At 38.0% G+C, this 72,089-nt stretch overlaps 3 protein-coding genes and 1 non-coding gene across 6 annotated transcripts; 1 reads left to right on the top strand and 3 right to left on the bottom strand.

Annotated features, from left to right (window-relative positions):
- Positions 1–18,866: 18,866 nt before the first annotated feature.
- Positions 18,867–21,173, bottom strand: LOC104116188 (uncharacterized). Of its 3 annotated transcripts, none has more exons than XM_070175432.1 (5): positions 21,078–21,173; positions 20,868–20,927; positions 19,902–20,324; positions 19,155–19,307; positions 18,867–19,074 (listed from the first exon to the last, which is right to left on the bottom strand). In XM_070175432.1, exons 3-5 carry the CDS (start codon positions 20,281–20,283, stop codon positions 19,007–19,009), a joined length of 603 nt encoding a protein of 200 aa, XP_070031533.1. In that variant the 5' UTR covers positions 20,284–20,324; positions 20,868–20,927; positions 21,078–21,173; the 3' UTR covers positions 18,867–19,006. The 3 variants fall into 3 exon arrangements, with proteins under 3 accessions (XP_070031533.1, XP_070031532.1, XP_070031534.1); XM_070175431.1 differs by having other exon boundaries at positions 21,074–21,169; XM_070175433.1 differs by lacking the exon at positions 21,078–21,173 and adding an exon at positions 21,030–21,051 and having other exon boundaries at positions 20,868–20,929.
- Positions 21,174–21,969: 796 nt separating this feature from the next.
- On the bottom strand, positions 21,970–26,366 carry LOC104116189 (scarecrow-like protein 13). The gene is made up of 2 exons (XM_009627001.4): positions 26,239–26,366; positions 21,970–24,167 (listed from the first exon to the last, which is right to left on the bottom strand). Exon 2 carries the CDS (start codon positions 23,927–23,929, stop codon positions 22,301–22,303), a length of 1,629 nt encoding a protein of 542 aa, XP_009625296.1. The 5' UTR covers positions 23,930–24,167; positions 26,239–26,366; the 3' UTR covers positions 21,970–22,300.
- TRNAY-GUA (transfer RNA tyrosine (anticodon GUA)) lies at positions 24,787–24,869 on the top strand. The gene has a single exon. It is a non-coding gene; the product is annotated as a tRNA-Tyr (tRNA).
- Positions 26,367–36,566: 10,200 nt separating the features above from the next.
- Positions 36,567–37,373, bottom strand: LOC138893222 (uncharacterized). Its single transcript, XM_070177000.1, has one exon. The coding sequence runs from the start codon at positions 37,371–37,373 to the stop codon at positions 36,567–36,569; it is 807 nt and encodes a 268-aa protein (XP_070033101.1).
- Between the last annotated feature and the right edge of the window lie 34,716 nt (positions 37,374–72,089).

The raw sequence follows: 72,089 nt of genomic DNA on the forward strand, positions 1-72,089 counted from the left end.
CTTGTTCCTTCCAAATTCTCAAGTGTGTGAACTCTACCAGTTCTAGTCATACATTGCGTGAACCCTGTTTCTTCCAGTTTGGCTTTTCCCTCTCTCCTTGCTTCTGCAACATAATCCCACAGGATGGCATCAGACTTGTAAGATGGTGTGGGAGCTACTATTACAGTGAAGGGCGTAGCTATCTCAACTTTAAATGGTGCCTGGGTTTGTACCACAACTGGCGTGAGGGTGACTGGAGTTGTTTTAGGAGCATCTCCTTATCGAATGAGTCCAATGGACCCTTCCTGATCTCACTCTTCATCAGTTTCTATCACGTTCGCTCCCTCACCTCTGTGATCTGGGAGAGGGTTGTTGCAAATATTTGGTGCAACTTCCTTTACTTGTATAACCTTAGTGTCGATCAACGTCTGAATATTGTCTTTCAACATGCGGCACTCCTTAATGGTATGACCCTTCATGCTTGAATAATAAGCACATGTTTTGTTGGGATTGATCCATTGGGAGGGAGTTTCCACAACAACAATAGGAATAGGGGTGATGTAACCAGTGGCCTTCAGTCTCTCATATAGTTGGGCTATGGGTTCAGCAATTGGGGTATATTGTCTTGGTGGTCTTCGGTCGAAATTAGGACGTGGCTTTGGGTAGTTTTGGCGGGCAAGTGGAGGAAAATGGTAATATGCAGGTTGAGTGTTGTAGGTATGGTAGGTGGTGGCAGGGTATTGGTATTTTGGTGATGAGGGCTGATATGTGGGTGGAGGTGTTTGGTATGTGAAGGGAGACTTAGGGCCCTGGGCTACCATCACGGCACCCACTTCTTTCTTCTTTGAGATACCGCCTGATTGCAATGCTTTATTCGTGGCTTGCAGCGCCTCGAAATTAGTTACCATCCCACTCTTGATTCCTTTTTCTATTCTTTTCCCTAACTTGATGACCCTTCATGCCTGAATGATAAACACATGTTTTGTTGGGATTGATCCATTGGGAGGGAGTTTCCACAACAACATCAGGAATAGGGGTGACGTAACCAGTGACCTTCAGTCTCTCATATAGTTGGGCTATGGGTTCAGCAATTGGGGTGGAATGTCTAGGTGGTCTTCGGTCGAAATTAGGACGTGGCTTTGGGTAGTTTTGGCGGGCGGGTGGAGGTGAATGGTAATATGCAGGTTAAGTGTTGTAGGTATGGTAGGTGGTGGCAGGGTATTGGTATTTTGGTGGTGAGGGCTGATATATGGGTGGAGGTTTTTGGTATGTAAGGGGAGACTTAGGGCCCTGGGCTACCATCATGGCACCCACTTCTTTCTTCTTTGAGATACCGCCTGATTACAATGCTTTATTCGTGGCTTGCAGCGCCTCGAAATTAGTTAACATCCCACTCTTGATTCCTTCTTCTATTCTTTCTCCTAACTTGATGATGTCTGAGAACTTGTGATTTTCGATGACCATCAATCGTTCATAATATTGCGGATCTTGTGCTCTAATAAAAAACTTGTTCATTTGTTCTTCTTCGAGTGTTGGCCTTACCTTTGCGGCCTCTGATCTCCAACAAGTAGCATACTCGCAGAAGATTTCTGTCTGCTTCTTCTTGAGGTTTTGAATGTAGAAAATATCTAGCGCATTTTCTGTGTTGAACCTGAATCTATCCATGAAATCTAATGCCATACTCACCCAATTAAGCCACTTCTTTGGGTTTTGACTGATATACCAAGACAAAGTGTCTCCTGTAAGGCTTCACATGAACAGTTTCATGCGGATTTGTTTATTCTTACCTACTCCTACAAGCTTATCGCAATATGTTCTCAGATGCACCTTTGGATCACCAGTACCATCGAACATTACAAACTTGGGAGGTTTGTAACCCTCCGGCAGTTCCACATCCAGCTGAATACACAAGTTATCATAGTTTACAGCTTCAAAGCCTTTTCCACTTTCAACACTCTGGACTCTTCTTGTGAGCTTCTTGAGTTCCTATGCCTTGTTTCTAATACGCAGGTCCTTCTCAGTTGGTTCGAGTATGTATAGGGTTTGCCGCAGGGTATGTGGTAAGGTTTCCACATATATCCGATTCCTTTGATGAGTTCCTAGAACTTGGGTATACGGGTAGTCATTGGTCTAGTTTTGGGGATCAGGAGTAGGTTGTGGTACATTTTAGGGAGTGTGATAAATGGTGATTTACGGGTATTGAGTTAGATGATGGTGGTGTTGTTAGGGGGTTGGCATTGGTGGCGGGTTAGGGTTCTAGGGAGGTGCGGGATTATGATACTGGTGTTGTGCGGGAGGTCTCGGAACTATGGGTGGTGGATTTTGATTTTGTGCGTTTTGTGGTGGTGTTTGGTTGTGGATAATAGAATTTTGCTGGTTGATGTCGGGAATGTTGAGAGTAAGAGAGAGGTTTGCCAGATTTTGGACCTCTCCAAGCTCGCCCTATAATTTCAGGATTTTCTGCTCTAAAGGTAAGACCAACTTATTCTACCCCAGAGTGCTTCTACCATATGAAGTTTCAACATTTTCTGCCATAGTAGTATTATCTTTCCGGATACCACTTAAATCATCCATTTTTCCTTTGCCCTTACTTTTGACTTTTGGGTCGCTAGGTGAAGGAGGAGGTGGAGGACCTCTGGATCTAGTGTGGTATGATGATGATGCCAGTATGCACGAACCAACCTTTGGGAATGGGAATAATCATAAAGAAAGCAAAATAAAAGGTAACCAAGTCAGTAAGGTGAAATAAAAGAGTGTTCGCAATATTTAAACATGTTTCACAAAGTCATCCAATAATTCGCATCCTAATTTGGGGTACTCATTGTGCGTGAGGTAGGCCTAAGTGAAACATAGACTTGGAGAAAATTGGTGCCAACATTTGCTTCATTTCATTAATGTGAAAATGAGCCAAAACCAAACTTTTACTAAATCGACAATAATATAATAAAGTTACTAATGACATTTAGCCTTATTACATCGAAATCTAATCTACGATAGAAAGCAGTAAAGAACATCGTCTCCTAATCTACTTGGTCCATGAAGGACCTTTTTGATGCTTGGCTCTCTTGACATCATATTTCCCAGATCGCGCATATCCAGCAATAAGTTAGCTTTTGCCAGCTTTCCTCCTTTATCGTCGTCCATGTCTTGACAATCCGAAAGTCTCTTTCTCATATTCCCTTCTAGCTCTATCAGTCCTTGTTCCAGGTATTCCAATCTTTCCGTTTACTTAGTGGTAATCTCCTTCCATTTCCTTATCGCTTCTATGTTAACTTTGTGTTGCTCCAGATGTTTAGCTTTGGACTCGAACACCCTTTTGCATAGCCTCTTGTACTTCACCTGTGCCTCAGCCACTTCATCTATGATCCTATCCTTCAGGTTGACTCCTGGTTTGATGTCCCCAGCTACGTCATCTTCCAGCCATGATAGATAGTAGTACATATGACCGACGTGATACTTGTCTAGCTCAATTGTTTCTCCTTCCACAATGATCTTTTGGTTCCACATGCGTTGCACTTCGAACTTAAACGGGAACACATCTCCCTTGAAATCTACCTTGTACTAGACCATGTTGGAAACTCGAGGTATGACTTGTTTTCTTCCTGCTTGTCTCATTACCCTTATAGGAGCGTAAGGGTAGATACCTCGCAGCCCGATCAGTACCAAATGAGTAATCCCCCTTGATTTGATGATGAACTCACTACTAGGAAATCATTCAAACATCCAATGCACTTGCTCGTCTGTCAGATTACTGAAGAAACACACCCAACTTACAACATTTCTAGGTTTTCAAACTTGTTTGGAATAAACATCATTTTCTTTGGGTGATGGTTGGGTATGTAGTCATTTAGTGGCCTTTGCAGAAGCTGTTGACGATACTCACCCCTCTGAAAGTGTTCCAGCAGCCATACTTATAGTAATAGATTGCAATCCTCAAATTGGTCGAACCCATGCTTACACCGATATAGAGCATGGTACATCTTAGCTAATATCATTGGGATGATAATATAAGTTTGTCCTTCGATACCATCCATTAAGGTCCTGGCGACCATGGCTAAGCGAGTATGAATTCTTCCCCCTTTCATTGGAAAGATCAACAACCCTAGGAAGCAGACAATGAAAACATAAACCCGGCGATGCACTCATCCCAATGAAGATAATATTACTTGCTATGCCCATAACGCTCGTAAGAAAACTCAAAAGGGATGTATGATTTCTTCAGACAGAGCAATTCATCATTCTTCTTGAAATCCAACATTATCAGAAAATTGCGATTCTCTAGTACTAACAGTCCCGGACTATCCCATAGTAACTTGGTGAAACCCCATATTTCTTCTAGAAGAGGAGTCATTTCTATATCGCCGAACTAAAGAATAGCTCGTTTCTCATCCCATAATATGGTAGCGGCCTCGATCAATTCCATATTTGGTTGAATATTTAGCAAAGATGGCAGGTCACCAAGTACTCTCCTTACATGATTCTTGTCATAAGGCGCAAGGTCTTTCCACCAGTCAAGTTGCAGAGGCGGGATATTCTAGACCATACCGAACCTGGGATTTCGAGCTTCATTTTTTGCAAATAAACAAAGGTTAGCCCTTTTCCCCTCCAGATTTCACTACTTACGCAATAATGATCAACACGTTGGCACATTTTCTCCAAATAATTCACATAATATGATAGTGTCCATTGGGACTGTGGAAATCCCGTCGGTCTTTGGACAAGGCTCATTTTAGCAGGTTTGTAACGACCCAACCGGTTGTTTTGAGTATTATAATCCCATTCCCCCATTTATTGCTCAAGTTATGCTTTACAGTTTTTTATGACTTATCGGGTTAGTTAGTTTGGGTCCGGATGAATTTCAGAGAGAAATGAGACACTTAGTCTCATAATTGAAAATTTAAGTTGGAAAAGTTAATCGGATTTTGAATTATGTGTAAATGACCTTAGATTTGAATTTTGATAATTTCAATAGTTCCGTATGGTAATTTTGGACTTAGGAGCGTGTCCGAAAAATTATTTGGAGGTCCATAGTGAAATTAGGCTTGAAATGGCGAAAGTCGAATTTTGGGAAGTTTGATCGGGCGTTGACTTTTTGATATCAGGATCGGAATCTAATTCTGAAAATTTGAATACCTCTGTTATGGTATTTATGACTTGTGTTCAAAATTTGAGGTCAATCGGACTTGATTTGATAAGTTCCGGCGTCGTTTGTAGATATTGGAAATTTCAAAGTTCATTAGGCTTGAATTGGGGTATGATTCATGGTTCTAGCATTGTTTGGCGTGATTTGAAGTTTCCACTAAGTTCGTATGACGTTTTAGGACTTGTTGGTATGATTTGATGGGTCATGAGGGGCTTGGATGTATTTTTTTGGATCATTGGTTGAGAGACTAGTAAAGTTAAGAAATTTGGGAGTTTGACCATGAATAATTTCGGGTAAAGACGACCCCTTTTCAGTGTTTTAAGTGCTCGATCAGGTCCGTAACGTGTTTTATGATTGAAATTCATATATGGTTTGTGTTCGGGAGGTTTTAGGTGAGTTTCAGATGGTTAACGGATCAAATTTTTGACTTTAACAGCTGCTGGAAATTTCTGCTACTGGAAAAATTGAGGTCATGAAAAATTGAGGTCATGGGTAATGGGCTTTCGGGTTTTGTAACTTTTATCGGGTTTTGAGATGTGGGCCCCACGAGCGATTTTTGAGCTAAATTTCAAATTTTGTTGGAAAATTAGTATTTTCTTATGGAATTAATTCCAATAAATTTTATTGACTGAATCAAAATATTTGTGGCTAGATTCGAGGTGTTTGGAGGTCAATTCACGAGGAAAAGACATTGCAGAATAAAGAATTACACGGCTTGAGGTAAGTAACAATTCTAAATTTGGTCCTGAGGGTATGAAACCCCGAAATATGTATTATGTGATTGGTTTTGAGGTGACGCACATGCTAGGTGACGGGCGTGTGGGCGTGCACCGTAGGAATTATGTCTTGGTCAATTCCATGGAACTGTGTAGTTGAAAAATTTGTTGATATCTGTACAGTTTTCCTTGTATTAGAGAAATTGATCTATGAATCATGTTTAAATTATATGTTTACACTGTTGGGACCCACAAAGGTCGTGTACTTGTGGAATTATTTGCTAAATTGCTGTTTTGCACTCAGTCACAATTCTATTTGCACAGTTTTACCTCAGTCTCTCTTATTCATTATTGATGCATCATATCATTGTTTTTGGGCTGCTTATCATGATTTCTGAGAGCCCGAGAGACTGGAGAGGTTGATGACTGAGTGAGGCCGAGGGACTAATTGTGAGGATAGTTTTGGATCGGGCTGCACGTCGCATCATATTTCATTGATTTATGCCATGATTGGCCTGATATAGCGCTTGGGCTGAAGGAGCCCCTCCAGAGTCTGTACACACTCCTAGTGAGCGCAGGTACCTACTGAGTGTGAGTGCTGAGTGATGAGCGACTGTGAGGAAAGAGTGACTGTGAGGAAAGAATGATTGTGAGGTTGGAGTGAATGGGAGGACTGAGTGGCTGTTACTCTGAGAGGATGCATTGATTTCATTATTTGCTGTATTTCAGATGTCATATATCACTATTTTTGGAATTTTGAAAAAACATTATTTTCTGTTTCGGTCAAACTTGATATGAAATTTGAAAGAAATCTTAAATATTGAACTTGAGAGGATGCCTACTCTTTTATATTAGAAAGTATTGTATTTGGACTTAGCTGAGAAGCTCGTCACTACTTTTAGTTCTTTATTTATTATTGTTACTTACTGAGTTGGTTGTACTCATACTACACCGTGCACTTCGTGTGCAGATCCAGGTGGTCCCGGATACAGTGGGTGTTGATTCTTTCACACAGTTTATTTTTCGGAGATTCAGAGGTAGCTGTCATATTTTGCAGACCTTGTCTCTCCTTCCCTATCCTTTTGTTTACTGTATTTGGTCTCAAATTATTATAGACCACGTTTTCCAGACTTGTAATGTATAGATGCTCATGTACTCAGTGACACCAAGTTTTGGGAGTGTGTGTGTATCGGTATTTGCAAAACTTGTGGATTGTGTTTAAATACTATATTTTCAAACTTAAAAGAGATTGTGGTTTATTGAGGTTATCGGCTTGCCTAGTATCGAGATAAGCGCCATCACGACAGGTTAGGATTTTGGGTCGTGACAAGTTGGTATTAGAGCCTAGGTTACATAGGTCTCACGAGTCATGAGCAGGTTTAGTAGAGTCTTGCGAATCGACACGGAGATGTCTATACTTATCTTCGAGAGGCTGCCTAACACTTGGGAAAATTTTACTTTCTTGTATTCTGTCATATGAATTGTTGATTTCGGAAACTAAATTTCTGTTATTCTATTCTCTCAGAAATGGTGAGGACACATACTACCGAATCGGACGGTCAGCCACCAGTGCCACCACCTAGGGTCGCGAGAGCTCGGGGCCGTGATAGAGGCCGGGGCCGAGGTGTAGCTCGTACCACAGTTGGACTAGCACCAGTAGTACCATCAGTTTCTCCAGCTCAGGAGCAGATTCCAGATATAGCTGAGCCGACAGGACCAGCTCAGGCACCAGCTGTGCCCATTGAGATTCCAGGCCTTCAGGAGACTTTGGCCCAGATATTGACACTTTGCACTGGTCTTGCTCAGGTTGTTTCGGCTCAGGCTGCACCTGCCACTTCTTAGGTCGAGGGAGGTACTCATACCCATATAGCCCATACTCCAGATCAAGTGATACATGGACTTCAGATACCGGGGGCACTACCAGCCCACCCAACTACAGCTATTCAGGCCCCGGTAGTCCTCGTTATGGCAGATAATGAGCAGAGGAGACTTGAGAGATTTGGGAGGCTTCGGCCTCCATTATTTAGTGGTGCTGAATTAGAGGATGCTCAGGGTTTTCTGGATAACTGCCAGCAGATGCTTCGGACAACGGGTATTTTGGAGACCAGTGGGGTCTCGTTCACTACTTTTTAGTTTTCTGGAGCTGCCTTCAGATGGTGGGAGACTTATGAGAGGCGCATGCAGATCGGTGTTGTACCACTTACATGGCAGGAATTCTCCGTTCTCTTTTTGGAGAAGTTTGTGCCGCAGTCTCACAGAGAAGAGATGGAAAGACAGTTTGAGCAGTTACGTTAGGATGGTATGTCTGTGACGTAGTACGAGATGATATTTTCTGAGTTGGCTTGTCACACAATTTGGTTGGTTCCCACTGATAGGGAGAGGATTATGAGGTTCATTGATGGCCTCACATATCAGCTACAGTTACTTATGACTCGGGAGAGAGTATCTGGTGCTACTTTTTATGAGGTAGTTGACATTGCTCGGTAGATAGAGATGGTACGTAGCCAAAAGCATGGAGAGAGAGAGGCTAAGAGGCCTCGTGGTCCAGGTGATTTCAGCGGTGTCCCTTCCGGGGGTCAGTTTTACTGTGGTAGGGGTCGTCCTTACAGACACACTCAGACGGGTCATCCAGTTCACCGTGGTGCATCATCCAGCCAGGGTTCATATAGTTCTCATCAGGGTCAGTCATCCCTCAGTGCCCTGCCAGCCCAGAGTTCGTCTCGTGCTCCTTCAGTTCAGGGTTCATTTGCACCAGGTGCTTCCAACAGTTATTTTGGTTCTCGGGGCCCGATTCAGTCAGCACTACCACCACTACCGGGAGCTGCTTTGAGTGTGGGGAATTTGGGCATATATGGAGACAATGTCCTCGTCGCTCGGGAGGTCAAGTAAAGTAGAGAAGTCAGACTACGGCTTCAGCACCAGTTACTTCACCACCCGCCCAACCAGCTCAGGGAGGGGATCAGTCAGCTAAGGGTCGCACAAGAGGGAGAGGCCGATCAGGTGGCGGTCAGGACCGATTCTATACTTTTCCTGCCAGGCCAGATGTTGTTACTTTAGATGCAGTGATAACATGTATTGTTTCAGTGTGCCACAAGGAGGCTTCTATATTATTTGACCCTGGTTCCACTTATTCATATGTATCATCGTATTTTGCTCATTGTTTGGATATGCCCCGTGAGTCCTTAGTTTCACCTGTTCATGTATCTACGTCGGTGGGCGATATTATTACTATGAACTGTGTGTATCGGTCGTGTATGGTAACTATTGGGGAACTGGAGACTAGAGTTGTTATTTTATTACTCGGTATGGTTGATTTCGATGTAATTCTGGGTATGGATTGGTTGTCTCCATGTCATGTTATTCTGGACTGTCACGCAAAAATCATGACGTTGACGATGACGTGGTTGCCAAAGGTTGAATGGAGAGATTCTCTAGATTTTGTTCCTAGCAGGGTAATTTCTTATTTGAAGGCCCAACGTATGGTGGGGAAGGGGTGATTTTCATATTTAGCTTTTATGAGAGATGTTGATGTAGATACTCCTACTATTGATTCAGTACCGGTAGTGAGAGACTTTCCAGATGTATTTCCTGTAGACCTGCCGGGTATGCCGCCCGACAGGGATATTGATTTTGGCATTGACTTGGTGCAGGGCACTCAGCCCATTTCTATTCCTCCGTACCATATGACACCAGCTGAATTAAAAGAATTAAAAGAGCAACTTCAGGAACTTCTTGATAAAGGGTTCCTGTTTGTGAAAAAGAAAGATGGTACTATGCGAATATGTATCGATTACAGGCAGTTAAACAAAGTTACAATCAAGAATAAGTATCCTTTGCCGCGTATTGATGATTTATTTGACCAACTTCAGGGAGCGAGGGTATTCTCCAAAATTGATTTGAGATCGGGGTATCACCAGTTGAAAATTCGGGATTCGGATATTCTAAAAACAACATTTAGAACTAGTTATGGTCACTATGAATTTCTTGTGATGTCATTTGGGCTAACCAATGCCCCAGCAACATTTATGCACCTGATGAATAGCGTATTCCAACCGTATCTTAACTCATTTGTCATGGTATTTATTGATGATGTCATGGTGTACTCACGTAGCCAGGAGGGACATGCACAACAATTGGCTATTGTATTACAGAGGATGAGAGAGGAGAGATTGTATGCCAAATTCTCTAAGTGTGAATTCTGGCTTAGTTCGATGGTATTCATGGGACACAGTGTCCAGTGAAGGCATTGAGGTGGATCCGAAGAAAATAGAGGCAGTTCAGAATTGGCCCAGACCGTCTTCAGTTACTGAGATTCGGAGTTTTCTCAGCTTGGCCGGTTATTATCGTCGCTTCATGGAGGGTTTCTCGTCTATTGCATCGCTTATGACTAAATTGACCCAGAAAGGTGCTCCATTCAGGTGGTCGGATGAATGTGAAGAGAGCTTTCAGAAACTCAAGACAGCTTTGACTACAACCCCAGTATTGGTGTTGCCTACATATTCAGGGTCTTATACTGTGTATTGTGACGTATCGCATATTGGTCTCGATGCACTGCTTATGCAAGACGGTAGGGTGATTGCCTAAGCGTCCAGACAGTTAAAGTTACATGAGAAGAATTATCCAGTCCATGACCTTGAGTTAGCAGCTATTGTTCATGCCTTGAAAATTTGGCGCCATTATTTGTACAGGGTCCATTGTGAGATTTATACTGATCATCAGAGTCTACAATATTTGTTTAAATAGAAGGATCTTAATTTGCGGCAGCGAAGATGGTTAGAGTTGCTTAAGGATTATGATATCACAATTCTCTATCATCCTGGAAAAGGGAAATATGGTGGCCGATGCCTTGAGTCGTAAGGCATAGAGTTTGGGCAGCTTAGCATACTTACCGGTAGTAGAGAGGCCATTAGCCTTGGATGTTCAGGCCTTGGCCAACCAGTTTGTTAGATTGGATATTTCCGAGCCGAGTCAAGTTTTGGCTTGTGTGTTTTCTCGGTCTTTTCTTTATGATCGTATCAGACAGCGCCAGTATGATGATCCCCATCTGCTTGTCCTTAAGGACACGGTTCAGCATGGTGATGCCAAGGAAGTCACTATTGGGGATGACGGTGTATTACGGATGTAGGGAAGGCTATGTGTGCCTAATGTAGATGGTTTGCGTGAGTTGATTCTCCAGGAAGCTCACAGTTCACGGTACTCCATTCATCCAGGTGCCGCAAAGATGTATCAGGACTTGAGACAACACTATTGATGGAGGAAAGATATAGATATAGTTGGGTTTGTAGCTCGGTGTTTAAATTGTCAACAGGTGAAGTACGAAAATCAAAGACCGGGCGGATTACTTCAGAGACTTGAAATTCTGTAGTGGAAGTGGGAGCGTATTACCATGGACTTCGTAGTTAGGCTCCCACGGACTTTGAGGAAGTTTGATGCTGTTTGGGAGATCATAGATCGATTGACCAAGTCCGAGCATTTTATTCCAGTTGCACTACTTATTCTTCAGAACGGTTGGCTGAAATTTATATCCGCGAGATTGTTCGCCTACACGGTGTGCCAGTGTCCATCATTTCAGATCGAGGCATGCAGTTTACATCACAGTTTTGGAGAGCAGTGCAGCGAGAATTGGGCATACAAGTTCAGTTGAGTACAACATTTTACCCTCAGATGGACAGACAGTTCGAGCGCAGTATTCAGATATTGGAGGATATGCTACACGCTTGTGTCATTGATTTTGGAGGTTCTTGGGATCAATTTCTGCCACTGGAAGAGTTTGCTTACAATAACAGCTACCAATCGAGCATTCAGATGGCTTCATATGAGGCTTTATACGGGAGACGGTGTCGGTCTCCGGTGGGTTGGCTTGAACCGGGTGAGGCTAGGCTAGGCTATTGCGTACTGACTTAGTTCAGGATGCTTTGGAGAAGGTTAAATTGATTCAGGAGCAGCTTCGCACGGAGCAGTCTAGACAAAAGAGTTATGCTGACAGGAAGGTCCGTGATGTTTCTTACATGGTTGGGGAAAAGGTTATGCTCAAAATTTCACCCATGAAAGGTGTGTTGAGGTTCGGGAAGAAGGGAAAGTTGAGCCCTCGATATATTGGGCCTTTTGAGATATTTAAGAAGATTGGAGAGGTGGCTTATGAACTTGCTTTGCCACTGAGTCTATTAGGTGTTCATCCAGTGTTCCATGTGTCCATGCTTGGAAAGTCTGTCGGGGATCCGTCTCATATTTTGGATTTCAGTACAGTGCAGCTGGACGGTAATTTGACTTATGATGTGGAGCCAGTGGCTATTTTAGATCGACAGGTTCAAAAGCTGAGGTCAAAGAACATAGTATCAGTGAAGGTACAGTGGATAGGCCAGCCAGCCGGAGAAGCTACTTGGGAGATTGAGCAGGAGATGCAGAGAAAATATCCATACCTATTTGTTTAAGAGGAGGAGAATGTAACGACCCGGCTGGTCATTTTGAGTATTATAATCCCGTTTCCCCATTTACTGCTTAAGTTATGCTTTATAGTTGTTTTATGACTTACCGGGTAAGTTAGTTCGGGTCTGGAAGGATTTCAGAGTGAAATGAGACACTTAGTATCATAATTGAAAACTTAAGTTGGAAAAGTTGACCGGACATTGAATTATGTGTAAACGACCTTAGGGCCCTAAGACGCCAAAAAATGAGGAATGATCATGGCAAAGCGATGACTATTATTCCTTAGGTCGTTTGTGATATCCCGACAAAATTTTAGGCGATTCGGGTCCAGTTGTCCGGATGGATGCACACAAAATCTGGGAATCAGGCAGAATTTTAGTTTTATGGCTCAAAAACGCCAAGAAAACGAGGAACGGTTATGGTGAAGTGATGACTATTGTTCCTTAGGTCATTATAGGTGGCCCGACAAAATTTTAGGTGATTCGGGCACGTTCGCCCGGATGCGTGCAGATGGTGTAGGCTATAGCACAGAAAAATTTGAAAATCGGGCGGAACTCCAGTTTTATGGCCCTAAAACGCGAAACAATGAGGAACAAACATGGCTAAGCGATGACGATTGTTCCTTAGGTAGTTTTTAATGGCCCTGCAAAATTTTAGGTGATTCGGGTATGGTTGCCCGGATGCAAGCAAATGATGTGGGCTATGCACATGAAAGTCTGGGAAACAGGCGAAATTCAAATTTTATGGCCCTAAAACGCCATAAAACAAGGAACAATCAAGGTGAAACGATGACTATTGTTCCTACGGTCATTTTTGGAGGTCCGGTAAAATTTTAGGCGGTTTGGGTCCGGTGGCCGAGGCCCATGCAAAAGGCATGGGCTATAGCATACGAAAATCTGGGAATCACGCGAAATTCCAGTTTTATGGTCCTAAAATGCCAAAAAACGAGTAACGGTCATGGAGAGGCAGTGGCTAAAACACCTAAAGATGAGTAACGTTCTGGTGAGGCGGGGACGATTGTTCCTTAGGTCATTTTTTATGGTCAGGAAAACTGTTAGGCTGTCCAGGTCTGGTAGCCCGGGCCCACACAGAAGGTGTGGACTATAGCACACAAAAATCTGAAATCGGGCGAAATTCCAATTTTATGGCCCTAAAATGCCAAAAACCTAGTAATGGTCATGGCGAGGCGGTGATTATTGTTCCTTAGATAATTTTTTATGGTCCGACAAAATTTTAGGTGGTTGGGGTCCGGTGGCTTGGTCCACGCAGAAGGCCTAGGTTATTGCACACGAAAAACTAGGAATCGGCGGAATTCTATTCTTTTGGCCCTAACACGCTAAAAATGAATAACGGTCATGGCGAGACGGTGACTATTTTTTCTTAGGTCATTTTTTATGGTCCGAAATTTTTTTAGGTGGTCCGGGTCCGGTGGCCCAGGCCCATGAAAAAGGCCCTATAAAATACGAAAATCTAGGAATCGGGCGGAATTTCATTTTTATGGCCCTAAAATGCCAAAAAATGAGTAGCGGTCATGGCGAGGCAGTAAATATTGTTCCTTAGGATATTTTTGATGGTCCGACAAAATTTTACGCGGTTTGGGTTTGGTGGCCCGGGACCACGCAAAAGGCATGGGCTTAATAGCACATGGAAATTTTGAAATTGGGCGGAATTCCAGTTTTATGGACCTAAAATGTCAAAAATATTTAACGGTCATGGAGGGGCGGTGGCTATTGTCCTTAGGTAGTTTTTGATTGTCCAGCAAAATTTTAGCCGGTCCGGGCCCATGCAGAATGCATGGGCTATAACACACGAAAATCTAGGAATCGGACGAAATTCTAGTTTTATGGCCCTAAAATGCAAAAGAACGAGTAACAGTCATGGCGAGGTGGTGGTTATTAATCAATATGTCGTTTTTGATGGTTTGACAAAATTTTAGGCGGTCACACGAAAATCAAGAAATCGGGTGAAATTCCAGTTTTATGGCCGTAAAATACCAAAAAATGAGGAACGGTCGTGGCGAGGTGGTGACTATTGTTCCTTATCTCTTTTTTATGTTCCAGCAAAATTTTATGCTGTCCGGATCCGTTGGCCTGGGCCCATGCAGAAAACGTAGGCTATAACACATGAAAATCTAGGAATCAGACGAAATTTCATTTTTACGGCGCTAAAATGCCAAACACTGAGTAATAATCATGATAAGGTGGTGACTGTTGTTCCTTAGGTCATTTTTATGGTCAGATATAATTTTAGGCGATCCAGATCTGGTGGCCCGGGCCCACGTAGAAGGCGTGGGCTTTAGCACACGAAAATTTGGAATTGGCATAATTCTATTCTTATGGCCTAAAACGCCAAAAAAAGTAATGGTCATGGCGATGCGGTGATTATTGTTCCTTAGGTCATTTTTTATGGTCCGACAAAATTTTAGGCAGTCATGGTCCGGTGGCCCGGGCCCAGGCAGTAGGGGTGGGCTATTGCACACAAAAATTTAAGAATCGGGCGGAATTCCATTCTTTTGGCCCTAAAATGCCAAAAATTGATTGAAGAATCCATTATTTTGCCCCTAAAATCGACTGAATGCGGGCCCATGCAGAAGGCGTGGGCTAAAGAATATGCAAATCTGAGAATCGGCAGAATTTTATTTTTATGTCCCTAAAACGCCAAAAAAAGAGTAGCGGGCATGGCGAGGCAGTGAAAATTGTTCCTTAGGACATTTTTTATGGTACGGAAAATTTTTACGCAGTCTAGGTCTGGTCGCCCGGGCCCATGCAAAAGGCGTGGGCTATTGCCCACGAAATTTTGGGAGTCTGGCAAAATTCGAGTTTTATGACCCTAACATGCCAAAAGCGTTTAACGGTCATGGCGAGGCGGTGATTATTGTTCCTTAGGTCGTTTTTGATTGTCCGACAAAATTTTAGGCGGTCCGGGTCCAGTGGCTCGGGCCCATGAAGAAGGCGTGGGCTATAACACACGAAAATCTGATAATCGGGTGGAATTCCAGTTTTATGGCCCTAAAACGCAAAATAAAGAGTAACGGTCATGGCAAGGTAGTGGTTATTGTTCTTTAGGTCATTTTTTATGGTCCGACAAAATTTTAGGCGGTCACACGAAAATCAGGGAATTGGGCGAAATTCTAATTTTATGGTCCTAAAAAGCAAAAAACGAGGAACGCTCATAGAGAGACGTTGACTATTGTTCCTTAGGTTATTTTTTATGGTCCGACAAAATTTTAAGCGGTCTGGGTCTAGTAGCCCGGGCCCATGCAGAAGGCGTGGGCTATACCACACGAAAATCACGGAATCGGGCAGAATTCTAGTTTTATGGCCCTAAAACGCCAAGAACGAGGATCAGTCATGGCGTGGCGTTAACGATTGTTTCTTAAGTCATTTTTTATGGTCTGGGCCCACGCTGAATTTTGGGCTATAGCAAACGAAAATCGAGGAATAGTACGAAATTCCAGTTTTATGGCTCTAAAATATCAAAATATGAGTAATTGTCATGGCGAGGAGGTGAATCTTATTCTTTTGGTCATTTTAGATGGTCCGACAAAATTTTAGGCAGTCTGGATTCGGTGTTCTGGGCCCATGCAAAAGGCATAGTAGGCTATAGCACACGAATACGAATGAGGCAAAATTCCAGTTTTAGGACCCTAAAACGAAAAAAAATAAGTAACGGTCATGGAGAGGTGGTGACTATTGTTCCTTAGGTCATTTTTATCATTTTATGGTCCGATTAAATTTTAGACGGTCCGAATCCGGTGGCCCATGCCCATGCATAAGGCGTGAGCTATAGCATAAGAAAATCGAGAAATCGGGCGGAATTCAAGCTTTATGGCCCTAAAACGCCAAAACACGAGTAACAGTCATGGTGATGAGGTAACTATTGTTCCGTAGGTCATTTTTGAAGATCCGGCAAAATTTTAGGTGGTACGGGTCAGGTGGCCCGGGCCCATCCTGAAGTCGTGGGCTATATATAGCATACGCAAATGTGGGAATCAGGCAAAATTTCATTTTTAGCCCTAAAACACCAAACAATGAGCAACGGTCATGGCGAGGAGGTAACTATTATTCCTTAGGTCATTTTTGATGGTCCATCAATCTTTTAGGCAGTCTGGGTCAGGTAGCTCGGGCCCATACTGAAGTCGTGGGCTATAGCATACGAAAATTTGGGAATCACGTGAAATTTCACCTTTTGTTCCTAAAATACCGAAAAATGAGTAACAGTCATGGCGAGGCGGTGACTATTATTCTTTAGGTCATTTTTAATGGTCCGGCAAAATTTTAGGTTGTCTGAGTCCTATGGTATGGGCTCATGCAGAAGGTGTGAGCTATATCACACGAAAATCTGGGAATGAGGCGGAATTGAAATTTTATGGCCCTAAACGCCAAAACAAGAGTAACGGTCATGGTTGTTCCTTTCGTTTTTGATGGTCCATCAAAATATTAGGCAATCCAGGTCCGATGGTCGGGGCCTATGCAGAAGGCATGGGCTATCGCACACGTAGGAATCTTGTGCTAAAACGCCAAAAACGAGGAACGGTCATGGCGAGGCAATGACTATTGTTTCTTAGGTCATTTTTTGATGGGTCGGTAAGATTTTTGGCGATCCAGGTTCGGTCGCTTGGGCCTATGTCGATGGCATGGGTTATTGCTCAAGAAAATATGTGAATCAAGCGAAATTCCAGTTTTATGACCCTAAAATGGCAAAAAATGAGGAACAGTCATGGTGAGACGATGACTATTGTTCCTTAGGTCATTTTTGATGGGCCGACAATATTTTAGGCGATCCGGGTCCGATCGCCCGGGCCATGCCGATGGCATAGGGAATAACACATGAATATCTGAGAATCAGGCGGAATTTCAGTTTTATGGCCCTAAAACGCCAAAAAATGAGTAATGGTCATGGCGAGACGATATCTATTGTTTCTTAGTTCGTTTTTGATGGACCGGTAAAATTTTTGGAGATTCGGGTCCGGTTATCCGGGCCCATATAGATGGCGTGGGCTATAACATACGAAAATTTGGGAATCGAGCGAAATTTCAGTTTTATGGCCCTAAAACGCCAAAAAATGAGGCATGGTCATGGCGAGGCGATGACTATTCTTCCTTAGGTCATTATTTATGTGCCAATAAAATTTTAGGTGATCTGGGTTCGATTGTCCGGGCCCATGCAGATGGAACGGGCTATAGCACACGAAAAGCTGGGAATCGAGCGAACTTCCAGTTTTATGGCCCTAAAACGCCAAAAAATGAAGCATTGTCAAGGCTAGGCGGTGACTATTGTTCCTTAGGTCATTTTTATGGTTTGGTAAAAGTTTAGGCGATCTAGGTCCGGTCGCCGGGCCCATGCAGATGGCGTAGGATATAGCACACGAAAATCTAAAAATCGGGAGAAAATTTTGTTTTATGGCACCTAAAACGCCAAAAAAGGAGTAACGGTCATGGCGAGGCGATGACTATTATTCCTTAGGTCATTTCTGATGGCCCGAAAAAATTTTAGGTGACTCTGGTCCGGTCGCCCTGGCCCATGCAGATGGTGTGGGATATAGAACACGAAAAATCTAGAATTCCAGTTTTATTGCCCTAGAACTCCAAAAAATGAGGAATGGTCGTGGCGATGTCTTTTTTGATGGGCTGGCAAAATTTTAGGCGATTCGGGTCCGGACGCCCGAACCCATGCATGAAGATGGCATGGGCTACATATAACACATAAAAATCTGGGAATTAGGCGAAATTTCAATTTTATGGCCCTAAAATACCAAAAAACGAGTAACAGTCATGGCTTCGCCATGACTATTTTTCCTTAGCTCGTTTTTATGGCCCGGCAAAAGTTTTGGCGATTCGGGTCCGGTCGCCCGGATGGATGCAGATGGCGTGGTCTATAGCACACGAAAATTTGGGAATCGGACGAAATTCTAATTTTATGGCCCTAAAACAAAAAAAATAAGGAATGGTTATGGACAAGCGATGGATATTTTTCCTTAGGTTATTTTTTATGCCCCGACAAAATTTTAGGTGATTCGGGTCCGGTCGCCCGGAAGTATGCAGATGCGTGGGTATAGCATACAAAAAATTGAAAATCGGACGGAATTTCAGTTTTATGGCTTTAAAACGCCAAAAAACGAGGAACGATCTTGACGAAGCGAAGACTGTTGTTTCTTTGATCGTTTTTTATGGCCCGACAAACTTTTAGGTGATTCAGGTCTGATCATCCGGATGCATGCAGCTGGCGTTTTATGGCCAACGTAATGCGTTGGAGTGAGAAACTCCATGTGTGTGAAACTCCAACACAAAGAGCTAGAGTTTGGACTTTGGACTTTTACGAGTCAAAATCCAGATTATTATGGGTGGAGGTCGTATAGCAGATAACTCCTACACCAACATGTGTTCGGTTCTACAATTAAAATGAATATACCCGGAAGTGCGCCTAATGCTATATATATGCTTTAGCGTTAATCTCCTAATTCACGGATATGAAAAATGTGTTTACTCACGAATCAATTAAATTAATCAAGTAAAGTGTTTCCATTATCTGACACATTTAGAAAGCTAAAATTATTGTTAAGCACCAGCAATTTGGGAAGCTTTAGACTGAGCACCCGAAAATGGTTGGGTAAAGATTAATCCTTAATGCTATTATAATCAACAACAATGCAGCTAATATGGAACCAAGTTTGAGCTTTTAACTTTAAATAGGTACTTCAGTTCTAGCAAAATCAATATTACAGAAATAAGAAAAACATTCTTTAATTTGCATTAAGCGCTCGTGCCAGACGCTTAACATCAATTAACCTTATACCTCGTCGCAATGTACCTGAAATATCAACTAAACTTGAGCAACATAGAAAGACAAGAACAAAGGCATGAAAAGTATGTATTGAATTTGAAACTTACTCTCTGTAGTAACATTGTTATTTGACGTTAAACTGGTCCCAATTTCTTGATTGTCGCTTGAAAGAGAATTCAATAATCGAGCAAGATGTCTTATTTGATATAAAGGCAGAATATTTGGACTTCTCTGCACTTTATTCATCCTTTCTTCCGCTCCTATTCAATCACAGAACAAAGCTCAATCTTTTATGTAAAGTTAATATAATAGTGTTGCCACCCTGGACAACCTTAATGTCTAACAAAATCATTGGCCTTAACAACTAAGCAAAAATGGCACAAATATGTAATTTAGCCATCAATGAAAGGGGTGAAAATCATAAAAAATAAAGATTGAAATTTCAATAGAAAAAAAAATGTTAAGCGGTTTCTAAATATTACTATGTGATTCCTTCATATCTGCCTAAGTCTTGGTAGCCAGATTTACCGGTACCAATATGGTGGGAGGTAACCAGAGGCGGACCCAGGATTTGAAGGTCGGAGTTGCACTTTTGGATTCAGCTAAAATCTGCTTTATATATAGGGTGTTCACTACTAATATATCACTATTTTCTAAAGACATATATGTATACATAAAAGTTTTGCCAAACTTTATGTGTGCCAATGACCCTTATCAGTATAGCAAAGGTCTGCCTCTGGAGCTAACAAGTACCCCGTGAAATAGTCGAGATGCACGCAAGCTAGCCTAGATACCATTGTTACTAACAAAAAAAAACAACTAATCAAAATGTACTTATATTATATTTAACATACCTTGGTGCAATGTATAACATGATGCAGCTGATTCTTCTCGTGATTTATATGATTCAGGATGAAATGCAGTCTCAGATAATTGAACCCCAAGTCCTGAAACAGGAACAATTGCTTGATTTTCTTCTTCATTTGAGTTTCCTGCACTAGTAGTACTCTCATAATTTTGATAACTTGAAAATGAATTATTCAACACTTTTTGTCTTCTCAATTGATAGTTTCTTCTACGTCTAGCTAAATGTTTTTCCCTCTCCTCAAGGCTCATTGTTTGCCTTCTCAATCTATCGCGAATTCGACGACGCTCTCTTTCTTTTTCTTTTTGTACATTTCGCCAGTTCTTTACAACGTGCCATTCTTTAGTTTCAGATAACTCTTCAGTAGCCATTGAACCAAGTATTCTTGCAGTTTTGCTCCAGCCTGATTGCACTGCAACAGAAAAATTCATGCTTCAATCAGTACAAAGAGACAGAAATGTTTAATATTGGAATAATATGAATCTGAATAAAGTATAGCATTTGGCAAAGTGATAAAATCCAGCATATGATGTGTAGGGTTAGACGCACATCATATGAGTTCAAACTTTGCCGCATATAAAAGACAGTAATTACAGCAGGGACAAAGTGCACGTGCACCTCTGTATCGATTCAATCACTCTTTTTGTCTAGTAAGTGGAACTTATGAACCACAAAATACCAAAATAAAATTGACATGCAACTAATTTATTAAGAGGATTAGGTGAAAGATAAATGTACTGGTAAAAGAGAAAAGAGTTATATCATGTCTAATATCATTGAAATGTAAAAAGAAATACAAATTAAATAAAGCTTGTAGCAGGCTATGATTTTCTTTACTGTACTAATAATATTGAATAAGCTCCGAATAAAATAAACCCTACATACATAAGATGCAAATGCCAATACCGGACCATGACACCGGGTGGAAAACCAAAAAAGAAAAAAATAGAATTACCTTAAATTTATGTCCAACAGAACTCTATATCCCACGTCCTTAATCATCCATAACACATAAATCTGCATCCATAGAAAAACATTGAAAAAAGAGACTTTAATTTCTGAATAATCACGAAAAATCCAGAGAGGGGGGGGGGATTCTTTATTTGAAAAGGCTCACAATAAATAAATAAAAATTAATTCTTGATAGGGACTGAAAGACCTATCTATCTGTGTTAATGGTGACTGAAGAGAGGGATTTGTAATTTCAGATTTAAGAATAGATAGAAAACAAAGCTGAGCTGATGTTTTGTTTTCCCCTTAATGGAAAAAAAATACAAACAAAATCTTTTAAACGCCATTTTTGGTTATTGGTTAAAGGTTTATAAACTTAACAAATTAGAATTTGCCACCTTTACACAAAGGGAACAAAAAGATCTGTTTTTATGCGAAATTTGGGGATGTAGATCCATTTGGCTTGCTTTTTACATTTGTAACTGACTACTAAAATCAATTACTCAGTCCTCATCCAAACGTTGTATTCAGTAAAATCTACTATACATAAATTGCTAATATTTCCTCCTAGGTTTTGCCTTCTTTTTCTTTTTCCCAAATTTGATCTTTTCCTTTCCTTTTTTTTTGGCTAATTTTACGGGGAGAAAGTAAGTATTATTTGTGAAATATCAATTGGATGCCTCCTCCAATATGTCTTCTCAAATATTTGTACCACTAAAATTTGGTTTCTGTCTCTAAAATCGTGTAGTAAAATAACAATTGGAAACATGAAATGCAGACTATACCAAATGAGAGATCTATTTATCTTTTTTTCTGATAATGGTTGTGTCCAAAAGATGTTTGCGCGCACCTCAACAGGGAGCAAACGGAAAGAAATCACCTAACTATTTATGTTTTGCTCAAATTTGAACCAAATGAGATACTTAGTATGTCCCTCATTTGTGACTAGTTGAGCTGTGCAAAAGGTGTTGCACTTCAGCACATCTGTTTTCTTGTTCGTTAACGTTAGCAAAAATACATTTTCAGCCCAAGGTGGCACTCAATCTACACCATTTAAACTGCTAAAAGAATGTACAACTAAAGAAAAGCATGCCAACATAAAGGGAAACAAAAAACAAGAAACCTTGTACTCAATTAGAAGAGGCTGAAACTGGATTTCATTTATACAAACATTAGCAGATAGAGCTCAAGATCTAGTTGAGAAAGCCAATAAACTTGGAGAAAATGACATTAACCAGATGTTGAGGCATGTAATCTATTACCGACTCACGATATTCCTCCATGTGCTGGCAGGTACAAACCTAAGATTTCATACTCCGAGCTCTGTATATGAAACGAAAAGGGTTAAAAACACTCTTCTAGTCTTCAACAAAAGAGAAACGTCGAGATCATATGGCAAATATTTACGGATGTTTGACAATAGTAGGCAACAAGTTGTCATCTCCAGGCAGAAGAAGTTGCTAAAGCTCTATTTTTCCATCCGAGATAGAGTGCCCCTTCGCTTTCTGCAAACCTGTAATTTGGGCTGTACTCCTTCAACATGTCATTGATGGTCTCGCCAACTGATGGACTCAATGGGCATGGAGTAAATCCAGCCATCATAAGTCTCAACCTCCACTTTCCTAAAAGTTCGTGCCTTTCCACTCTGTCGGCCCCCTCACATGCTATTATGTTGACAACGTCCCGTGCCACACAATGCTCCTCTGCACTGATACGCTGCTTGTCATCTCTAGGGCGAGCTGCATCAATTGACTCGAACATTGCTGTATAGTAATCAAGAGTTTCACGGAACCTTGGAAGGAAAGGGGCGGTGTTGGTGTTCGATTCTTGTTCAACTAAGGTCACAATTTTGGGGGACAAACTCTTAACTAGTCTTAATAGGCGGTCTCGATGGTTGATCGTGCTTACGCTCTCGTCTGGCATGTGGTGCAGCATGAAAGGGAAGTTTACCGCCAGCGCTTCTCCATGCCTAACCCGAAGATTCTCTAGTTGGACCTCACAGCCTGATAGTGCAGCACCGTGGAATTCAAAAGGTACTCCGCATGACTTGGCAACTGCTGCTAGCCTTTCGCCTACTAGCTGAAGTCCTCCACCTCGTGCATGAGCTGATTGGGAATCATCCACACCTGTGATGCAGACAAATGGGGGTCCACCAGGCCGACGAGCAAGATAGTGGAGGAGGAACATCCACTGACTTCCCTGTGCAATCTGAAAATCAATGATATGGATTCTGTTCTCATTCGCCATGGCTTCCCTGATGACGACATTTGCAGACATATAAGCAAATTTGTAGTATGGGCACATGTTACAGATGACTTGCATATAAGATAATAATTCCGAGCTAGTCGGTTCTTTGCACTTCAATTTTTTGTATATGATGCTTCCTGACGACAGTAGTCGTGCTCTAAGCCCTTCCAACACGTATGCACTCAATCGTTCCATAGGTTCCCCAGAGACTGACACCTTTTGCTCTAAAATATTCATTAGAATTTCAGCAGTTGAGATATCAGCATCTGACACTGCTTCAGCACAGGCAACGAGCAACTCTTTCAAGTTCAAGCTGGGGGCTATGTCCAACACTCGGTTCCACCTTGTCAAGGAAGAAGGTTTCGAGACCACATCATTGAAGGAGCAACTGCAGCTGTCGTCAGTATCAGATTCAGGCCCCAGTAATTTATTCTCCAGCTCCCGAAGCACATGTTTCAGGTCACCATCATCAACTCCTGAACACCCACTGAAAGGTGAACCACAAGTGTTGTTATCAGAGGAGTGATGCAGATCAGACATGTATGACTGTGAACATTGCGGCGAGAAGGGACTCCTGTTGGAAGAGACGCTTAAGGCAGGAGGTGAATCGTATACAACATAGTCAGTAGCCGGCAATGAGTCCAGAGTGAAGAAATGTTCATTCTGTGTCTGAAAAGCAAACTGTGTCACTGAGCTAGTATTATTGCAATTGTTGTTCTTGAAATGGTAAGGGGCGTAATATTGCTCAACTTGCTGCATTGGCTGATTGTATAATCCATGGACGCCGCCAGACATTTGAGGTCGTTGGGATGTTTGCATCTGGAATATCAAAATGACTAAGAAGATGAAGAGTGATTTCAAACAACCGTTTCAGAGGAAAGCTATCTTATTGAAGGAGGTACATCCAGATTAGCAAATCTCTCTCAACTACAAGTAGTCACAATATCTCAAGGAGTAGCGCTTCTTTCAGCAGCGAATGACAATGTTAAATCTGAAGAACTAGAGAAAGATTTGCTACTCCGTGATGTGTCAGCAAAACCTATATAACTAACAGAACCTGCCAAGAATGGGAAGCATGATCAGTCAAAGCACATACTAATTAATAATGATGCTCTTAAGCTAAGAGAACAATTAGAAAAGAATATGCCGAGAAAGTATAAATGAATGCACATCTACTTATGAAAAAGCAAAAAAGAGCAAAAGCAAAATAAGAAGACGCTCATGAAAATGGGCAAGACACAAACTATTATCATCCATCTTGGAAATCGTTCTCCGGATAATAACATCCAAGGGTTTCTAAACTTGATACTTAGTTTCTACAATCCCGGAATCGCAGAGGATTCATCTCTAATAACACTCCTTTCTCTTCACCAAGACATAGTTTCCATATATAGCAATAAACTACATTAGTTAAGAAAAAAGTTAACAATCCCGGAATCGCAGAGGATTCATCTCTAATAACATTCCTTTCTCTTCACCAAGACATAATTTCCATATATAGCAATAAACTACATTAGTTAAGAAAAAAGTTAACCAACCCAATCTCTACAAAAAAAAGGAAAAGCAAGTACATCCTTAACGGTCTCTATTCTTGACGTGAACGGCCGCTTTCTTGGAACTAATTCATAGGCCTTCTTAGAATTAGAACCCATTAAGGGGGGCCTCGGCCCGGGAAGGGGAGAGTGGCCGAGTGGTCAAAAGCAGCAGACTGTAAATCTGTTGAAGTTTTTCTACGTAGGTTCGAATCCTCCCTCTCCCACTTGTTTGTTGTAGATTTCAGAGAAGAGAAAAGAAGCATTCATCAGCGTAGGAAGGCCAACCAAGCGAAACTCTTTCTTTTTCCTCATTTCTCTTGAACTATGAAAGTTAAATTCATTTGACAGCCATACAGAGAAACTAGAGATATTAGGCAGAAAAAAGAGAACACTAAAAGAGGTCCTACATCAGAGAAGTTAGGTTTGCAGCTTCTAATTAAGGGAAGAAAAAAGTGAAAATTAAATATAAGTAACTCACTTCTAGAAAAAAAAATAGAAAAATAGCAAATGCACTTGGAGTTATACTCAGTCTTTAACTTTCAAATGAGTAATAAAAACATTAACTGCAGTAGTAAGTTTACCATAGAGTCAGAAGCATATCAAGAAAAAGCAAATACCTCTCAATTACAATCAACTAATCAGCCTTTATTAGCTTATTTAGAGAAAAGGTAATAGAAAAGAAAGCCCCTTTTTTTTCTGTACAAATCAAATGCCTAACATCAAATTTCCTTTTTTATTCAATGGATACTTCAACTCAAGAGATAAATCATGAAATCCATGATAAAACTGTAATCATGGAAAGCTAGCTTGATCATTAGAACAAATTAATCCTGTAACCCCCCCCCCCCCCCAAACACACACACCAACCCCCAATTAAATGGAAAAATAAATAGATAATCAAAAAGAAGATGAAAAAGGGACCCAAAAAACTAACCAATTAGCCACCAAAGAGGAACCAGATCACTAACTACTAAAGAATTAACTCAACAGAGTGATAACTTAGCATATAACATCAATCTTCTGATAACTTGAGGAAACTAATAAAATGAAAAAGCAAAAAGACATGAAACAGAACTAACAGAAGGAATGAAAACCACAGAGACCTTAAAAACCAAAACTCTGATAAACTAGAAAACAAAAGAATAGACCAAAAAGACTTCAAAGAATAACCCTTTCCTCACTCCATGAATGAATTGGACATAAAAATCAAAACTTTATGCAAACAAATAGAAAAATCACTACTTATATATATCCCCATCAAAAAATAAGGAAGAAAAAGAGAAGGGAATTGCAAATAATCTCTTACCCCAACATAAAAATCAAAACTTTATACAAAACAAATTTAAAAAATCACTACTTATACACCCCCATCACCTCAAAAAAAAAGGGAAAGTAAGAGAGAAGGGAATTGCATATAAACTGCTAACATATAACAGAATAATTCATCTTAAGATGTTTTCGAGATAAACACAAAACCTTAAACCATGAATAAAACAAAGTCAAGACTTAACATAAAAATAAGGAACTACTTAAGAACAACAAAAATTCCTTAACCAAATCAAAGAAAAAAAAATAAAAGATGGTATTACAAACCTTGAAAATTCAGAGGATGTATTTATTTTTGTGACTTTTATTCGAAGGGGAGAAAGAAAGAGCCTGATGTCTTTTGCTGATTGATGAAACTAAAGAATGGAGTGTTAGGTACTACTCTTTTGTATGTTTATATAGTCAAATGAGTTGAAAATCGAAAAATAAAATGCCCTTATTTCTTGGGAATAACTACTTCAAATGCCACTTTCCACAAATACATGTAAGACTACAAATTTACTGGCCACCACGTGATCTGTCTCTATTTGATTATATCGTACGTTTTTTCTGTTTGTTTAAGAAGAATATTCTCTCCCTTTTGAATTACACAAAACTCAGTGAATGCTGTAGTGAGTGATGACACCTCAAAGTGAGTGCTAATTCCTCCCTTTTTCCTGATATTTTAGATATGTTTTACCTTCTACAGCAGTAGTAGTAGTAGTAAATATCAATAATGTTCTTTTTTTCTTTTTTCTTTTTAGTTCAACATTTATTGGCTAGACTAATTCCATTTCACATGTATGGCTCATTTAAGGAGAAAGCATCCTACCAAAAGTTCATCTATTTCCGAAGCTCTAATCCAAAAAATTTAATTAATAATAGAGGAATTTAATTCATCCAACAGTCTGATCGTAGCATTCGGTTGGAATCTTTACCGACTAGAAAAAGTGTAAAAGAAAAGTTATCGTGTATATCTAAGACAGGGCAGATGTAGTGCATTGTAGACGGGTTCAATTGAACCTATAACTTTCGACGCGGAGTAAAACTTTATATATAAAAATTTATTAAAATTGCAAAAATAGTAGATATGAACCCATAACTTTATATATATAATGAGTTCAATGCTAAAAACTTTAAAAGTTAAACTCATAGGATTTAAATCCTAGATCCACCTCTCATCTAACATTGATGTATAGTTCATTGAATCTTCCCTACGTCACTTGGAAAAATTAATGCGCAAAATTATATATCATGAAGATATATTCATTCATTATATATAAGTGGTATGTTTTTTGTCTTTTTTTTCATCGAATATATTTAACAGTAATATTAAGCTGGGTGATTAAACTAAAACAAATTTGTGATTGTGAAGTATCGGAAACTGGAAGTAAAAACAAGAATTAAATTGAATGTTTAAAGAAATAAATATGTGGTACATTACATCTAGGGGGAGATTTACAAAAATATCCGTTGGTCCATTTCATTTTTGGCCACCAGTACTTCAACTGAATTCTGATTACACGTCTGCAAAATGTGGAACAAATTCATAACGAGTAAAGTTCACCATTTTAGAATGAGTAACACATTGTACAATTATAAAGAGCAAATTACTCTAATGAGACAAAACTATCATACAACATCAGATAGTTCCATTGATTGCGACTAATTAACACCTCAATTATTGTGTCTGTTTCAACTGTCTGACTCAAAAATAGTTTAAATTACAAGATGCTACAAAGCAAATTCAAGAAGCTAAAATTTTCCGTGAAATTTTATAACTTAAGAAAAGTAGTGAAGTAACTCTGCATTAGTGAGCTTACTCACATTGTCGATTCCAAGCACGAATAATCGAATGAGAATTGTGGTAGACCGGTAGCCAGCCTAAAACTGATCAATTCATGATGAATTCTCATAATATAAATATTTATTTGATTTGGTATGATGATCAGTGGCGGACTTAGGATTTGAAAGTAGCGGGGCACCACTATCGAATAAAAATTTGAGCATATGCAGGAGTCGGTATCGAACCTAAGCAGCGCATTACATCGACCAATCCAGCGGGCAAAAATTTGAATTTTAAAGTGCCATTCAAAATCTATACTTGTTATTCTACATATATATCTATATATTTTTTAAGTTATCGGGGTCAATGAACCCCTACCCACAATATTAGTTTGCCTTACGATGATTTTATAAGTTGAGCTTAAAAAAAGAAGTAAAAATTTATATATTTGACTCCAATTTATTTGTAACTGAGCCATACTTTGTTGTTGTGGTAAGAAAAGTTTTGAAATGCAAAAATAATTTTGAAATATTAGACGAAAATAATAATAATAAATAAATAAAAAATTAATACGAAACCATGGACGATTGCGTACGCAAGTTTGTGGGGGCGGCCGGCGGGGTTGGAATAAAAGGGGCAAATGGCAATTTGAGTAAATAAGAGTTAAATGAAGAGCAATTTATAGTGAGCCCATAAGACCGCGTTTGGTTGACACTCGTTGGTTCCGGGAAGGTGGAACCAAACAGTCGTTACACTACATATTTCCCATATGTTTTTTAAGTATTAATTCTACAAAATTTACCATTCTTTCTCATTTCGAGTTGCTATCTATGAGTCGAGTTGTTTGGGAATGCAACGTAAATCGGGTGATGATTTTCGTTCTAAGGCTAAATACGAGCGAAAAATCGATAGTAAACAAGTACCGCGAGAAAAAGATAAAAATTACTTTAAAAGGGAGAAGGGGGAACACAATTTATTATTTAATTATTCATTAATACTTCCTCCGGTTAATAATAAGTGACTTTTTGATAATTTTATTTTCTTCCAGAATAAGTGACCTTTACATAATTAAGAAGGAATTAACTTTATTTTTTTAAAATTTACCTTTATTTACATATCTCAATGTGTCAAGTTAATAATATGCAAATTTTAACTAAGGGTAATTTAGTCAAAATACTTATTTTTTTAGGAGTTAGTATATTTTTAAGGGGTGTGTCAAAGGCCAAAATGTCACTTATTATGGACCGGAAGGAGTAATGTTAAGCAAATAGAGTTGCATTTTTCTTTTTGGATGAGCAGTAGAGCTATTACGATATACAGTCAAACCTCTCTATAACAGTCTCGTTTGTTCCGAATATTTTTAGATGTTATAGCGAAGTGCTGTTATAGAGAACATATATTATAACATAACATGAAAATTAGTTCCGAAAAAAGCCTGGCTTTTATAGTGAAGTGTTGTTATATAGGGATGATGTTATAGAAAAGTTTGACTGTATATGAGTTAAGTTTAAAAAATATTTACAATATTAGATCATTTAAAAGGTAACTATATTTAAATGGTAAGTCACAAATTATAACTTGTTAAATTACACTAATGTTGTAAAAAATATATTACAATGTTAGTATAGATAACTTAAATTTTTTAGATATTTATACATCAATTAGTGCAAATTAACACCCTCAACCACAAGAATTGCCTCTTAATTCCTCCGTCAGATTTAAAGTCAAAAATATATTTGACTCTCCATTAATATCTCTGGATTTGAAATACTTTAAAATAGTAAAAAGGAAGTTTCTAAATACTGTAAATTTTTTATCTCCACTTCCTTTGTTTATTCTATTCTATTTCCTAATACATTTACGAAGCATCATTTCATTCTGTCAAATAAGAGTTGTATATATAAGGTTGACACTAGACAATATAATATTCCATACAAAATTTTTCTAGCTTGGAATTCATATGAATGAATGTTTTTTAAAAGGACGACTATAAATAAATTACAAGTGACAAAGAATAATTTCTAGAAGAGTCATGGGTTTTCCAAATTGGAATAAATTAAAGTTTGATTTCAAGATAACTTTTGCCTTATTCTTTCCGTGCATATTGTCATTCTTTAAAATTCTAATGACACACGCTTTGGCTTTTCTTTTTTCTGGTATAATAATTCACTACTCGGAACGCTATTTGACTAATTCATCTTGCATTATGTAGCACCATTAAAGAAGAAAGCATTATATACTAGAATTTTCTCTGGTTTTAAGACTCGAACTTGAAATATATAATTAATTAAGGGTCGAAGTTGAAATGCTTTAGCCTACTTACTTGACAAATAGTGTTAGTACTATTGCTATTACTTTGACACAAAATAAGATAGAAAAGAATTCTTATCTAATCACAAATGTTTAGACGGTGCACAAAGTTGTGATTTTAGTTGATAATGATCATGATAAAAAAGGTAGTTCAAGAAAGAATAAACAAAAGGAGAATCTTGTTTTTTCCTTTTATTTTAGTGTCTATATTGTTTAGACTATGATAAAGGGAGCTGTGAATGACCCACGTCTCATTATCCTATACCATCTTCGAGATTTTTTATTTTTTTTTGTTTCCTACCCGATATTCAGTATCCGTATTGGAGTCCGACTATATCCGGATTCGCGTCAGGTAGGGCCCATTCGGGAGGAAGCGCTCCCTACCAATGATTTGTCCATACCTAGTGCTTGAACCCGAGACATCTGGTTAAGGGAGGAGCATCTTCATCCGCTGCACCACATCCTTTAGTGGTACCATCTTCGAGAGTTTAATATATATATATATATATATATATATATATATATATATATATATATATATATATATAGAGAGAGAGAGAGAGAGAGAGAGAGAGAGAGAGAGAGTTTACTTTAATTTGTTTTAGCACGTAATTTATCTTATTTTGAAAGTATAAATATCATATTTTAAAAAAGTTTATCTGTAGATACCTTTTGAGTGACTTATCAGTATAAAAAATTCTTTATCATAACATTATATTGCTTAATCTCCATAAAAATTAGAGAAGAGTTTCTTAAGCCCAGAATTGGAGTTTTATTTCAAAAAATATTTATTTATTAAGACAAATCTAATTGAGTATTTATCAAAAATTAGGAAAGCTAAGTGATGTGCAAACCATGTGCCAGACAAAAGTGACTAGGAATTAATTCTTCATTAATTAGTGTGAGATAAAAAGAAATTGATTTTATTCTATATCTTTCTCACTTTTTCATAATAATCCAATTTGTCTCCCGTTTGTAAATGTTGAATAAAATTAACTCAGCCATATTAGATTTGTGTAGTTGAAAAATAGACGAAGGGAACAGCCAACGCACAAACTTCTCTTGTCCCATTTGCTTCCTTTTGCTTTCTCTTTATATATTTTAAAAATTATCCTTTTGGAATCTTTTGTCACAATTCCACGAACGATGTTCAAAAAATCTGCTTACATAACAATATCTTGTTAATTTGCATGGCTAGACTTCTGTTTTATAGTACTATTATTTTTTCCAAGATGGATCTAGACTTCTGCTAAAAAAAAAAAATATTAAACCTTTGTCTGAAATGCAGAAATTATACACATGCGTTGATTCACTAATGCGAAATCATAGTGATTGAACGTTTTAAAAAGAATGAGATAGACTATATAAAAAGAAAAAGTCACCTCAAATGACAAACAATCTTTCGGAATTCATGCAGTTTAATAAAAAATAAAACACAAAGAAGAAATAGATCTATATATGTAATATCATTAGTTGAAACTACGGCTAAGTCATTTTGGTATGTTAACTATTTAGATTTAAATATTAGGTTGAGACGCGATTAAATGAAGAGACATGAATAATGAGGATTTATATAATCTATTTCCAACTAATTTGCGTTGAGACCAAGTTATTCAGCTTGTTACGGTTGTTGTATATATTATGGAGTTGCCAACTATTAAGTGGTTGAGATCACCATTGTTGCAGAGAAGCTCAAGAGAGAAGGAAATGGAATTCTACTGTTCCATTGATTTTCAGTTAACTAAAAAGAGGAGTACATACTTTGTTATATACAAAACTTACCGACTACTAACTCTTTAACTTACAGTTGTCACTACATGATTGGACAGCTGGCTAACTAACTAACTAACACTAACTACTTACTTAACACCCTCCCTTAAGCTGATGATTTGAAGATATCCTTCAATCCCAGCTTGAACATCAAGTGATCATGTTACAGTCTTCCTAAGCTCTTGGTGAGAAGATCAACCTGCTGCTCTTTTGTAGGAATATGGTGAGTTTTAATAGCACCTTGTATGATTTTTTTTCTTGTACAAAATAGCAATCAATGTCTATGTGTTTGGTCCTTTCATGAAAGATTGGATTAGCTGCAATTTGGATAGCAGCTTTGCTGTCACAGAAGAGATCAACCGACAAGTTTACACCAACCCCTAATTCTTTGAAAAGTCATGTAAGCCATGTTATCTCAGCAACTGTAGAGGCCATACTTCTGAATTCAGGTTCAGCAAAACTCCTTGCAATTGTGTCTTGTTTCTTAGATTTTCATGAGATCAATCAAGGCATTACCAAACTTTACTAGGTAACATGTCACTGATTTTCTAGTCTGTAAACACCTTCCCCAATCTGAGTCACAATAGGCTTCAAGCTTATCTTATCCTTCTGAAGGCATCAATAGACCAAGACCTGGAGAAGTTTTGATATACTTCACAACCCTCAAGGCAGCTTCCTAATGAGACTTCTTAGGCTTGTGCATAAATTGACTTAGTACTTATACTACAAATGTTATATCCACTATGGTCATTGTAAGATATAATAGCCTCCCTATCAGTCTTTGATATAAATCTATATCATCAAACATCTTGTCTTCACACTTAGGTGGACCTACATCAGTGTCATACTCAACTGAAGTAAGCTTCAAGTTTGTCTAGAGGTGTTCCAATAGGTTTAGCACCTGCAAGTCCCGTTTCAGATATCAACTTCAGAGCATATTTTCTTTGACTCATAACAATTCCACTTCTGGATCTTGCAAATTCTATTCCTAGAAAGAACTTAAGTTCATCCTAGATCCTTCATTTTGAACCTAAGTTTCACATCATTTCTAGTCTGAGTAATTAGATCTAGGCTGCTCCTAGGACTGTGCATAATTTAGAAAATACTGAATTACCGTACCGAAATCGAAAATTTTGGTATTTAGTATTCGATATTTTGGTATTCGGTATGGTATTTGGTTTAAGTTTTAAAAAAAAAATGGTATTAGGTATGGTATTTAAAAGTATTTTATAATAAAATACCGAAATACCGATACCGTACCGAAATATATATTATATTTCACAATACACATATTATTAATTATAACATAAACATAAAAAAAAAACTTAAAATTTTACTTTTTTTTATTCTCTAAGTTCATCAATTAACTCTAAGTAACAAGACATTTCTAATGATCAAATTTATTTGATGTATAGTTTTCTCTCTCTAGGTTGATATTTGCTGGTTTTGGACAAAACTTTTTTTAACAAACATTTTTAGTTTTATACTTTTGAGTACCTTAATTATAAATATAACAGTCTATGACTTTATGCACTAGTTACTATTCAAACCGAATAAATCGAAGTTACCGAACCGAATAAATCGAAATCGAACGGATAAAAACCGAACCATACCGAATTTAATTAGGTATAGTATTGGTATAACATTTTAAGAAATCGAATACCGAAATATCTAAATATCGTATTATACCGACCGACGAACATTTTAAGAAATCGAATACTTGAACACAGGTGCGAGCTCACAGAAGCGAGCCTGGCAAGCGCAGACGCGGGCAGAAGGTTATGAGGCAGTGGTCGCAGGTGCAAGGGAAATTCCGCACCTGCGATGAGCGCAGATGCGGTCCCTTGATGGCAGAAGCGGAGGCAGGCTTAAGTGATTTTTCCGCAGAAGCGAAGCTTTGATCTCAGATGCGGCTCCGCAGATGCGGAAGTGGAGCCGCAGGTGCGAAACTCCTGGTCAGAATGTTAAAAACAGAGGAGTCCGAGATTTTGTCATTTTTGACGTTTCCAAAAGCGGGTGAGGCGATTTTTGAGCGAGAAATCACAAGAAATTTTGAGGTAAGTCTCTTGTGATAATTCGACTATATTACATGTTTTTGAGGTGTGAATTGGGGATTTGAACTTAGAGATTTGAAAATAAGATTTGAAGATTTGGAGGTCGATTTGAGGTCGAATTTTGGTAAAATTAGTATGGTTATACTCGTGGTTGAATGTGCTTTCGGATTTTATAACTTTTGTAGGGTTCCAAGACGTGGGCCCCACGAGCGATGTTTGAGCTAAATTTCGGATTTTTATGAAAAATTAATATTTTCTTATGGAATTAATTCCAATAAATTTTATTGACTGAAACGAATTATTGTGACTAGATTCGAGGCATCCGGAGGTCGATTTGCGAGGCAAAGACATAGCAGAGTAAAGAATTTCACGTTTTGAGATACGTAACAGTTATAAATCTGGTCCTGAGGGTCCCCAAATTTTTGTGGCATGTGATTATTTTGGAGGTGACGCACATGCTAGGTGATGGGCGTGTGGGCGTACACCGAAGGGATTGTGACTTGGTCCGTCCCATAAAACTGTAAAGTTGAATAACTTGTTGTTAGCTATATGCTCTCTTTGTGTTGAAGAAGTTTGACTGTAAATTATGTTAAAAATCATGCTTAGGCTATGTGATAGTACTGTTGGGACCCACAGAGGTCGCGTACTCGTTGAATTATTTACTAATTGATGTCTTGTACTCAATCATGATTTTACTTGTGCATCATATCTCAGTCTTTCTTGATATTTGTTGATTCACTATGTTATCTTTGTTTGGGCTGATCTTTGTGATTTCCGAGAGCCCGAGAGACTCGAGAGGTTGAGGACTGAGTAAGGCCGAGGGCATGTCGGTGAGGTAAGGATATTATGGCACGTGAGTTATCCGTGCAGGATATTATTGCACGTGAGTTGTCTGTGCAACACGTGAGTTGTCCGTGCGGATTATGGCACTTGGGCTGTAGGAGCCCCTACGCAGTCTGTACACCCTCAGTGTGCGCGGGTACCTATTGAGTGTGAGTGCTGAGGGCTGAGACCCGAGTGATTGAGCTGTTGTAACGAGTTGAGTGATTGTTGCCCTAAGAGGTTGTAGTTGCTTTTCATTTGTTGTTGCATTTAGTTGCTATCTGTCATTGTTGTGAAATTCTCTGAAAGATTCTATATCCGGATTACATGAACATGAACTGTATAAAATTGATTTGACTTAAACTGCTAGATTTGAAAGCATGTCTATTTTTTGTTGGAATTATTAAAAGTAAACTATAACTAAGTAGCTCGTCACTATCTTCAGTTCCTTAGTTATTATTGTTACTTGCTGAGTTGGTTGTACTCATACTACACCCTGCACTTCGTGTACAAATTCAGGTACTTCTGGACATAGCGGGTGTTGATTCTCTCGTACAGTTGATCTTCCGGAGATTCAAATGTAGCTGTCGTGTTTAGCAGACCTTGTCTCTCCTTCCCTATCTCCTTGTTTACCGTATTTTGGTCTTAGACTATTATAGACCGTATTTTTTCAGACTTGTATTCATATTAGATGCTCATGTACTCAGTGATACCAAGTTTTGGGGAGTGTTCGTATCAGTATTTGTGATATTTTTTATTGTATTTAAATATTATATTTTCAAACTTAAAAGAAATTGTGGTTTATTGATATTATCGGCTTGTCTAGTATCGAGATAGGCACCATCATGACAGGTTGGGATTTTGGGTCGTGACAGTGGTATTTGAGTTTGGCTTTCTAGCTGCTCCACTTTGACCCACTTGGGCAGTTTGATAGTTTCAAATTTTTGAGCTTAGTTCGCTTGGAAAAACTATTTTGTACAACTTTGCTTGGTCAAACTTTCCCTTTGCTTTTGCAAATGCGTTTTGCAATCTTTTACTCCAATCTATTGTGGCCATCCTTTTTTACTATTAATATCAAATTATGAGAGTTGTCAAAGTGATCTCTTATTTGTTTTCTTAATAATAGGGGTGAGGCTCTTAATCAATCATAATTATTATTGATCATGGAGGAGTTTGAAGGCCGTAAATCATAGTTATTATTTTTCTTATTATATGTATATGAATACAATGACAATGAACGATAAAGTATTGTGTAGTACAAATTAATTGATATTTTGGTAATGCAATTATATATAATATTCAGTTTGAGAAATACTTTTGGAATTTGTCGAATAATTTTGGATGCTTTTAATATTGATTGTCAAATGGTAGAAATATACCTATATATTAATTTTGTAAATTAGGCTGCCACTGAAAACGGTAGGATTTTGGAAAATACAATTGTTGAAAAAATGGGTTTTAGTGGCGACAAAACTTTATCACAAAAAACTATTAGTTATTGTGGCGACTAGGGTTGCCACTAAACCTTGGGATATTGTGGCAATAAAAGTTGCTACTGAAGATGTAAGGAACCCTTTTTGCAACGTAACATATATGCCTTTTGCGACGAGTATAGTCGCCACAAATGTGTTTTATTAGTGGCGACCTGAAGGAGCCGTCACAATAAACATTCAGTAACGCAGTTACTTGTGGTAGCCTTAAGGTCGCCACTAAAAATATTTAGCGGCGACATTTTGTGCTCTTGTAGCGACAATGGTCTCCACAAAAGGTCTGATTTCTTGTAGTGACTGTAAACTAAGGTACTCCTGAAGTTATTCCTTGACCACCCTGACTAGTCGGAGTACTCAGCTAAGAATGTCCTACACAATTGGCCACTACCTCAAAGCCTCCATTACTAGGACCAATACTAGTCTGAGTCCTTGAGTATTGAGGAGCATTGTTAGGTCCAGCCTTCCTTTTGGACTTGAAATATGCATGATAGACATGAAGTTTGTAGCAAGTATCCCTTGTATACCCTTGTAGTTGCAGTAGTCACAAAACAAATTCTTCTTCTTAGGCTTATAGCTAGTGGTAGCTTGAGGAATTCCTTTTTCACTGAACATAGATACTCCCTCATTTACTATAGAGATTTGAGCAAAGTTGGTCACATATCTTCTACTTTCTTCTGCTATAATCATATAGTAGGTGTTGTTTATAGTTGGAGTAGGACTCATCATCATAATTTGGTTGCTAGATTGAGAATAAGTCTCATTCAAGCCCATCAAAAATTGCAACAACATGTGATTATCAAAATGTTCTGCATATCTCTTCGACTCCTCACAGCCACAACCAGGGCAAGGCATGAGTGCATCAAACTCTTCCCAAAGCTCCTTTAGCTTTGAGAAATATATTGACACTAATGAAATGCCCTGGGATAGAGTAACAATTTGTCTGTGCAGAAACACAATTCTGGATCTATTTACTTTGTCAAAATTTTCTCTAAGATCAGCCCACACATTCTGTGCACTAGATGCATACACCATGCCACTTAGCAATTCATTACTAACAGAGTTCATGATCCATGATAAGACTATGGCATTACATTTTTCCCACAGTTCATGTAAAGAAGTGGGAAATTTATCCTTAGTGCATCTACCATCAACAAACCCTAACTTGCTCTTAGCAAATAGACTAACTCGCATAGAGCTACTCCATAAAGCATAATTCTCTTGTCCAGCTAGCTTAATTGAGATAAGAGAGCTACCCGGAGTATCGCATGGCTAAATAAATAATGGATGATGTTGATTGATGACTACAGAAGTTGTGAATGCCTCTAGAAGTCCAATGTTCATATTTGTTATGTCTGAACCCCTGGGTGAGTTGTTTTCTTCAATTGCCATTGATGATCAAATCAAACTCATTGATCAACGAGAAACAAAGATTTTGTTATTCTAAGACAATTCAAACCCTAGCTCGAATGAATTGATAACAAGCAGAGATAAGTGAAGAGTTCAGTTGTATCAACTGTGAAGTTGTTCGATTGAGTTTGAGATTTGCGAGAATAACGTAACTTGAATCGATTACGTCAGCTCTGATACCATGTTAAGTGATTGAGATCTCTATTGTTGCAGAGAAGCTCAAGAGAGTATATACAAAACTAACCTACTACTAACTCTTTAACTTACAGTTGTCACTACATGATTGGACAACTAGCTAACTAACACTAACTACCTAATTAACACCGACTGTGTTAATGAAATTATTGTATAAAAACTAAAATCTTGATGCTATTCGTGAAAAAATGAGCAAATTGTTATAAAATAAAAGCAACTTAGTAAAACATGAACAAGACATGTTGTTATGAAATAAAAGCAATTTAGTAAAACATGAATAAGAAATGGAGATAGAGAGAAAGAAGAGATTTTCTTCTTCAATTGTGTATATTTTTCTATCTATTACAAGGCCTTTATATAGACATGAAAAGTGAAGAAAAATATATCATTGAATATATCATTAAGCATAGAAATATGTCATTGAATATGTCATTAAGCATTTGAGAAAATCATGGAGGAAGAGTAGACATCCACCATAATTTGATTTTTCTTATAACACTCCCCCTTGGATGTCCATAGATAATTTGCCTCGTTAAAACCTTATTAGGAAAAAACCCTATGGCAAAAAAATCTTAGTGAAGGAAAAAGAGTACACGTGTTTAGAAATACGCCTTTTGGTTGCTTTGTTAAAAACCTTGTAAGGAAAACCTAGTGGGACAAAACCTTGTAAGGAAAAAAGAGTACAACGCATATTAACTCCCCCTGATGAGAGCATCAATTCACATCCTTGAGCCTTCGCATCCCAATCTTATACACTAGTTTCTTGAAGGTTGACGTCGGTAGAGATTTGGTGAATAAATCAGCCATATTATCACTTGAACGGATCTGTTGCACATTGATATCACCATTCTTTTGAAGATCATGTGTGAAAAATAACTTTGGTGAAATGTGCTTTGTCATATCCCCTTTTATGAATCCTCCCTTCAACTGGGCTATGCATGCTGCATTGTCTTCATATAAAATCGTGGGTAGTTTGTCACACTTCAAACCACATTTGTCTCGAATAAGGTGTATTATAGACCTCAACCATACACATTCTCGACTTGCTTCATGAATAGCAATTACCTCAGCATGATTAGATGAAGTAGCCACGATTGATTGCTTAGTCGATCGCCAAGATATGGCAGTGCCTCCATATGTAAACACATAGCCTGTTTGAGATCGAACCTTTTGTGGGTCATATAAATACCCAGCATCGGCATAACCAACAAGATAAGGACTGCAATCATTGCCATAAAATAATTCCATATCGGTAGTCCCTTTTAGATACCGCAATATGCGTTTGATTCCATTCCAATATCTCCTTGTAGGAGCAGAGCTATATCTTGTTAAGACATTAACTGAAAAAGTTATGTCAGACCTTGTAATGTTAGAAAGATACATTAGTGCACTAATTGCATTAAGATATGGTACGTCGGGACCAAGAAGCTCTTTATTATTTTCATGAGGTCGGAATGGATGTGCTTTATCCATATAAAATCGCTTTAAAATCATTTTAGTGTATGTTGATTGATGGACAAAAATTTCATCTTTCATATACTCAATTTGTAGACCAAGACAAAATTTTGTCTTTTCAAGATCTTTCATTTCAAATTCTTTTTTTAAATAGTCTACTTCTTTAGGAAGCTCCCTAGGAATTCCAATGATATTTAAATCATCAACATATATGGTGGTTATAACAAATTTAGATCCAGATCTTTTTATAAAGACACAAGGACAAATTGAATCATTCTTGTACCCTTCTTTCAACAGGTACTCACTCAAGCGATTATACCACATGCCCCCTGATTGTTTCAATCCGTATAAGGATTTTTGAAGCTTTGTTTAATAATTTTTTTGGAAACCTTAATATGCTTCAGAACAATTTAAATCCTTCAATGATTTCCATTATACGCATATCACGTTTTTCTTGTATTACCAGATTAAAATCTGAAATGGCGACATCCACCATAAGAGAACATGTCTCTATATAATCAATGCCAGGATATTTACAAATCTTCTTGTGACACAAGTTGTCTTTATGTCTATCGACTTGACCTTTTTTTCCGCACAAGAACACATTTATACCTCCACTGGCTTTATACTTTCAGGTGTTGGGACTATCCGTCCAACTTCATATTTTTCAGGTGAAATCAATTTTCATTGCGTATTTTTCATTTGGCCAATCATTTATCTGTCCAAATTTCATGATAGATTTGAGCTCAAGATCCTCGTCAATATTAATAATATTGAGCGCTACATTATATTAATAATATCGTCGACGATCATTTTATATCGGTTCTACTATTACCCAATGAAGACATAACTTATTGAGATCTCTTTATCTTATTATTTTCAGGTACCTGAGCCTCTCCCATGAGGTCTTATGAAGTGTTATGTCGTGGTGCTCTTCTAGAGCACTTGCCTCCTTATTATGATCATCTTGAACATTTGCTCATCTCCTTCTTCAAGGAGTTTTATCTTTGGAACCGATTAGTCTATTATGCTTTATGCATGCCATGGACTCTATTCATTATGAACTTTATTTTATTTGGAGCATTAGCAGCTAAATATGACATTTAGCTTTGGGTCAGCAAATACGCCTAGCAATATTTTGCAAATGAATTATCACTTGAATTTCAAGTTCATATTTTTTCGTACGAGGATCTCGATGTACTCATAATAATTCATTTCATGCATTACTTTTTCAGCTTCCCATTTTCTCCCCCTATTGTTGAGATCACCAACATATATCCCTAAACTTATTTGGGGATCCATCTTTGTGCATTGTGGTGGAATAATTAAATCATATATCACATTCATATTTCTAGATGGAAATTATTTGGTTCCTGACCCTGAACCGATTGTGATAGGGAGAACTTATCATAACTTGGCTAGATGCGTACAAGTGTTGTTGTATATTAAATAATACATCACATACCAAATTTTATTTTGGCAATTTTGTTCTCATAACCAATGGTTTAGATATAATTGGAGGCATACAATTTCTGCTAAACCAACTTGGATTTAAACCAATATTATCAAGATAAATCATCATAATTTATATTCTGGAACTGTGCTCTAATAATTTGAGCAATCATTCTTACAAAATCCAAACTACAAGTTGATAACAAATGTACATGTGACCATATAATAGATGCATCTATTAAAATCATATAATAGTAAACGGTCCACATGGAAGGTGACTGGGCCCATATATTTATCACCTTTTATTCGTTCCAAAAATCAAAGGATTCAATCCCAACCTTAACTGGTATATCTTGAGAATAAGCAACACAAGAGAATTCTTGAAGAATCTTATATTTCTTCAATATATGCCAATATAATTCTCAATTAAATTTTTCGCATCATAATTAAACCGAGATGGTCAACCGGTCATGCCAACTAATATTTATTTTAGTAAATCTCTAGTTTACTTGTGGCTTGTGATTGCATCATCATGCTTATACTTGTGTAGTACAAATAGAAGAAAAGTCAGGTAACCTTTCATATTTACCCGGTATGATTATAGTAATATAAAGATATTCAATCTTCTTTTTATTTATAGTCTCAATATGCCAACCACCTTGGCTAATATATTTGTAAATCAAAATATTTCTTTTGATACTTACTACAATATTAATGTCATGAACAATTTCATTCATCCGGGTAGTAACAAATTAGTTCTTTCAGAACTCTTAACTATTTTTATACTACAAGATCTTTTGTCACACCATCCATATAATGAATGTCTCCTTCACAAAGAGAATCATATCATAATAATTGTCATGTTCAAAATTATCACAAGCAAAATAATTTCTTGCTTTAATTTTGCTTTTAATAACTTTTATAAGGCATGACAAAATATTTTTTGGCATATCACATGCATGCAACCAATGATATATTCATGTAACTACACAATAATATTCATTGTCTTTCTTTGTCTCAAACCTCCCTTAGAGGTGAGTTGTAATATTTATCCAACTATGCACAAGTACATTATTATGCATAATCTTTATCATATATATATTTTCACATTCGCTTTCAGGAATAAGTATGCAATCTCAATGTTTATCACAAGTCACATTCTCTTCAAAGAATTTCTCCCTTTTTATAATTACCATAGTGATAACTATTATTATTTTGGCCTTTCGCACGCCCGCATTCATTGGTCAATCACTTGTCTTTATTTAGACTTATCATGCACTACTATCACATTCACTTCAAGAATGGAGCAAATCAAGTGGGACAAGCTTCATGTTTTTTCATGAAAATTACATTATTTTTTCTTTAGTTATTATTATTATTATCAATATGGTGCATTAGGACTCAAACCCAATGCTTTACCCATATAAAGGCATGCTAGGCCATAATGCGTTGATAGATAATTCATTGGCATAACATGATGTATTTCATTAGGATATATGCCAATTTTACTTTTAATGAAATACATCATGTTATGTTAAAAATATTATTACTAAATTACCTTAATAATTATCTATCATAGTATGTAAAAGGTCAGAACATATATATACATTGGAATATTATCTTTATCCTATAAGAGATGTAGCAAATAAAGACATACCTTTCCAGTTCTTTATTTCACTGGATACAATTGAAAAAAATATTTTTACTAAACACTGCACATAAAGTTAATGCAAAGATATGAAAGTATGAATGTGTTTAGATGGATGTAAAACCTATCTTTGTATTATCATCAAAGATATTTTTTATTGTATTTGATCTCATTGCATGCTTATAATTTACATAGTCTTGACATAGAAGATCATGAAATGAACAATTCGTGCTGATAACGTGTTATAAAATAAAAGCAACTTAGTAAAACATGAACAAGACATATTGTTATGAAATAAAAGCAATTTAGTAAACACATGAACAAGAAATGGAGATAGAGAGAAATAAGAGATTTTCTTCTTCAATTGTGTATATTTTCCTATCTATTACAAGGTCTTTATATAAGCATGAAAAGTGAAGAAAAATATGTCATTGAATATGTCATTAAGCATATAAATATGTCATTGAATATATCATTAAGCATTTGAGAAAATCATGGAGGAAGAGTAGACATCCACCATAATTTGATTTTTCTTACAACACAAACTCATTTATTCGAGCAATTTTTTTTATTTGTAATTTTTTGTAAAAAAAGGTAGGCCGTCGTTTGAAATTGTGACAGCTTATTAAATTGGTAGTTTTTTAAAGAAAAATGTTTGTAATTGCAACCATTTGTTATTGGAAAAAACACAGAAGAAACATTGTTTCGTTAAATTACTTTATTACTTTATTATAGTAGACAAAACAAAAAACATGCGTCATCCTCATGGACCCATCTAAATTTATCATCCGGCGTCAGATTATAATGATGACTAAATCACCAATTTTTGACTATTACCATCTAGTCATTATCTTATAATAATGAATTAACTAATATAAGCATATAATAAGGATTTAATTTTGTTGCATCTTTTTTTTCTTCTTCTTTTGTGGGTTCCATTTGGCAAAAGAAAATTATTATCGTTTCAACTGCAATCTCTTTCACCTTTATTTTTCTTCCTTTTGTGGACGTGCGGAACAATCCTTCTTTTTTCTTTTGTAACTTTGAGTCGTGTTATTTTTTCCTTTTTCTTTTTCCTTTTCAAGACCCTACGGAGAAGAATAAAGAAAGATAAAAAGAAGCACAACTTGGTGGGATGTGGCTACTTTTCAATATCAATAGGTTGAATTTAACAGAAATTCCTTAATTGAATTAGAAAAGTAATTCAAAGTTGTTTTTATTTGAAATAAACATGATCTTATAAGATCTTGTTTAATTGGATGTGTGCCGATTAACAACCCACTCTTCTAACGTTTTATTTGTATATTATTCATCATTCAAAAGCAAGTTGCGAAAATAAATTTTAGGCAGAAGGAATCCAATATTTAATCTTGATGGTTGCATCCTTTATATATATATAAGCTTCGTGTCGCAAATACTAGATTCGATTGAACCAGTAGCTAATAAGCTATCTCCATCACTGATTTTTAGGTTTTCCTTGCTGACAATAATATTCATGTTTACTAGTGTAATGCTTTTTCAAGAAATGAAAACAACATTCTAAAATGAATAATAAGATACGAGAATGTTAAATACACTAAAGCTTAGATGTGTGAATATTAAAAGCTTTTGCACGTTAAATTTCAATAGTCAAAACATAAATCAAAATAAGATAATAGAAAAGAAAGAAACAAAAAGACTATCAAAACTTTTCCTGGTAAAACCTTAAAATTTGGTTGGGCAATACAAGGATAAAATCTTGGGCTAACCCGTTGAGGTCCAGTTTAGAAGACCATAAAAAGAAGGCCTATTATTAAACCACAAATTTTGTTTGGCCCAACAAAAGAATGAAAAAGAAAAGGAGAGAGAGCAACTGAATTAACACTTGACCTTAGCTAATTGTACGACGAAATCCTCTCATTATCTGCTTATTATATTGTATCTCTCAGTATACCAGTTTGTGAGCAACTGATTCAACATTTGCTAACTCGATTTTTCTGATAATTTAATAAACAGAAATTTCAATGACGCGCTTAACATGTTGATTCCAAGTTTTACTCTTATAGTAACGTAGACTGTAGAGAAGCTACAAAGATCTCGTATTTAAATACAAATAAATTCATCTGAGAAGTTTAGGAGCTATAATACTTTTAGGTTGCTGTTTCTTCTCTATAAAGTTTCTTTTCTATAATACTTAAACATGAAGGTAAATAAATCTGCTCTAACAAGTCACAAATAATCCCTACTCTTCTACCATAATCTTATGATCCAATGAGAAAAAATTTAAAGAAATAATGGGGAAAGATTAGTCTAATAAGGTGCATGAAACCCTATTTAGCTCCCCCCCCCCCAAAGAACCATTTTTCTTTTAAGTTTTAACCCTATTTAGCTGATCATTACACTACTAGAAATTCGCTAAATATCGACCAAAAATACCGACCAACGTTGGTCGGTTATGGCAAATTACCAACCAAAACGCGACCATTACGGTGTGGACGGTGTTTTGATGGTCGGAATGGCTTACCGACCAACTTTGGTCGGTATATTAAAACGACCATCTGACAAGTTTAATTACTTACCTACCAACTTTGGTCGGAAACATATTTTATTAATTTAATTTTACCGACCAAAGTTGGTCGGTTTAACTAAATTATATTTTTTTTATTAATTATTAAAATTAAAAAAAATCGACCAACTTTGGTCGGTAATTGAAAATATATATTTTTTAAAACTAATTAAAATTAAACATTACCGACCAACTATGGTCGGTAATCTCAACAATGCAAGCAAAATACCGACCAAAGTTGGACGGTAGTGTTGAATTCTGGGAATTCAATGTTCATTAACCGACCAACTTTGGTCGGTATTTTGGAATAATTTATTTATTTTTATTAAAAACCGACCAACGTTGGTCGATTTTTTCTGGGATTAATTTTGGCATAAAATGCCTGTTTTGGCAGCTAAATCACCTGCCAACATACCAATATAACAACACAACAACACCAATAACACAACAACAACAACAACAACAACAACAACAACAAAAACACAACAACAACAAAAACACAACAACAACAACCAAAACATTCAATAAATACTTTAAAACTAACAAATTAAAGTTCAATTGAACATAAAAAGCCAAAACCAAGTTAAAACTAATTACAACAAGTTCAAAACTGGTCCTCGACCCACCTATCTTGATCCCCCTCTTTCTTCTTCTTCACAACATGTGTCTCCTTGAATAACTCATCATGACTCATTGGACGCCCATACTTCTTTTCCTGAAAACAAATTAATTTAGTTAATAAACGGAATAGATATACTTAGAAAAGTAAAATAATTTAAGCAATTACGTACCAATCTTCTTTTTATTGTCCCTAGGCTAATCGCACCTCCAGTGTGTAAGGAGCCTCCCTTCTCGGATGCGCGAGCTTTCTTTCCTTTTTCCTCCTCTCTAAGAACTCTGCGGTAAGCCATTGCCTTTGCAAATCATTCCACATATTCTCAAGTAACCAACCATGCCTCTTGTTCTTCTTTCTAGCATCTGAAAAAAGCATTCGCCAATCTCTTGCGAGCTTTATGATGAAAATTTGTAGCCACTTCTGCGCTATAGCGGTCTTCCCATACACAATTGCTCTGTATTTCAAAAGTTAAATATGAGATGGATACATCATAAATATAAATTATTAAACTGTTTAAAAGAACATTTATACCTTAAATTGATTGAAAATTTGCTCCTTCAGTGAGAATGGGCAATCAGTCCAAGTCGCATAAGGGCCATCATAAAGCTTTCTGATGGTATTGGTGATTATCCTCATAGTCTTATTACCCGGCCTGAACCTGCAATTTAACAATAAAAACACATTAATATCTTAGTAAAAATGTTACAAATCAATAGACGCAAAAATAATGAATAACACTTACCCATCACCCTCAGGGACTATGATGATCCTGCCATATCGATCATAATGCACTACCTCGTCATCACCATCCGAAGCATGTGTATCAGAGGCATGTGAATACGGTGTAGGCGGGTCAGAGTTAATGCCTCCTAGGCGAATGCCTGCAATAGATGGAGTCGATGATGAAGATGGTTGTGATCCCTGTGACTGCGACATAGCTGGATGCGACCCAAGTAGATGTGATACCGATGGCTGTGACCCGAGTGGCTGTGACCCGATTGGCTGTGACCTGAGTGGCTGTGACATGGGTGGATGCGATCCATGTGGCTGTGATATGTAGGGATGTGATCCATGTGGATGTGATGCAGATAGATGTGAGGCAGCTGGACTGTATGTCGGACGTATAGTCCTGTGGCCCTGTGATGGAAGACTGGGTGTCTGAATGAAGGTGTACGGCTCGTGATGCTGTGGCAGCTCAGTATAGCCGTGTGGTGGAGGATAAGACATAGGCATCTCTGAAAAGGGTGGACAAGAGGGAGTATTATTTTCTACCCTCCTCTTTCCCTTCCTACCCTTTTCTCGACCCCGAGAACTAGTAGGGTCATTGTTACCTTGACCCTTGCCTGCCATCTGCATAATATAATACACATTTAGATTGAAACATATAAGAAACTAGCTATAAAATGAGAGTGCTTTAAAAAACTAACTTTTTAATCCTCATCGACGTATTGTTCCTCGTCCGAGAATTCTTCGTCCTCACTTGTTTGAGCTTCATCAGTTGATTCCTCGTCCTCATTTTCTATAATTGTTACTTCATTTATATCAACTTCTTCCAATATGCGTTCAGGATGTTCCAAATCATTTTCTAACTGATCGTCCACTATTTGGTGAATATTGGAGATATCGTTTTGATATGCAACATCTAACACATTCTCGACTTTCACCCTACCTACAGGCTTAGTTTTTATTACAACCCACCAATCGGACTTATTCCGCCGCAATGGATAAGGAGCATAATACACTTGCCTAACGTTATGTGCAATTATGAAAGGATCATAGCGATCATACTCCCTCGTATGATTAACCTCAATTATGTTATATTGGTTGTGTACTCTTGTACCTCTTGTTGGATTTGGGTCAAACCACTTGCATCTAAAGAGTATCAATTTCTTATATGGCCAACCTGTATATTCTAGTTGTAATATTTCTTTGACCACACCATAATACTCAATATCTCCAACTTGGTTGCCATCACCACCTTGAACCCACACCCCGATGTTGTTGCTATTTTTATTTTTAGAGCAATCCTCTGTATGAAACTTATAGCCATTCACTACGTACTTAGACATTGTTGTGACCTGAAGCCTAGGTCCCCAAGATATATCTTTCAAAAATTAATTTACACCATTATTTGGATTATTTACCTACATAGAGTTAAAAAAAGTCATAAATTAGCACAACTTATGAATCAATTTTTATACATTCACTACATATGTGTATATATATATATATATATATATATATATATATATATATATATATATATATACACACACACACTTACAAACTGTTTGAACCACGTATCAAATCTCGTATATACAACATCATAGCCAAATTGACCCAAGAAGTGACCGTGACATATCAAATATTTTTAGTAGTTGCATCAATATGTAGTCACAGTAAATTTTACATTTTGATAACTAATAAATCAATACTTACTTGAGAAATAGTACAACTTCGGGACAATTTAGCAACACATGAAGTGTAGCTGACTTGTACTCCATATCACTCAAACTTCTCTTTCTAACATCCTTAGAACATCGGCCTGGTTGATTGAATATGGACATTGGTGGATATAATAGATCATTCACACATTCGACCGTGTGCCTATTGGGCCTATTCCTAGAACATGGCACGTTTCTCAAAATAATAAGAACAAAAATGTGCAGTTTTTTTTTGCAAGATAGGCTTCGCATATAGATCCTTCAATCTTATTCCTCTGCTTAACAAATTGTTTGCATTTGCCAATTGTCCTACATGATCTCATGTTAGCCAATAACATTCAAATAAAATAGAATATTACATCAAACTTATAATATTACCTCTCAAAGGGATACATCCATCTGCATTGAACAGGCCCTCCAAGTCGTGTCTCGTGTACAAGGTGTATTGAAAGGTGTTCCATCACATCAAAGAAACCACATTGGAATATTTTTTCCATCTTACTAGAAATTACAGGGATGTTTAGGTCCATCCGAAGTAGGTTTTCTTCCCTTAATGTGGTAGAACATAAGTCTTTGAAAAATAAACTAATCTCTGTGATGGGTTTCCAGATTCTTTCAGGCAAACCACAAAATGCAATAGGCACTAAGGTCTCAATGAAAACATGGCAGTCATGACTTTTCAAATGGCTTAACTTCCCTACCTCCATATCTACTTTTTTTCCAAGATTCGACGCATAACCCTCAGGCATCTTTAATTTTGTAATCCAATCACAAATTTGTCGTCTTTCCTCCAAAGTGAATGTGTAACTTGCTTTGGGCTTGAACACCTTACCATTGTTTGCTGTCTGCAAGTATAATTCAGGCCGCCTGCAATATTCTTGTAAGTCCATTGTGTTGAACAAATTATCAAAATAATTCTTCTCAATATGCATGACATCAAGGTTGTGTCGGAGAAGATTATCCTTCCAATAAGGCAACTCCCAAAATATACTCTGTTTAGTCCAATTATGATTAACACCATATCCGGGGAATCTATAAGGTGGAGCCTCAGTAACTTTACTGAAGTTCTGGACCCTCTCCCAAATTTCCTCACCTGAAAGTATCGGAGGTGGAGAATCATATTCCACTTTATTCTTTTTGAATTCATTTTTCATCCTTCTAAACTCATGATCATCAGGCAAGAATTGACGGTGACAATCAAACCATGATTGCTTTCGGCCATGTTTCAAAGTGAACGCTTTACTATTTTCCATGCAGTAAGGACAAGCTAGCTTCCCAGCAGTCATCCACCCAGACAACATTCCATACGCAGAAAAATCATTAATAGTCCACATTAAATTAGCACGCATATTAAAATTCTGCTTGGTTGATATGTCATATATTTCAACACCATCATACCACAATTGTTTTAGCTCATCAATCAAAGGTTGCAAATATACATCAATCAAACTTTTCGGATTACGTGGACCGGGGATAATACAATTTAAGAATATATATGGACTAGTCATACACAACTCAGGTGGTAGATTATAAGGTGTAAGAAAGACAGGCCAACATGAATATGGTGTCGCAGATATAGAAAAAGGCGTGAAGCCATCGGCACACAGACCTAACCGAATGTTCCTTGGTTCACTAGCAAAATCTGGATATGTCCTATCAAAGTGCTTCCAAGCTTATCCATCTGAAGGATGACACATAACACCAGGTGGTCTTCTATTTTCAAAATGCCATCTCATATGAGGAGCAGAACTCATCGACATATATAACCTCTTTAACCTAGGTATAAGATTTGTATTCTCCACCGACCTACTACTTTCACCAACAACCATGTTATGAAATATCCCACGGCTACCATCGATCTCTCCATGATTAGTCCACACAAAGTAATTCTCTATAAACCCCTTCCTATAAAGATGAAGCTTAACTTCCTCCGATTTTTTAAACTTCATACAATCGCACCTGACACAAGGGCACCTAATTACTCCTTCACTTTGGTATGGTGGAAGTGACATTGCATGTCTAATAAAGTCATCAACCCCTTCTACAAAATCCTCCCGCAATCCCCGCCGATTAGGATAATTTCTATTGTACATCCAAGTACGATGTTCCATCTATACAAATAAAACAAGAACAAATTAATTTATTCTACAATTATAAATTAATTATATCTTTTTTAGTTAATTCAAGATAATTATTTTTTCCTAATTACACCAATTTATATCCTAAAAGTTCAATTCATATCCAAAAGGTCCAATTCATATCTTAAAAGTTCAATTCATATCCTAAAAGTTCAATTCACAAGAACAAATCCTAAAAACTAAAATTTCAATTCATATCCTACGAGTTTAAACATAAACTAACTAAACTAAAGAAATTCAACCCATACCCTAAAAGTTCGATTCACAAGAACAAATTAATTTATTCTACAATTATAAATTAATTATATCTTTTTAGTTAATTCAAGATAATTATTTTTTCCTAATTACACCAATTTATATCCTAAAAGTTCAATTCATATCCAAAAAGTCCAATTCATATCTTAAAAGTTCAAATCATATCCTAAAAGTTCAATTCACAAGAACAAATCCTAAAAATTAAAATTTCAATTCATATCCTACGAGTTTAAACATAAACTAACTAAACTAAAGAAATTCAACCCATACCCTAAAAGTTCGATTCACAAGAACAAATTAATTTATTCTACAATTATAAATTAATTATATTTTTTTAGTTAATTCAAGATAATTATTTTTTCCTAATTACACCAATTTATATCCTAAAAGTTCAATTCATATCCAAAAGGTCCAATTCATATCTTAAAAGTTCAATTCATATCCTAAAAGTTCAATTCACAAGAACAAATCCTAAAAACTAAAATTTCAATTAATATCCTACGAGTTTAAACATAAACTAACTAAACTAAAGAAATTCAACCCATATCCTAAACTAAACTAATTCATAAATAATTGACTAATTAACAAAACTAATTAGTTAATAAAACTAATTAACAAAACTAATTAAAATAAGGCCTAAACCCTAATCCTCAATAAAATGCAATGTTCAAATAATTGAAACACTAATCAATTGAAACTAATTCATAACTAATTAAAAAACCTGGAAATAATAAATAAATGGGTTGTAATTCAAACCTAGAATTTGTAGGAGATGGAGAAGGAGATTGAGGGGCGGCAGTGGCAGTGGCAGCGGCGACGGCGACGGCGAGGGTAAGGGCTGGACGGCGAGGGGGAGGCCTGGACGGCGAGGGGGAGGGGCTGGGAGAAGGAGAGAAGGGAAGGAAGAAGAGGGAAAAATTTCAGAGAAATGGGGGTTTCCCCCGTTTTTCACTTCTCTGATTTTAGAATTACCGACCAAAGTTGGTCGGTAATTTTGGTCGGTACATTAAGTGCTGACCGTTTGACCAAAAACCGACCAACTTTGGTCGATTTTTTTATAAAAAAATTTAAAATCTTTAACCGACCAATGTTGGTCGGTAATTTTAAATATAAATTCTTAAATATTATAAATATTTTAAATAATAAAATAATTATTAAAATTTAAAAAATTGGATCCAGATTACCGACCAACGTTGGTCGGTAATCGAAAATTTTCTTGTCTGACCAGCTATTAACCAATTTACCGACCAACGTTGGTCGGTATTTTGTTTTAAAAAAAATAAATATTTTTTTTCCCCAGTTTGCGTCCAACTTGGACGGGTTTTGGTCGCATTTTTGGACCGACCAACGTTGGTCGGAAATAGTTGGTCGGTTTTTAGCAGATTTTTAGTAGTGTTAGATTAATTTGCTATGATCAAAAGGTGTAGTATAATTATTGTAAATTTATTTTTTGCTACAGAGGCAAGTTTTATGCAGCCCACTGTCATATGTATTTCTGGATATAATATAAGGTGTGTATATATATATATATATATGAAGATTTGATGCCACGCATGCATGATTTCATAACCCGTTAATATTGTATATAGAAGCATACAATTCCCCCTTTTTCTGTATTTGTTTTTTTAACTTTGGAGGGCCATGCTGCCGCTATACGTAGGAGTGTCAATGGATATTTAAAAATCGAGTAAACCGATCGAATCGTATCGTACCGACTTTTAGTTTTTTTTTTTAAAAAACGTAGGTTTTTATATAAATCTATAACCGTACAGATAATTAGGGTTGATTTTTTATTTTATAAAAATAAACCGAAAAAATACCGAACCGTATCGAATAAATTTACATATGAAAAATATATTTATATAGTAAGTTTAAAAATAATAAAATATTAAATTTTTCTTTGGGCTTTGGAATTATGATTACAAGCCAACAAGTAATTAAACTCAAAATCATAATTTCTAAAACCTATTATGCTACTTCTAGTAAAATTAAATTATTTTCAGCATCTTCATTAGCAAGACAAAGTATTTTAGCGATTATGGGTAGCAAAATACAATGTATTGAATATGTTTCATTTCCTATAATTTAGATTTTTTTTTTAAATATTTAATCTTCTATAGACTTTATTCTTGAGTCCTGGCTTGATTAATATCTTTTCACTCGTGTGATTCATATTTTCTTTGTCTTTACTTGGTTTCTTTTACGTTGTTGTAGAATAGTTGATGGGTCTAAACAGTAAAAATATCTAGAGAGTTTTACTAAATCCTATAAAAGATCGTATGTTATTGCATTCTACTTCTGCTGGTTACTTTTACATGACATTTAAAAAAAACAAAAATTAACCGAATCGTACCGATACCGAAGAGAAACCGGGACAGTTTCGAAAAGTCTAATGTTGGTTATACATAATAGAATAACCGAAAAATTAGTATGGTATAAATTTTATAAAATAACCGGCCAAACCGAACCATTGATACCCCTAGCTGAGCCTGTTGAAAATAAAAACACATTTTCAACAATAATAAATTTAGATGACATGATCGCAGACTTTATCACATCTGCTATATATACTAAACTCTCTCCCTCTCCCCCCGGGTTCAAAGATGAAGAGAAGTATCAACATCTGAATGAGAACCATCAAATTTCATCTCCATCAAGCTAGTATTACTGACCCGTGACTTGTTCGTAGTCTGCAAATGAGTTTCTGGCCATAGAGAAAGAGAAACTTGATCATATGATGACTTAGGGTTTTGTAGGAAAAAAAACTTATCATTATTGAGTAGCTGAAGATGTTGATGATCAATATTATTATGCACTTCCATAGTAATAGGATGATGATGATATTGATCATAACTATGGGATAATACTCTTTCACATTGATGATGATTATCAAACTCGAAGCTACGATCAGATCCTATTGAATGAGTAATAATAGTAGAAGAAGATAGTATTTTCAAGAGCTCTTTCTCCTGCCTCATCTCTTTCACTCTTTCCAATTGTTTAAACCTTTCTTGCAACAAAGCAATAGAGGAACAAACGGCCATTTTGATAAGAATATTTTTTTGTGCTAGAAACTAATATTTTTGTACGTGGGATGAGTTTTTAAGCTGCATGGGTATGTATTTATTTGGAAAGTTGGATAGGGATATTTTGGTCATTTTAAAGTTATTTTAGAGGGTAGTATATGATTTAAATGAAGAAATTAAAAGAAGAATCAACAAAGAAAGCACAAAGTCCAAAGGGAAAAGGATGTGAATATCCAATCTAAGTAGTAGTGTAGTTTGTTTGATCATGAGAGCATGTGTGAGAAACCAAAGTGGAGCTAAAGAGTATAAGAGTAAAAAGAAAACTCCAAAAAACAGATTGAAAGTAGCACATGGAATTGTGTGTTTGGAGGAATAATAGGTTGTGTTGATGCTCTGTCTATATTGTCCCCCCAAAGGCTCCTCTTTTACCTTTGGAGAAGATGGTGCCCTTTTTTGGTGGCCTTTAATTTGGGTGCTCATCAAACCTTTATGTTTTTTTCTTCTTAAATTATACACCTTCCATGTTCAGACCGGAGCGCCTCGACAATGATATAGGATTCGTGCTATTGTTATTGTTTAGGCGTGACTGATTTCGAGGTTATTTGATTGTTTTAGCTTATATATGATACTATTTTCTTTTTAATCTATTTCGATATTTCGAAACAGTTTATTCCAGCACAAGTGTAGACCTGCTGAGATGCTAATAAGGCAAGTCATCCAAGAAGTAATTCATTGTAGAGGCGCGGGGATACCTAAATTGAGTAGGAGGTTGGATAGTCTTAGTTTTTACCCTTAGTATTTGGAAATAGTTTGTTTTAGCGGGTAGGAGATATAGTGATGTTTGTTGGCTTGGGGCTGTATGTCTAAGTCTGCAGTTTGATCTTTAATTATGAGCTGTACATATTATACTTGGTACATAAAATGTTTAGTTACAAAAAAAAATCTATTTCGAAACAAACTCATGAAATAATTTAATTTTAAATTTTTCATGTTAGTTAGACATGTTTTTATTGCGACAAAAATATAATGACATATAAGGTAACAAAATATAAAAAATATTCTATTTTAAATTTGTGTCTAATCAAACACTCCGCGCGCCATATATAAAATGAAATGGGAAAGTATTATTTTTCTCTTTCTGAAACTTTTTCTAGTTGTTGTTAAGTTGGAAGGTAGTGTTTGGAGGAGAAGGAGAGGAAAAGAAACTAGAAGAGGACAATCATATAGAAATGGGAATAATCTTAGGAGGTCATGATTCTTTGATTGAACTATGATACAATCTTTTTTTTAATTCAAAAATATCTGCCCCAACATTCTCCTATGTCTAGCTCCTCGCTTTGATACAAAATCAAACCAACATTCTTTTCAATCTTATTCCCCTTCCCTAATTGAGGCATAGCCTCGTTATATTTTTTTAAAATTATGAGTTTATATTTACTACGTATTTATTGTAATTATAATTAATTTTTACTCATAAATTTGTTCTCTAAAGCAATAGATTCTGATGAATTCGAGACCTTGCAATCACCCCGGAAGATGGGGGTGTTAATTAATTTGTCTTCAAGTTATTGGATGGGAGTGGCATGCAGAGATGAAAGCTGCAGATGCTAGTTTTTGATGATAGAATGTTGCTTTAACTTTTCTCCCTTTTTTTCTAGTTCAATTATCATGTTAGAAATGACTCCATTATTAACAGTAGTTTATTGGATGTTTTGGCTTTGAAGAAAGAGTTAAAAAAAAAGTGTGTTGAGAGTAGACAGTTGCGTGTGCATTATTTAATGTTTTTCTTTTTTTCATCCCTCTTTTCCTTTTTGTATGTACAAACATACACATGGTTTTCCATTTGGGAAGAAAGGTAGCGCAATCTATGGGGGGTTTTGTCACCAATAAAGTTGGTATGTTTTGGTGCTCAAGTTTAATTTCTATATATTGATAGTAGGGGCGGAGCCATAAATTTATTTCATGAGATTCAAAAACTAATAGAATGTCATATATATGAGATTTGAACGTATGCAAAACAATTTTGGCTACTTTATTTTTTTCTTATATTAAAGAAATTCAGCAATTTATATAATTAAAAATTGCTCTTTGATATGCATAATAAGGCTTAGGAATTTTTACCCATATTTGTGCATTATAATTATTAAATGAAGGAAATATTGAATCTCTTTCTCTCCACCTAGCTCCGCCATTGACATGAAAAAAAAATTGAACTATCAAGTCATCTATTGATCATTATTAATTAAATAATCAATCGTCCATAAAAAATAAAATTAATAACCTGAAAATAAGAGAAACTATGTGGTACAATGAGTGCTCAAAGTCCGAAATCAAAATATTATTTTTTTGGACTCAAAGCACAAAAATAGGTGAAAAAAAGAACTGATGACCAAAGTATATATAACACATTTATTCAATGCGCTATACCTTAACAGTATGTTTGTCCGTTAAGGTATAACACATGGGTTACATGCGCTATATTTTGAATTTTAAATTGGCGGGCGAAATATATATATAGAGCGCATATACAAGATGCGCTATACCAGTAGTTGAAAAGACATGTAGGTATGGCGCATTCAATATATGCGCTATACCTATATAAAATATCGGGCCCGTCTCCTTCCCCGACCAGACAGAAGCAGAAGTTGAAAAAGGTCCCCTCCCCCCCCCCCCCCCATTTTTTAACCAAAAAACTCCATTGGAGCCCACCCGTCCCCCAAAAATTGTGTCTTCTCCGTAGTTTAGCAAGCTAACACCGGATCCAAGGCATTGTCGTGTAGTGGATCTCGTCTATTGCTCGTTTCGGCTCCCAAATCATTGAATTTTCACATTTCAAAAAACTTTAAATCAAGGTATTCCGACTTACTTTTTGATAAAACTCATGTATATAAAATGCTTATTAGTTGTTATTTACTGTAGTTTATATTTTTTTTTTGTTATCGTTTTGTGATTTTATTAATTTTTTTATTTTTTATCCGGATTAGTTTATTTATGTACTAAAAAAAATAGTAAAAATATATATTATTATTGTATGAATAATTATTGTTATATGTGATTTTATTGTTGTACATATATTAATATGTGACTTTATTGTTGTTTAGTGCCCTTTAGTATTATGTTGTGCCCTTAATTGGTATGTACTGTCCTTTAGCGTAGTAAAACTGATAATAAATTTTAGCTTATGGTAGTTTACTTTGTTTACTTAGAGTAGTGTTACTTTAGTGCTCTTTAAGATTTCGTTGTGTAGAATAAAAACTACGTGCTCTCCTTAACAAACTTGGATAGAGTACTCAATTATGGATTTAATGTATTAGTAGATGATTATCAAATATTAGATATGAATCATAAAATAACCAGTTGACATTAAAAAAGATACGCTGCCAGAAATTTGGACAAAATATGACAGTTAACAAACAAATCGTTGCGAATGAAATAAATTCAATATTATTTACTATTAAGTTTGTAGTATTTTTTATATGAATAATTATTGAATATATCTTGACTACTTATGAAATTTTAATATTTAAATTTGTTCAACCCCAAAAATATCTGAAAAAAAAAAGATGATAGTTCAAACAAAAACCCTTTCGAATTTTAGTAAAAAAATGTACGAAAATAGCATATAAAATAGCAATATAGAAAATTTGTCAACTTAGTATTTTTATGTGAATACTTATTAATTATATCATGTATAGTTATGAAAATTAATTATTTAATTCTATTATACCCAAAAATAGCTGAAAAAGATGATAGTTCAAACAAAACACTGGCAAAATTTAGTCAAAAAATTGTAAGAAACTAACATATAAAATAATAATATAGAAAATGTATCAACCTAAGTAATAATATAGAAAAATTATCGATTAAATATTAATATAAAAGATATTGCAAAATAGTTAAAGATGTTAAATAATTAAACAGAAAAATACTTTTAATTAATATTGTTCAATTTACAAACATCGTCATGGAGCTTCCCCTTGTGCATACCAGACATGCATCTCGAGAGCTACTCGTGCTACAAGACAACCATAGGTATTCACATATCTGGGATGGGCAGTGTCTGTCCCAGACCTTCCGCCCTAGACGTATAGACGATATGTGGCAGTTCATTAGGGACCACCCACTGTATCCCCATATAGTTAAACGCCTTCAGGGGATGGGTTTTTGCAAGATCATAGAGATCGGTCGGTTGCAGTTCGACTGGGTGCTGATCACGGCTATGATCAAGCAGTTGCGACCGGAGACACACACATTTCATCTACCCATCGGCGAGGCTACCATCATGCTAGAGGATGTGGAGGTTCTTTTCGGGCTGCCCGTTGATGGTATACCTGTAGATTACCCGCATGCTCTTAGAGGATATCGACCGGCACATGAGTCTGTTGTTGCTGATGATGTTTGGTGGTATACCGTTCCCGAACTGTCACGACCCAAAAATCACGCCTGTCGTGATGGCGCCTATCTCAATACTAGGCAAGCCGACAATACCAATAACCCATAATTTTTTTTAAATACTGAAAACATAATAATTAAGTTTAAGAGAAAATCTCACAAATACTAGAAATAAATATACTCCCAAAATACGGTGTCACTGAATACATGAGTATCTATACATTACAAGTCTAGAAAATACGGTCTATAATAGTCTGAGACCAAATACCATAAACAAGGAGATTGGGAATGAGAGACAAGGTCTGCGAAATACGGCAGCTACCTCTAAATCTCCGAAAAATCAACAGTGCGAAAGAATCAACATTCACTGTGTCCGGGATCACCTGGATCTTCACAGCTAAGTCCAAATATAGTAATTTCCAACATAAATGGGTAGGCATGCTCTCAAGTTCAACATTTAAAATTTCACAGTAACTTCATATCAACTTTGACTAAAACAGAAATAATATCTTTCCGAAGTCTCCAAAACAGTGATATATGACAGCTAAAATGCAGCAATAATGAAATCAATGCATCCTCTCAGAGTAACAGTCACTCAGTCCTCCCATCCACTCCAACTTCACAGTCACTCTTTCCTCACAGTTACTCATTCCTCACAGTCACTCAGCACTCGGTACTCGGCACTCGCACTCAGTAGGTACCTGCACTCACTGGGGGTGTGTACAGACTCCGGAGGGGATCCTTCAGCCCAAGCGCTATAACAAGCCAATCATGGAATAAATCAACAAAACATGCTGCGGCGTGCAGCCCGATCCCATAAATATTCTCACAATTAGGCTCTCGGGCTCACTCAGTCATCAACCTCTCCAATCTCTCAGGCTCTCCGAAATCATGATAAGCAGTCCAACAGCAATGATATGATGCATCAATAATGAATAAGAGAGACTGAGATGTAATATGCGAGTAAAAATTGTGACTGAGTATGAAACAACAATTTAGCATATAATTCAACATGTACACGATCTCTATGGGTCCCAATAATGTCAACACATAGCTTAAACATGATTTATAGATTAATTTCTCTAAATACGTGGAAAATGTATGAATATCAATAGATTATTCAACTACACAATTCCATGAAATTGACCAAGTCATAATTCCTTCGGTGCACGCCCACATGCCCGTCACCTAGCATGTGTGTCACCTCAAAACCAATCACATAACACATTATCCGGGGTTTCATACCTCCAAGACCAAATTTATAACTGTTACTTACCTCAAACCGTGTAATTCCTTACTCTGCTATGCCTTTGCCTCGCGAATCGGCCTCCAAACACCTCGAATCTAGTCACAACTAATTCGATTCAGTCAATACAAATCATAGGAATTAATTCCATATGAAAATACTAATTTTCCAACAAAATCCAAAATTGTACTCAAAAATCGCTTGTGGGGCCCACGTCTTGGAACCCGACAAAAGTTATAAAATATGAATGCTCATTCAACCACGAGTCCAACCATACCAAATTTATCAAATTCCGACAATAACTCGACCTTCAAATTCTCAAATCTTATTTTCAAATCCCTAGGCCCAAATCCTCTAATTTCACCTCAAAAACACGTAATCTAGTTGAAAGACTCAATGATAATCCAATATTATTGACTAACAATGATCACAAGTGACTTACCTCAAGTTTTTCGGTGAATTCCCTCTGAAAAATCGCCCAAACCCGTATTTGGAATGTCCCAAATGACAAAAATGTCGGAACCCCTCTGTTTTTGTAATCTGTCCAGGGGTTCTACTTTTGCGGGAAACTAACCGCATATGCGGTCCCGCTTATGCGGTCTTTCTGCCGCTTCTGCGCCTACTTCTGCAGACAAGAGTCCGCTTCTGCGAAGAAGTTGTCCGCTTCTGCGGTCTTGCCCAGCTCCCCTTGCCTCCGCTTCTGCGATCTTAGAGTCGCTTCTGCGAACTCGTTTCTGTGATGCCCATCCCGCTTCTGTGAGCCAAATTCCGCAGGTGCGATTGCACCAGAAGACAGAAACTTTCAGATTTTTTCTAAGTCCGAATTTGATCCGTTAACTATCCAAAACTCACCCGAGGCCCCCGGGACCTCAACCAAATATACCAACAAGTTCTAAAACATCATACAAACTTAGTCAAAGCCTCAAATCACATCAAACAATGCTCAAAACACGAATCACACCCCTTATTCAAGCCTAATGAAACTAAGAAATTCTAATTTCTACATTCGACGCCGAAACTTATTAATTCAAGTTTGATTGACCTCAAATTTTGCACACAAGTCATAAATGACATAACGGAGGTATTCCAATTTTTAGAATTGGATTCTAGCCCCGATATCAAAAAGTCAACTCCACGGCCAAACTTTCAAACATAAATTTCTATTTTAGCCATATTAAGCCTAATTTAGCTACGGGCTTCCAAATAATTTCCGGTCACGCTCCTAAGTCCAAAATCACCATACAGAGCTATTGGAATCATCAAAACTCTATTCAGGGTTCGTTTACACATAAGTCGACATCCGGTCACTATTTTAACCTAAGCTTTAAACCTTGAAACTAAGTGTTCCAATTCATTCCAAAACCTCACCGGACCCGAATCAATCAACCCAGCGAGTCACATAACAACTGTAAATCATAAATTGAGCAGTAAATGGGAAAATGGGGTTGTAATACTCAAAACGACCGGCCGAGTCATTACATTCTCCCCCTCTTAAACAAATGTTCGTCCTCGAACAGGTTTAGAATTATACCTAGAGCCTCAAATAAGTGTGAATATTTGCTCCACATCTCCCGCTCAGTCTCCTAAGTAGCTTTTCCGACTGGCTGGCCTCTCCACTGCACTTTCACTGAAGCTATGTCCTTTGATCTCAACTTTAGAACCTGCCGGTCTAAAATAGCCACCTACTCCACATCATAAGTCAAATTACCATCTAACTGCACTGTGCTAAAATCCAAAACATGCGACGGATCCCCGACATACTTCCAGAGCATAGATACATGAAATACTGGATGAACACTCGATAGACTAGGCGGCAATGCAAGTTCATAAGCCACCTCTCCAATCTTCTTAAGTAAGCACCTCAAACGGCCCAATATACCGAGGGCTCAACTTACCCTTCTTCCCGAACCTCAACATACCCTTCATGGGCGAAATTTTGAGCAGAACCTTCTCCCCAACCATGTATGCAACATCACGGACCTTCTTGTCGGCATAACTCTTCTGTCTAGACTGGGCCGTGCGAAGCCGCTCCTGAATCAATTTAACCTTCTCCAAAGCATCCTGAACCAAATCAGTACCCAATAGCCTAGCCTTACCCGGCTCAAACCAACCCATCGGAGACCGACACCGTCTCCCATATAAAGCCTCATATGGAGCCATCTGAATGCTCGATTGGTAGTTGTTATTGTAAGCAAACTCTGCCAGTGGCAGAAATTGATCCCAAGAACCCCCAAAATCAACGACACAAGCGCGTAACATATCCTCCTATATCTGAATAGTGCGCTCGGACTGTTCGTTCGTCTGAGGGTGAAATGTTGTACTCAACTGAACTTGTGTGCCCAATTTTCACTGCACTGCTCTCCAAAACTGTGATGTAAACTGCATGCCTCGGTCCAAAATGATGGACACTGGCACCCTGTATAGGCGAACAATCTCGCAGATATAAATCTCAGCCAACCGCTCCGAAGAATAAGTAGTACCAACTGGAATGAAATGCGCGGACTTGGTCAACCGATCTACAATCACCCCAAACAGCATCAAACTTTCTCAAAGTCTGTGGGAGCCCAACTACGAAGTCCATGGTAATACGCTCCCACTTCCACTCCGAAATTTCAAGTTTTTGAAGCAATCCGCCCGGTCTCTGATGCTCGTATTTCACATGTTGACAATTTAAACATCGAGCTATAAACCCAACTATATCTTTCTTCATTTTTCTCCACCAATAGTACTGTCTCAAGTCCTGATACATCTTTGCGGTACCTGGATGAATGGAATACCACAAACTGTGGGCTTCTTCAAGAATCAATTCACGCAGCCCATCTACATTTGGCACACAAATACGACCTTGCATCCTCAATACCCCATCATCCCCAATAGTAACATCTCTGGCATCACTGTGCTGAATCGTGTCCTTAAGGACAAGCAAATGGGGATCATCATACTGGCGCTCTCTGATGCGATCATATAAAGAAGATCGAGAAATCACACAAGCCAAAACTCGACTCGGCTAAAAAATATCCAATTTAACAAACTGGTTGGCCAAGGCCTGAACATCCAAGGCTAAAGGCCTCTCTGCTATCAGTAAGTATGCTAGGCTACCCAAACTTTCCGCCTTACGACTCAAGGCATCGGCCACCACATTGGCCTTTCCCGGATGATAGAGAATGGTGATATCATAATCCTTAAGTAACTCCAACCACCTCCGCTGCCGCAAATTAAGATCCTTCTATTTAAATAGATGTTGTAGACTCTGGTGATCGGTATAAACCTCATAATGGACACCATACAAATAATGCCGTCAAATCTTCAATGCATGTATAATAACTGCTAAATCAAGGTCATGGACCGGATAATTCTTCTCATGTACCTTTAACTGTCTAGACGCATAGGCAATCACCCTACCGTCTTGCATCAACACTGTGCCGAGACCAATACGCGACGTGTCACAATACACAGTATAAGACCCTGAACCCATAGGCAACACCAATACTAGGGATGTAGTCAAAGCTGTTTTGAGCTTCTGAAAGCTTTCTTCACACTCATCCGATCACCTGAATGGAGTACCTTTCTGGGTCAATTTAGTCAAAGGCAATGCAATAGACGAGAAACCCTCCACGAAGCGACGATAATAACCGGCCAAGCCGAGAAAACTCCGAATCTGAGTAACTGAAGATGGCTTGGGCCAACTCTGAACTGCCTTTATTTTCTTCGGATCTACCTTAATCCCTTCACTGAACACTATGTATCACAAGAATGCCACCAAACTAAGCCAAAACTCACACCTAGAGAATTTAGCATAAAGTCTCTCCTCTCTCAACCTTTGTAATACAATACCCAAGTGTTATGCATGCTCTTTCTGGCTACTTGAGTACACTAGGATATCATCACTAAATACCACGACAAATAAATCAAGATACGGCTGGAATACGCTATTCATCAAGTGCATAAATGCTGCTGGGACGTTGGTCAACCCAAACAAAATCACGAGAAATTCATAGTGACCATAGCGGGTCCTGAATGTCGTCTTTAGAATATCTGAATCCCGAATTTTTAACTGGTGATACCCGGATCTCAAATCAATTTTCGAGAATACCCTCGCTTCCTGAAGCTGGTCAAATAAATTATCAATACCCGGCAAAGGATATTTATTCTTGATTGTAACTTTGTTCAACTGCCTGTAATCGATACACATCCGCATTGTGCCATCCTTCTTTTTCACAAACAGAACCGGTGCACCCCAAGGCGACACACTAGGCCTAATAAACCCCTTATCAAGAAGTTCCTGAAGTTGCTCTTTCAATTATTTTAACTCAGTTGGTGCCATACGATATGAAGAAATAGAAATGGGCTAAGTGCACGACACCAAGCCAATACCGAAATCAATATCCATGTCGGGTGGTATACCCGGTAGGTTTGCAGGAAATACATTCGGAAAGTCTCGCACGACTGGTACTGAATCAATAGTATGAGTATCTGCATCAACATCTCTCACAAAGGCCAAATATGACAAACACCCCTTCCTAACCGTACGTTGGGCTTTCAAATAAGAAATTACCCTACTGGGAACATAATCTACAGAACCTCTCCATTCGACCTTCGGCAACCCCGGCATCGCCAATGTCACGGTTTTTGCGTGACAGTCCAGAATAGCATGACATGGAGACAACCAATCCATACCCAGGATTACATCGAAATCAACCATACCGAGCAATAAGAGATTAACTCTAGTCTCCAGTCCCCCAATAGTTACCACACAAGACCAATATACACGGTCCACAATAATAGTATCGCCCACCAGCGTAGATACACAAACAGGTAAAACTAAGGACTCATAGGGCATATCCAGATAATGAGTAAAGTACGATGATACATACGAATAAGTAGAACCAGGGTCAAATAATATAGAAGCTTCACTGTGGCACACTGAAACAATACTTGTGATCACTGCATCTGAAGAAACAGCATCTGGTCTGGCAGGAAAAGCGTAGAATCGGGCCTGACCGCCACCTGATCGGCCTCCCCCTCTTAGAAGACCCCTAACTGACTGAGCCTCACCCCGAGCTGGCTGGGCGGGTGGCGAAGTAACTGATGCTGAAGTCGTAGTTTGACTCCTCTGCTGCACTGGACCTCCCGGGCGACGAGGAAACTGTCTCTACATATGCCCAAATTCCCCGTAATCAAAGCAGCTCCCCGGTACTGGTGGTGGTGTGGACTGAATCGGGCCCCGAGAACCAGAATAACTGCTAGAAGCACCCGATGCAAATGAACCCTGAACTGAAGGAGCATGGGACGAACTCTGGGCTGGAAGGGCACCGAGAGATGGCTGACCCTGATAAGAACAGTATGAACCATGGCTGGATGATGCGCCACGGTGAACTGGAAGGCCCGTCTAAGCGTGTCTATAAGGATAACCCCTGCCGTGGTAATACTGACCCCCTAAAGGAACACCGCTGAAACCATTCAATCCACGAGGCCTCTTGGGCTCCCTCTCTCCTAGCTCCTGGTTGCGGACCACCTCTATCTACCGAGCAATGTCAACCACCTCGTCAAAAGTAACACCAGATACCCATTCCCGAGTCATAAGTAACCGCAACTGGTATGTGAGGTCATCAATGAACCTCTTAATCCTCTCCCTATCAGTGGGAACCAGCTAAACTGCGTGACGAGCCAACTAAGAAAACCTCATCTAGTACTGGGTCACAGACATGCCATCCTGCCGAAGCTGCTCAAACTGTCTGCGCAGCTCCTCCATGCGAGACTGCAGCACGAACTTCTCCAAAAAGAGAACAGAGAACTCCTGCCATGTAAGTGGTACTGCACCGACCGACCTGTGCCTCTCATAATCCTCCCACTATCTGAAGGCAGCCCCAGAAAACTGAAAAGTAATGAACGAGACCTCACTGGTCTCCAAAATACCTGCTGTCTGAAGCATCCGCTAGCACTTATCCAGAAATCCCTGAGCATCCTCTGACTCAGCACCACTAAATGATGGAGGTCGTAGCCTCCCAAATCTCTCAAGTCTCCTCTGCTCAACATCTGTCATAACGGGGACTAACGAGGCCTAAATAGCTGCAGCCGGCTGGGCTGGTAGTGCCGCCGGTATCTGAAGTCCCTGCACTACCTGCTTTGGAGTACGGGCAATAGGGGTATGAGTACCTCCCCGGCCTGAGAAGTGGTTGGTACAGCCTAAGCTGAAACCACCTGAGCAAGGCCAGTGCAAACAATCATTATCTGTGTTAGAGCCTCCTGAAGGCGTGGAATCATAATAGGCACAACTGGTGCCTGAGCTGGTCCCGCCGGCTCAACTATATTTGGAATCTGCTTCTGAGCTGGAGCAACTAGTGGTGCTACAAGTGCTGCTCCAACTGTTGTACGAGCTACACCTCGACCTCTACCTCGGCCCCGGCCTCTCGCGACCCTAACTGGTGGTACTGGTGGCTGACTGTCCGATCCGGTAGTACGTGTTCTCACCATCTGTGAGAGAATAGAATAACAGAAATTTAGTTTCCGAAATCAATAAATTCGCACGACAGAGTACAAGAAAGTGAATTTTTCCTAAGGGTTCGGCAGCCTCTCGAAGATAAGTACAAACGTCTCCGTACTGATCCGCAAGACTCTACTAAACCTGCTCATAACTCGTGTGACCTATGTATCACGCCCCAAACTCGGGGAGCGTGACCGACGCTCAACCGAGATAACCCGGCCGAGCAAGCCTGTTAGATTATCAAACACTGAAAAGATTTTATTAACAACTTCCTTATCATTCTCATTAGCAGCTTCATTCATAATTTCTAAAATATTACGAGTTTATAGAATTAATGAAAAATATGATTTCCAATTACCAACATTTATACTTTAATTCCCAACATCATCCACAACCCACAACCTGTCTACGGAGCCTTTAAGTACAATAGAAGAGTAATATGAAAATGCCGGCAACAAGGCCCCGGCTATACCTCAAAACACAGTACATGAGAAACAAAAAATACATGACCCCGAAATAAAGTGGGGCTCACCAAATCAGCTGAAAAGAGTGCACTGCTATCGCTGATCAATGCCGCCTGATGTCGCCCAAACTCACACCACTAATTTAGGTTGCGAGGCGGTCGATGCAATAATAAAAATCCAACGCGAGTCGGGGTCAATTCCACAAGGAGCTTGATGTGGGATTAGGTATATACCTAGTGTGGATGTATGACGTGCCTAAGATTACACTTTCACATTTTCAATTGTTGTTTCTACTTCTACTTTTATGCTACTGCTTGTAATTGTAAAGCTAAGAGACAATGTTTTTGGTTTTGGTTATTTTTCAAGTTATAAAAGATATAGGGTTGCGACTTCTGCCTAGTCGGTTACCTAACAGATTTATAGCTTTAGGGCATATTTGATTGATCGGGATAGAATATAGCAACCACACGTAATTACTCGCTCTATACCTCTCGATAATTTGAGTGATTTTGCCCAATTTGGTTTTCTCAAGTCCAAATGCATATCTCACGAAACAAGTGATAAATGCTCAAGTCGGGTCTTACTATCTCTAGATTCGACTCTTTAATTGGGGTTTCTTGAGTTCACCCCAATTTCTTGTTAGTCAAATTTTTCTAGACTTAGTCTCACTTTCTCAAGTATACACTAAGTCAATGAATCAATATTTGCAACCATAAACCCTAAACCCAAACCCCAAACCTTGAAAATGCTCTCAAGAGAAGACACGCCGCTACAGTAATGGGTGGTGGTCTTATGGCCATCGCTTCGCCGTCCGGCGGTGTAAAACCACCAGACCTGTCCCAAAAGCTGCGCCTTGATAAGGCGAACACACCCCAACAAGTTTCACTCCAAAATTCCAAAGGAGCTGTTACAAATCTAAATAATGGCGTCGCGACTACTGTAGCAAACAGTCGCCTGGGCATCACTGAAAATTTCCAGTTCGTTTCTGGGTTAAATCCTGCAATTCAAAGCAATAATGAAGCTATTCCAAACTATAACAATATCACCTCATATGCAGCAAGCTTAAATTTCAAGCAATTTGTCGCCCCTCTCTCAAAAATCCAACTAAAACTTACGGCCCTCATTCATGGAGTTCCTATTCTACAGTTTACTATGGATGAACGTGACCACTTTGCAAAGGAGGAAGGATTACACCAAGCAGTGGTAATCAAGGTATCATTTGGTGCACCTGATTTGCAGGTTTTAAAAACTTTACTGCCGAAGTTTCTTAGTATTAAAGGTCATTGTGTTTTAGGCTTACTTGCTCAAAGATTCGTTGTGACCAATATGAAGATTTTGTGTGTTCTCTATCAAGAGCTGTTAGCTATTTTCAACATAATGGAATGGAGCATCAATATAGGATTTTTCCATGGAGTGTTGGATATAATCCTAAGGAGGAAACATCTAAGGCAGCAGTTTGGATTTCACTTCCAAATCTGTTACCTGACTTGTTTACGAGCAAACCATTGATGTCCATCGCAGCTGCAGTGGGTAGGCCAATTGCTATTGATAAGGCCACACAGCCGCGTCCGAGCACAGCAAGAGTGAAGGTGATTTTGGATTTGCAGGGCAAACATCCAGAGAAGGTAAGGCTTCAATACATTGATGTCACAACTGGAAAGATTCTTGAGGATTTCCAATCAATTGTCTATGAAAATTTGCCTGCGTATTGCTGCCACTGTAAGCATCAAGGACATGAAGAAGCTCAATGTCGTGTGTTGAAAGGAAAGACAATGAAAACTGCTCAAATTGGTTATGAAACATTCGAAGGAGGTGATCAAGCTACAGAAAAGTTGCAGGGTGATGCACGGGATTTTTTGAATGCAAAGAAACAAATAAAAATTGCTCTCTCTAAAGCCACAGAGGTCCCAGATGATGATACACTTGATATGGCTGACCATGAGCATGAGGCATGACCAATAAATCTGACTTTGAATGGGTTTGTTAGTACTGTGCATACTGCTGGTGCCTTTGATAGTGGTGTTGTAATAAATTACAAGGGGTTGATCAAGGAATTAGGAGTGATCCTGTGGGTGATCGAGTTGCTGCTGGAAGCTCTAATGGTTCAGTCCCAGTTGCAGCAGCTCTTGGAAGGATGTCTATTGACTTGCAGACTTATAGAGGTCTTGGGTTGGATCGACATTCAGCAAATATTACAGGGGGTGCGCGAACAGGGCACAAAGCAGGGGAAGCTAAACATCAAACACTTGTGGTTCCAAAAGCACGTCAGGATGTGGAGTCGACCTCAAAAACTAAAGCTGTTACAGATGCAAGTAGAGGCAACAAACCAAACTTGCAACTTGGAACATCTAACGATCGGGCAGATGCACCTGCGTTACAAAATGCAGGACATCAACATGCTACTGCCCAGTTTGGTACTGTGCAACTTGTGGTAGTTGACGCGTCCAAGAAATCAATTACACCAAAACCAATTGGAGCTAAAATTCTGGAAAGTGTGATTCCACTGAAAGTTCTACCTGGTTTTTTCCCTGATACAAAAAATGGACAGATTCTTTAGGAGGTGAAGGGAAACAATGGCATGGTTGGGGTTGGTTTGAATACATCCCAACCTGTAGATGGGCAGCCTGGTAAGGATATTGATCGAGTTTCAGCTGGGCAAACTAATCTTCTGGTTACAGGTCCTGGGCAAATTAATTATGGTACAGGGCAGCCTACTACGCAAAAGGTTTCAGCTGTCCAGGAGAAAGCTGGTTTGCATGATCGAAGTGCTGCTGCACCTATTGAACTAGTTGAAAAACCAACAGGTTTTAATGCTACAAACGTCAATGTTGAGGGGCAATTTGATGTTGCGGATGGTGCGACTAGTACAGGTGTTAAGGCAGAGATTAAGCAGGACAAGAACTTTCAAAGATTTGCAGCTGCTCAGCCTAATTTGGGACCTATGTTAGGACGTGAACAGAGTGGTGAGGCAGCTCTAGTCAAGGATTCTCAAGTATGGGCAGGAGGTGTGGAGCGAGTTGAAACAAGGGTTGATGATCGAGTTTGGACAGTAGTTAATCGAGCTCATACGCCACCTAGCACAGCAAAAACACAAGGGAATACAAATCATACTATTGCATCAAGTTCAGCAGTTGAACGATGTGATGATTTAAAGAAAATCAGATGCTCAAACACATTTGAAACATTGAACAATGAGCAGGAAGATGATGTGGGGATATCGCAGCAGGAGGAGGTTAGTGCAAGTTCAAAAAATAGGCAAGAACAGCAACACTCCAGGACTGCAGGTGCTCGACTGCAGGAACAGGGTACTGGAAAGTCGTTGGAACTAGTTGATTTCCAAGAGGTCTCAAAAGCACGACTTAACACCCCTCAAGGAAGTGTGAAAATGCAGCAACAGTCCAAGCTAGCTACTGAAGAGGATTTGCAGCAGCTGGATTATGAGGCAAGATCATTAGCTGAAAAAACCTACTGTACAGTTGCTGAAAAGGATCAAAATGTTACAAATGGCATACATTCTCGACTTGCGACCGTAACTATTGATGACAAAACTGGTCATGGAAGTAAAGTACCAGATGTTCTTGTTAATGAGCAGAATAATTCTATGATGGAACAAGGGAAGGATGTGCAACAACTGACTGCTGATTCGATGTCAATCAGTGGAAAAAACAGCACTCCAGACAGTGCAAAACAGCAGCATAAGAAGAAGTATGCAGAGGCAAATTCCTCCAGTGCAACTAGTACCAGTGTCCAGCAGTAACATAATTGACGAAATACCTGGTCATGGAGTTCAAAAATCAGGCAAAACCTGTGAAACACCTTTGAAAGCAGGTGCACAATTCTATGCACCTGCACAGACTCCTTCAGCTGTGCCATTTCATTACTCGGCTGTGCAGCGACAATATAGTTATCCTCTTACGAATGGAAGAACTAGTGATTATGTAGATGTTATGGAAGTGGAGTATGCAACGTCTAGAGGAGGCAGGACATGGGGAATTGAGAAGGAAGCACATGGGGAATTGAGAACAAATAATTCTTTGAACAGAACTATGGAAGCTGGTGCACAAACAGCATGCTTGAAAGCTGGAACTGTTAGTTTGAAGGAACATGGATACGCATCAACGTCATCAAATGAAGATAGTTTAAGGAGGAGTACAACTGGGGTTGGCTGGACAGTGGTTGAGGCATTACAAAACACACACTCAACCGTGAAGAAACAGCAGCAACAGTTAAGTGCTCAAGTGTTTCGACAAAATACCTCACAGATGATTACCAGTTCTAACGGCTTTGAAGTCTTACAAGATAAGAAAGAAGGGATAACGGTCTGTCAAACAATTAACTCCAACACTCCTAAAATACATTTTTCCAGTCCCCATGTGGAAAAAATCATCAAGGATACTCAGGTTTCCATGATGTTGAATGCCAATCCTATGACCAAGCAACCTTTGGTCACTTTGAATACATTGGCACTTGAGATTCCTTCTCAATCTTTGGAATCTTTTGGTGAGCATGGTATTGAATCCAGGCAGCTCCTACTGTCCACAGGGAATGATTATGATGTAGTCAAAGAGGATATGAGGGAGCAGAGCAATACCCAAATTGGCCTACATGACAATGCACAAGATCAAAGAGAACACTTAAATAGAGTGATGTTACAAAGAAAATTGTGGGCTGACCAAGTAGAGGATGAAGAGGATGATGATGAACTTGATTCAGCATGTGCACAAGGGCTGCAATCTTCAGGTAAGAACAACAACTCAAACATTCAATCTCAAGCCTCAATTGTTAAATCGGACAGGAAAGAAGGAGGTATCATTAGGCACTCCCAATGCGAGTTCCAAAGCAAAAGGGGAATGCCCCTACCACATCCACATGGTCCAATCGATCTTAAGAAGATATGATCTTAAGAAGATATGATGAATTTTGAAGAGAGTTGAAGAAGAAGAAAAGGACCAACAGATTGAAGAATTCACAATTTTGAAAAAAATGGGGCAGGACTCTAATGTTTTCCTTATTTTATTCTACCATTTTATTAGCATCACTATATGTAATATCATCACAGAGTATGTTATAAACTCTATAATGATCATAGAATATCTACTTCGTGCTACTTCTTATTTTTTACATTCTGGTTAGCAAGTGAGGCTATTACTGCCTCAGTAGGAATTGTGAGGTAAGGTTTAGCACAATATGTACTTGCTTGGCTTACGCCGTTGGAAAATATCCTTATAGCTATGAGATCATTAATCCTCGTGAGACTACGCCAACAGCCTATTGAGGCTGCGTCAAAGGGCATTGGAGGCGCACAAATATGATTATATAGCTAAGTTATAGCGGCAAAAATACTGTAGCTTTTGTCCCCCTTACTTGTACTCTTCCTTTGTAGTTTTTATTTTTATTATTAATAAAAAACTACTAGGCAGCATGCCTGGTGGTATATTTGCAATAAAAAAAATTAAGTACTCATACTAGGGATGGGTCACAACCCTAGCTAAGGGTTTAGCTACTCATGGACAATGAAGAAATTAAAGAAGAAACTAAGATAAAATGCATAATGATTGATTAAGGAAAGAAAATTTAATGTTTAAATGCTAAACTAGTACAAAGTTGCCCAATAAAGTAAATAAAAACGGCTCTGAGTGTTCAGGTGCACTAAACTTGACCTAAAAATGACAAAAAGATCTATTTATACCCAGTTGAAAACATCTGACAAAATTGCCCATGCGAAGGTTGTGCGACCGCACAATTCCGTGTGCGATCCGCGCTTTGAGACTGACTGGTGGGTATGACTTTCTGCGGTCGCACAAAAGTGAGATGAGGCCGCACTTCCTCTCATTGTGCGGACCGTTTATTTTTTAGTGCGGACGCACTCTTGCTCTTGGACTGGATCGGGGCTCCATTCTGCGGACCGCACATTTATGAGTGCAGTCGCATTTCAAGCTCCTAAACTTCAGCTCTCTGAATCTAGTCTTCAGCGGCCGCACAATAATTGTGCGGTCCGCACTCTATGAAGAAAATCTATCAGAGCCTCTTCAGAGTTTGCGGCCGCACACAGTATTGTGTGGTCCGCACTGCAGCCCTTTTTGCCTTGTTTTGGTTTTTGTCCAATTTTATCCCTTTTTGAGTTGATTTTCACTTCTTTG

The sequence above is a fragment of the Nicotiana tomentosiformis genome, chromosome 5 (assembly GCF_000390325.3).
Source record: "Nicotiana tomentosiformis chromosome 5, ASM39032v3, whole genome shotgun sequence".
Lineage (NCBI taxonomy): Eukaryota > Viridiplantae > Streptophyta > Magnoliopsida > Solanales > Solanaceae > Nicotiana > Nicotiana tomentosiformis.

Excerpts from the sequence above, each read along its gene's own strand:
- LOC104116188 (XM_070175432.1), bottom strand. The coding sequence starts at position 20,283 with ATGGCTACTGAAGAGTTATCTGAAACTAAAGAATGGCACGTTGTAAAG. Across the intron at positions 19,308-19,901 it reads ATGTTATACATTGCACCAAG|GAGCGGAAGAAAGGATGAAT; the intron begins GTATGTTAAATA and ends GTGATTGAATAG. Across the intron at positions 19,075-19,154 it reads TAACAATGTTACTACAGAGA|GTACATTGCGACGAGGTATA; the intron begins GTAAGTTTCAAA and ends TTGATATTTCAG.
- LOC104116189 (XM_009627001.4), bottom strand. The coding sequence starts at position 23,929 with ATGCAAACATCCCAACGACCTCAAATGTCTGGCGGCGTCCATGGATTA.
- LOC138893222 (XM_070177000.1), bottom strand. The coding sequence starts at position 37,373 with ATGCGAGTTAGTCTATTTGCTAAGAGCAAGTTAGGGTTTGTTGATGGT.